The 69,633-nt window shown below is 52.4% G+C and overlaps 3 protein-coding genes across 3 annotated transcripts; all 3 read right to left on the bottom strand.

The window, feature by feature from the left end:
* Positions 1-355: 355 nt before the first annotated feature.
* Positions 356-32,369, bottom strand: SAMM50 (SAMM50 sorting and assembly machinery component). The gene is made up of 15 exons (XM_043440265.1): positions 32,195-32,369; positions 26,518-26,628; positions 25,156-25,257; positions 24,331-24,418; positions 22,083-22,189; positions 19,538-19,668; positions 19,209-19,296; positions 17,929-18,057; positions 17,353-17,424; positions 16,348-16,434; positions 13,564-13,634; positions 12,244-12,311; positions 7,364-7,510; positions 6,215-6,356; positions 356-558 (listed from the first exon to the last, which is right to left on the bottom strand). The coding sequence occupies exons 1-15, from the start codon at positions 32,213-32,215 to the stop codon at positions 513-515; spliced, it is 1,410 nt and encodes a 469-aa protein (XP_043296200.1). The 5' UTR covers positions 32,216-32,369; the 3' UTR covers positions 356-512.
* LOC122423324 lies at positions 20,069-22,070 on the bottom strand. The gene is made up of 2 exons (XM_043440267.1): positions 21,215-22,070; positions 20,069-21,125 (listed from the first exon to the last, which is right to left on the bottom strand). Exons 1-2 carry the CDS (start codon positions 21,315-21,317, stop codon positions 20,158-20,160), a joined length of 1,071 nt encoding a protein of 356 aa, XP_043296202.1. The 5' UTR covers positions 21,318-22,070; the 3' UTR covers positions 20,069-20,157.
* A 9,867-nt stretch (positions 32,370-42,236) lies between the features above and the next one.
* On the bottom strand, positions 42,237-59,574 carry PNPLA3 (patatin like phospholipase domain containing 3). Its single transcript, XM_043440266.1, has 9 exons — positions 59,320-59,574; positions 55,959-56,191; positions 54,535-54,600; positions 53,481-53,690; positions 51,898-51,958; positions 48,768-48,986; positions 46,760-46,892; positions 44,426-44,530; positions 42,237-42,859 (listed from the first exon to the last, which is right to left on the bottom strand). The coding sequence occupies exons 1-9, from the start codon at positions 59,504-59,506 to the stop codon at positions 42,754-42,756; spliced, it is 1,320 nt and encodes a 439-aa protein (XP_043296201.1). The 5' UTR covers positions 59,507-59,574; the 3' UTR covers positions 42,237-42,753.
* Positions 59,575-69,633: the final 10,059 nt, after the last annotated feature.

Raw genomic sequence — 69,633 nt, forward strand, 5'->3', positions numbered from 1 at the left:
CTTCCTCCTCCAGGGGACCTTCCCGACCCAGGGGTGGAACCGCATCGCCCGCACTGGAGGCAGATCCTTTTCCACGGAGCCGGCAGGGAAGCCCGGTGATGACGATGACAACGCTTTCTAACGGTGCTTTACAGTCTGCAAACTGCATGCCACTGCTGCTGTCACCTACCCTGTGGGAGCTGAGCACTGAGACCCGAAGAGTCCGGGAGGAAAGGGGAATCGGGAGACGTCTGACAGGCCCTCCCACCGCGCGGCCCGCGTGAAGGAGCGCACACAAGGCCACCTGGCCTGGCCCTCAGGAATGGAGCGGCACGTGGAGCCTCGGAAAGGAACTCCCATCCACGACGCGGCCGAGTATTTATCTTTGAAAATTTATTGACACGGTTTCGACAAGGACTGCAGTCGAAGGGTCCATGAAACGCGTTTATCTGGAGAGAGTGTGGCCCCGAGAACCTCACTGCTGCCCACGTCCTGGCGCCGCTGCTGGGGGGCCGGAGGACGCTCTGCATCCGCTACAGGAACCTGATCCCAGCTCCAAACTGGACGCCGTCACAGATCCTGGAAAACAAAGTGCTTTCTCTTAAGGCAGGAAGTCAGCGCTCGGGTCTGCCCTGCTCGCCCCGCCACTGTTGGCTCGAGAGACGCGCACGTCTCAGACACGAGGCCCGGCAGCCCTGCCTCTCGGGAGGCCTGGGCCCTCCCGCCCGCCTCGCTCCTCCCTCCTGGCTGCTCAGCCTCACCCGCTGGCCCTGGCCGCTCCCGCCTCGGCTCGTTTTAAGGACCAGCCTTTGGAGGATGGACGAGGGAACGAAATGGGAGACACAAATCCCCACGCCCTGCTTCCTCCTCTACTCCTGCTTCCCCAGTCCTGACCCAAGTGGAGACAACAGAAGGACCTAGGAAAGAAATAGTCACCAACAACAAAACTCTGGTGGGGGCGGTGGAGGTGGCGGGTTGTGGGGGAAGCTTTGTTTATTTCTAAGGCTATCAGGGCAACACAGGGAGGTCGGGGAGGGAGCCGGGAGGAGGGCAGAACCCAGAAGAGTCCCAGGGGCCTGTGGCAACAGCAGAATCCACAGCCCCACAGGGTTTGCCCGGACCACCTCTTTGCAGCCCGCTCCTCTCTCAGCAAAGAAAGGACGCGGGAGGTCACATGGGTTGCAGCATCTGCCACCCGCCGAAACTTCCGCAGGTTCCCTTCTGTGCGCTGTTGATCACCAGCTGACAGGCCCCCGGGCCGGAGTTCAGATGAGCAAGGGGACCCAGCAGCGAGGAGGTGGTTGTGGTCACGGCAGGGTCCTGGGAGCCGAGCTCCATGCCCAGACGTGCACATGCCCGAGGGCGCGGCCGTGTCCATGACAGCCGGGCCCCTGCCCTGGCTGCACACAGCACGCAGGCTGAGAATCACCGGCCGAGGTACATTCCTGGGACCCCCCCAGTGATGGCGGTGCCCACCAGGCCAAGAACCGCCACCACCCCAGCATGGAGGGTGGTCTCCCGCACGGCCCACCTGCTGGCCGGGCTCAGGGGTAGGACCAGGGCTGTATGGTCCTGGGGTCACAACCTCAGGAAGCAGGAGCTTCCAGCGAAAGCGGAGTTCGGAATCCCAACCAGCAGCTGATGACAATGTGTTTGTGGAACACGGTGTGTTTTTGCAAGTTCTGACAGTTCCCAGAAAAACTGGACGAGAACAGCTCCCTCATTCAGAGGAAAGCCGATGTTCCACTGTCACAGCACCGGCGCCCTCCTCCCTCCCCGCCCTTAGAACTTAAGATGCAGGAAAGCTGACACAAAGTGGTTTTCAGCCTGACCGTGAGCGGGGGGACAAAATAACCTGATCAGTTAAGAGAATCGAGACAGAGAATCACTGCTGTTGCCACTGACCGCCTGCAGGGTCAAGGGTGCTCACTGACCGACGGCGTCAGCAGAGGTCACCTGAGCGGAAGGGACAGCCACAGTCCAGCCCCCACGTGACCCTGAGCAAACCTCACGCTGTCCTTAAATGGCAAAGATCCACAATGAGGACCGTGACTGTGTTTGCACAGCTTAATTCTGCTGAGACCTGAACAACGTGTCTTTTTACCTTTTATATTTCCGGGTCCATAAAAGGGGGCCCAATGCCTACATTCGCTATTTAGGAAAATGTCTGAAGATAGGCTACAGGATAAAAATAAGTCAAGTCCTAGGTTTATACGCCTTAGAAACAAGCAGGCATTCCAATAAAGGCTCGTTTACTTGCACTATATAAACAGATTACACAACTTTACAAGCACACGTTTATGTTCAGAGACCGTATAAACGTGTCACAGGAAAGACACCCGCTACACACACCCAGAACGGTGTCTCTGATGCCAGGGGCGTGGAGATGGCCTCACCGGCTGTCATCCGGTCCCGTGTCCCCTGTAACTTGTAAGCTTGTAACTCAGGAGGCGCCTCAGAAAAGCCCCCCGTGTCTTCAGTCGCCCCCCCCGCCCCCCGCTGGCACGGCCTCAGGCCCAGCAGGGTCCCCAGCATCAGGCCCCCATCCTCCTCCGGCAGGCCCCGGGCCTGGATCTGGCATGGGCAAGTCAGCAGGAGGCAGGCTGAGGAGGGCCAGAACTCAGAGACCCTGGAGCGTGCCCGAGGGGAAAAGACCCGAGGAGATGGGAGGGGACGAGAGTGCCCGAACTCAGGCCCTGCCCGGCATCAAGGGCCGCGCCACGCCTCGCTTCTGCCCCTGCAGAAGGGGTGTGAGCTGGCACCCACAGGCATCTCCTGCATCCACCCCTTGGCTCCAGCTGTCTTTCCAGGAGTCTCTCACGCCCTCGGCAGCCGCCGTGACCCCTCTCCTGGCCTCCTCCGTTACTGACCACACGCTGCCCCCCGCCAGGCAGAGCCACCTTAATCCCTAGCGGGTCTCCAGGGACCACCATCAGCAGGACACGGAGCGGTCGCATCAGAGCGCAGAGACAACGGGGCCCTACGTCACCTCCGGTACAAAACGCACCAAACGTTTCACAGCCGTTTCCATTTCTGTAAAGGTCTGAGATCCTAATTACAGAGTGACTGCATTAACTCGGGGGTGGGGGTGGTTTCTCTGGATCATCTGCACACACACAATTCCCCATCTTGCCAGCTGCCTGATTTTAGAAATGAAGATCAAACAACTTCCAGTTCAGATGACAAGACTTCAGACGGAGCCACACGCTCACTGGAGACAGCCCCCCCACACAGGGATGCCACGCATGACAGCAAGCGCTGCAACCACCGCGGCCCCAAAACGGACCGGCCGCGGCCCTGGGGGTGAGGCGCATCCTTGGGTCCTGGTCTCTAAACATCCAGTGCATGGCTTGCTCCCTCCTTCGGGAATGCACATCTGACATTAATATCTGAACTACATCTTTCAAATTTCACCTGAAGAGAGCGAGCAGAGGGGAAAGGGGAACACGTCCGCTCCTTGCAGAGTCCGCAAGGAGAGTGGACCCAGCAGGGCTCCCCCAGAGCCTCGGATTCTGGGAGCAAGGCGACACCCAGTGGCCTCCGAGGACACTGCAACCATACTTTTGGTCCGAAGGACCGGAGGCCTCCCCAGAGCCAGCAGGGCGGGCCCGGGTCACACAGCCAGGGGACAGGCAGGGGCTGGCCCCAGCAGCCCACCCGCAGCGCAGCCAGTCGAGGGGCCTCGGCCACTCCGCCATGGCTGACAGTCACAGTGAAACAGACCGTAGAGCTACAGCAAAAACCCTACCCGCGTATCCAGGCTCCCCTGCAACAAGAAACATTTATAACCTATTTACTTGTGTGATCAGGACTAATATTCAACACGGTCAATCTCCAGCAAACAATCAATCATCATGGAAACAGCCTGGGCACTCTCTGAGACAGAGAAGCTGGTAGCGAATGCAAGTGTGAATGAGGAGACATGCGAGAGACAGAGGGTTCTCATCTCTGCACGCTTTCTGCCCGCGGTGTGGGGGGCGGCCCAGCCTCACCGCAGGGGTCTCTGAGCGGGTGGCGGGGTGCTGGGCTCCTCTGCTGGCGTCGGGGGTGGAGGGAACGGCGCGCACTCTGGCCTCAGTGGGCTGGTGCTCCCTGGCACCCCTGACGGACACACACACCATTGTCCTGCCCACCCAGGCACATTACGGCTTGAGAAGCGCCGGCTTGGATGGCTCTCTGTGACTCCATCCCAGGGCGGGCGCAGGGTCAGCACCGCACCTCGGCCCTTCCCTGCAAGGATTCAATGAGCACCTGGGTGTTACGCCAGGGAGCCCCAGGTCCACACGCCTGTGGCAGGCAGCTAAGACATCACCTGGTGCACAAGCCCGGCTCTAGGCGAACTGCCTGATCCCCACGCTGCACTCTCCCTGAAATCAGGACACGTCACCCATCTCTATATGTGTCTCCATCACAGTGAGCCAGGCGGCAGCCCTGGGCACACTGCAGACAGGGAGGGAGCGGGGGGACCCTGTGAGCTTCTCACGGGAGCAGAAGGCCAGGCGAGTGCACCAGTGACTGCAGCAACATGAGGACCAAGCAGCCCTGCCGACAACACACCAGACACGGCTCTGCACATGCACGCGCGCTCACTCACCCCGTCCCCAAGCCGGCAGGGCGGTCACTACCACTAGATGTGAAAACAGAGACCCGAGCGGTTACGCCACTCACCCCGGGCCACACAGCGGCTGAGCTGAGCTCCGAGCCTGGGCTGCTGGGCTCCAGAGCGCACCCAGCCCGACCACCCAGGCCCTCCTCAGCTCTGCTCCGTGCCGAGAACAGGCAAGGCGTGGAGGGGCGCTGACTGTGGTCAGAGCCGCAGACCCGCGAGGGCGCGCGGAGGAAGGGTCTGACATCACGGGCGGCCCCGGCCCGAGTCAGCCTTCCGGCGAGACGAGCAGGGCAGACTGCACTGGGCCGACGGCCACAGGGGACTCGGGTGATGGACGCGGGCCCGCAGCTACAAGCACAGCCTTGTGAAAAGGTCCCTGACGCGGCTCCTCCCAGAACACCGTCACCCAGCACTCAGCGCGAAAAGACAGAGGGAGCCGAGGCGGCATGCGGCCCCCTCCACCATTGCAGACCACGGCTCGGCGCTGGACGCCTGGGCGAAGATGACTCAGCATCACCGCGGAGCGCAGGCAGAGAGCCGAGGAGAAACACACACAGCCGTCCAGACTCCTGAAAAGCGTGCGTGTGAAGATACTCAGAGGTTAACAGAAACACGTGGCCTCCCCACCCACACAAGCTGGGGTCCGAACCCTAGGCCCACGTGACGGGATCTGGGGAGGTGACCCAGTAAACACAGATGAAGGAGCTTAGCTGAGACGGGGTCCTTGGTGGGCTCAGCGTCCCTGTGAGAAGAGACACCAGACAGCTCGCTCTGTCCACAGTGAGGACGCAGTGAGAAGGTACCAGCCGCCAAGCAGGAAGGGCGCCCTGGGCCACGAACCCAACCTGCCAGCATCCTGACCTCAGACTTCCCAGCCCCCAGACAGTGAGGAATCCACGTCTGCTCCCTAAGCTGCCAGTCCATGGTATTACAAACTATCATGACAATACCTCTGGGCTTCTTGAACTTTCTAAAACGCACACCACTTTAAGAAACAGAATCAGTTTCTTCTTCAGCACAAATCAGTGACGGCTGGAGAAAAGGCCAGACAGTCGGTTCCCCTGCTGCCCAGAGAAGACTCGGGAGGATGCATCTTCTGTGACCAGAGCAGAGCTGCACCCACCCCAGCCTTTCGGGCTCCTGACCTGCAAGGTCCCCCCGGCAACACCTCACACCCCTCAGCACGGACCAGCAGCACCGGCCGTTGCCTCCAGCCAGGCCACCTGGGCGGGGAGCTCCCACTATTTGGCAACAAGTGCAAACACCGTGAGGTGGGGGGACGAGGACACACCACAGCCTGTCCTCCAAACCAGATGGAAAGAAAGACCCCGCGGAGAAAAATCCCTGTATTTTTACTCCTTTGCCAACTACTCAATTTCTCCTAAAGTCTTGAATCTTAAAGGCTGTTGGTGAAGTGATTGCCGTTGCTGAGTTGCTGAGTCGTGTCTGACTCTTTGCGACCCCATGGACTACAGCACGCCAGCCTTCCCTGTCCTTCACGATCTCCCCGAGTCTGCTCAAACTCCTGTCCATTGACTCAGTGACGCCAGTGATGAAGCAGGTCCAAAGCAAAGTACGGTGACGGGAGAGTGCCGCGTGCCTGTCGACAGGCCCACCCGCACCTACCTGTCCCCACGCTGCACGCCCATAGGGACGCAGTAGTTGAGCTCGAGCCGCGCGATGTTGCCCAGCCTGAGGACGATGCCCGCCCCGTAGGACCAGCGGATGCACTCGGCCAGCTTCCGGATGTGGGCTTTGGGGCCCTCGCCTGAAAAGAGAGGGGACGGGACGTGACCAACCACACGTGGCCCCCACACGCTGTCTGCGGACAGCCCCGGCTCTCCCTCTCCGCGTGGCCTCTGGTCATCTCAAGAGCCAGGTTGATCTCTTCGAGGAGAATGGAGGAAAGTGACACTAGGTCCACACTCAAGACAGGGCTGGGGACCGCCCGCCTCGCCGCCCCAGGAGGACGCAGGCCCTCTCGACGCTCTGGTCCCCTCGCCCAGGATGGCATTTCCCCCGTCCCCTGAGCACCCAGGAAGCCTGACTCCAAGCCTTGGTTCCCAGACACCTCCCACGCCCCTGCCGCTGGATACGTCTGTGCCCCTTGCCCAGCCCTGAGCTCCGAGGGGAGGAGACCGCTCTGCAGCCTCAACAACTGGCGCAGAGTCGCTGCTTGAGAAATGTTTGCTAAATAAATACATTTTTTTTTTGGCAAGAGAGCACCAGATGATTTTTCACGCATGTTTCAGTCATTCGACCGATGGCTTAACTCTGGGCATTGTATCAGATGTTGTAGGCATCCGAGGCCAGCATGTGTGTGCATGCTCAGTCGTGTCCAGCTCTTTGTGACCCTATGGACTGTAGCCCACCGGGCTCCTCAGTCTATGGAACTGTCCCACTGAGAATACTGGAGTGGGTTACCATCTTCTCCTCCAAGGCACAGTTCGTATATTTAAAGATGACATCGTCTAAACCAGGGGCTTCCCAGGCAGCTCAGTGGTAGAGAATCTGCCTGCCAGTGCAGGAGACACAAGGGACGAGGGTTCAATCGATCCCTGGGTCGGGAAGATCTCCTGGAGAAGGAAGTGGCAACCCACTCCAGTATTCTTGCCTGGAAAATCCCCTGGACAGAGGAGCCTGGCAGGTTACAGTCCAAACAGTCAGAGGCAACTTAGCACTGCGGTCTAAAGGAGACGGACACCTACTCATGTCCTGTGCTTTTAAACGTAAGGTCAGGTGTGCCGACCGGCCGCTAAAGAGTCTGAGTCTTACCGTAGTTGAGGTTGCAGAGGTTCCCCGCGTTGAGGAAGAAGTGTGTCCTGAAGAGCTCGCCAAAGCCGCCCTGGCCGGGCCGGAAGGGTAACGGGGTATACAGGTGCAGCCCGCCGGCCCAGTAGGCTTCCCCGCCCAGGTAGTCACCTAGGCAAGGAAGGAGCGCAGATCAAAACGAGGTCACAGGTTCAAGACCACCCCAATGGCCCACCATGAACAAGAGCGAGGGGTGTGCTGCGATCAGGACACACTCCGTGCCCGAGGCCACGCCTCCTTTTAAATAATCTTTCCTTTTCTCTCCGTTTGTTTTATAATTTGCTTTAACTGGAAAAAAAAAAAAGCTAATACATCATTTAGGAAAGAATGAAACCAGTAATTGATCGTATCTGTGAAATGCTTAGAATAAAACAAGCTTACTAATGGAAATCGCTTTCTCCGCAACTGCAGATGACTAGATCATTGTTGCTTGGCAAATGAAATGCATTATTCCGCAGAAATTTCAAGACTACACTACAGAGAAACAAAATGTAGAAAATGTCTCTGCAGTTTCTGGAAATGGTCAGACTTGCTATTAACCCAAAGGTACAGAGGGCCTGCTCTCCCCATACAAGGACACTGTCCCAGCTCAACGTCTTCAGAGAAGAGGCATGTTCTGAAAGGTTCACGACCACTTGGGGTTTTCTTTGTTTACATAATGCATAATAATACAGATTACTTCTACACATGTCCCAACTATTTCAACTACAAATAGCCACAACACTAAAACAACAACAAAACCTTCTGAATGGTTTATACTTTGTTACCAAATACTATTCGTAAAGTGCCTGTCTCCTTAAACACAAAATGACCCGACCATGACAAAGAAAACTACAGGTTGTCTCCAAGATTAACCTCGAGGGATGAACTGCTTTTTCACTTAGAGACTCTAGCGTCTCCTCGCCCCGTCAATACCGAAGTTCCAGAGGAAACAGCGGACGGAGAGCAGGTCAGCCGGGCCTGCTTTTCATTTCCCAGCAAGTGCTCCTCTCTTTCCTTAAATCACCTACTTTATTCTCATCATGGGAGAATAAAAGAGGAAATTCTCCTTTAATTTCTACCATTAAGAGAAAACCAGCTAACATCCTGGTGTCCTTCCTTTCAGTGAATTACAATGAAACATTAAATAAGAAAATAAAATGTAAGTATATATATAAATATCTTTCAGTCCTGATTTTTTTTTCATTTACTGTACTATGAGCACTTTCCTCTAATATTTCTTATTCTTTGAAAATGTGATTTTGATGCCTGAATAATCACACATATGGACCATAAAGCAATGACCTGTGGTTCAGTCGCTAAGTCATGTCTGAGTCTTTGACCCCACAGTCTGTAGCCCACCAGGCTCCTTTGTCCATGAGACTTCCCAAGCCAGAGTACTGGAGTGGACTGCCATTTCCTTCTCCAGGGGCCCTCCTGGGCCAGAGGTGGAGCCTGACCGGTCTCCTGCGCTGGAGGCTGGCTCTTTACCGACTGAGCCCCCAGGAGAGCCCAGTGCAATGACCTCTCCCTGACTACTGTCCGACTGGCACTGAATTTCTTGAGAGGGGATGTTAACCTGTGAAGGGCTTCCTGCACACACACATTGTTAAACCATCTTGAAGTGTAATATACACACAAAAAACACACACACCCTAAGCGTACAATGCAGTGCATTTCCAGGCCCAGAACACACACGATACAGTGAGCACCCAGACCACAAACAGACGCACGCAGCGCCCTGGGGAGGCCGAGCTCTCCCTTCTCATCACCGCCCACGCCAAGGGCAACCATCACCTGTCCCCCGATAGCACAGAGCTCTTTGTCCGGCCGCCACACTTGGCAGACAGAATCACAGAGCATGCAGCTGCTGGGGCTGGCTTTTTTTGTGGGGGAGGCTTATGTTTCTTAAGTTTGTTCAGGCCGCCTCATCAGTGGCTCGAACTTGCTCATCCTCGTCGCTATATAATAAACCACAGTGTGAAGACACACTATTTAGTTGCCCATCCTACGGCTGGTGGGCGTTTGGGTTTCCAGTTTTCAGTTTGGCGCTCTTATCCATGTGTGCCAGTCACTCAGTCGTGTCCGACTCTTTGTGACCCCTACAGACTGTAGCCAGCCTGGATCCTCTGTCCATGGGATCTTCCAGGCAAGAGTACTGGAGTGGGTTGCCATTCCTTTCTAGTTCTTGTATGTACATGTTTTAGGCTCTTGATAAATATTGTCAAACTGCTTTCATGAAAAGTTATGGCGATTTACACCCTTGCTCACAGAATCTTACCAATGGCCTTTTAATAGGTAATTAAATAAAACATCACTGTGTTCTAATTTTCAGGCAAATGGAAGACTCCAAAACTTTTATTTAGTCACTAAATAATACTCGCTACAGTGAAAAAAGAAACTGTTACTTTTCCAAAAGAAAAGGACAAATAACAGCATCCTAAAAGCAAATGAAAAGAAATAAATTATATTTTGTACAAAAATTTATTCCATAGATGATCATTATTTTTAGTAATATAAAACAGGAACAAAGATGTTTAAAAAAAGTTACGAAAATCAGGACAGACTATTTTATAATGTAATAACATGTGTCCTACCTAAATGATGGTTTTCATAACACATGGCGATTCTCTAATAAAATGTCAAGGACTGGAGAGAGTTCCGGAAACAGGAATGCTCACACTCTGCTAGATAGACTATGATTCAGACAAGCTTCCTTGAGCACAATATAAACCTTTGGGGATACTCAAAATCCATTGATTTAGCAATTCCAACCTAGAACTTTATGTTATATAGTAAAGCTTATAGATAAGCACAAAGATTGAATTAGGTTATTCACTGACACATAGTTATTTAAAATAAGAAAAAAGAAAACAGTCTAAACGTCTAACACTTGGCATTTGGTCTATAAAGGTCGCAGTGTGGCAAGATGGTGAAATACGCAGCCGTTAACAACGATCAGGCTTTTATCTTTCTAAGTCACTGCTGCTGGGAATGCAAAGTGGGATCGCTATTCTGGAGGACAGTCTGGCATCTTCTTAGAAAGCTAAACATAATTTTACCATACAATCCAGCAACTGCACTCCTTGGTTTTTAACCAAAAGAGCTGAAAAATCTCACGTCTGGAAAAAACTGCACACAGATATCTCTACCAGCTTTACTCGTAATTGTGAAAAACTGGATGTCCTGCAAGCAAGATGTCCTTCAACAGGTGAATGGATAAAACACCCTGTGGAACAGCCACGTGGTGGGGGCAGTATTATTTGGTGATAAAAAGGTATGAGCAATCTAAGCTATGAAAAGACACAGAGGACTGAATCACTATACTGGACATCTGAAACTAATATAATATTATAAATCAACTATACTCCAATTAATATATATATATATGTATGTATGTATACACACACACACACACACATACACACACACACAAACAAAAATTTTATAAATACATTGACCAAAAGAAGAAAAAAAAATATGGAGGAAACTGAAATGTGTATCGCTTCATCAAAATAGTCTGTATGAAAAGCACATATATTGCATGACTCCGTCTATATGACATTGTGGAAAAGGCAAAACCATGGAGGCAGTGAAGGTCAATGGCCCTCAGGAACTGAGGAGGAAGCAGGGAGGAAGTAAAGGTGAGTGGAGGCAGGGAGGGAGGAACGAACAGGTGGAGGACAGGGAACATTCAGGGGTGAAACCAGGCTGCAAGATACCCTAACAGCAGATGCATGCCGTCAGCCATCTGTCAAGACCCGGACACCTCACAGCACAGACAGGGGACGCCCGCGTGAACCACGGGGCTTAGTTGGAAGTGACATGTCAGTACCTGGAGAAGGAAATGGCAACCCGCTCCAGCGTTCTTGCCTGGAGAATCCCATGGACGGAGGAGCCTGGTGGGCTACAGTCCATGGAGTCGCACAGAGTGGGACCCAACTGAGCCATTTAGCAGCAGCAGCAGCACCTCACTGCTGGCTCACCAGCCGTGACGACCGTCCCACACTAACACGGGATGCTGGCGATAAAGGACCCTACGGGCGTGTACGCTGAGCTCTGCCCCTGCTGCCTAAGTTTTCTGTTAAACCTAAAACTACTCTCAAAAATAAAGTCCATTACACAGGGCATAGAGTCAGTATTTTATGAATCACTACGCTGCACAACTGAAATGTATGTAATATTGTACTGACTATATCTCAGTAAACAAATAAGCTTAATGTAAACGTGTGAAAAATTTGGAAAGTGCAGAAACACACTTTAAAAAACTTAGTAAAGTATCATTAATCAGTTCCATCACCCAGATAAAACCATAACTAATGTTTAGCTATATTTTCTCTAAGTCTTTTTATAAAAATGCATGTCTATTGTTTACTTTTACTATATGCATTTTTAAAATTTTAAATAAAGTACACTACTTTAAAAAATTGTCGTTTGTCAATGAGATAAAATAAGCAGCCATAAAAAAATGATAAAGTACTTATTCCTGTGAACATCTTTTCATATACTGTTATTGAGGGGGTGGGAGGAGAAACAGGTGAAAACAGAAGTATGTAAACAAAACAACACATGTACGTGGACATGTGAGTTTAAACCACACAACGCTCACAGCTTGAGGCGATGGGATCACAGGTCACTCCTGTGTATCTTCCGTTTAGCTATACTTTTTCATTTTCTATCATTTCCTCAACAAATAAATACCTTTCCGAGCCAGCTGGGTGATGGGTGTTAGGTGTCAGTTCTGCTGGTGAAACATGAGTATCTATTACCTTGGTAATTTAAACAAACAAAAACATGGTTCAAAAATGAGACCTAAATGTAGCTTCGATTGTTCTCAACGTGGTGCCTTTTGGGGAAGGACAGACCTTCACTCTGTGGCCCGACGCTGTGCATGCTGAAGCCCCGCACACTCGTGGGTCCGCCGAGGTAGAACCTGGAAGAGGGAAGAGCCGTCAGAGGACGTCGCCGGCACACACTGCAAGTGCGGAGGGCGCACTCTCGCTTCTGGGGGGCCCACGTCGCCACGCGTGGCACGTTTCAGGACTCGGGAGTGCACGAGAGGATGGAGAGCGCCTTTAAAATCCAAGCTCTGGGGGCGGGGAGATACTTCTTTATAGTAAAAAGTGTATATTCTGTTTTGAGTAGGAAAGAAAAAAGCTCATACGGGTTATCGTTTAGTCGCTCAGTCGTGTCTGACTCTTTGTGACCCCATGGACCGTAGCCCACCAGGCTCCTCTGTCCATGGGATTTCCCAGGCAAGAATACTGGAGCGGGTTGCCATTTCCCTCTCAAGTGGATCATCCCGATCCAGGGATCGAACCTGCGTCTCCTGCATTGGCAGGCAGATTCTTTACCACAGAGCTACCAGGGAAGCCCCACATGTTTATAGAAACACAGAGAAACATTCAAGAAAGTAATAAAACAATCCCGTCATCGACAAGCAGGGTTAACGTTTGGGATTACAGTGAATCCGTGAACCACCCGCGGGCTTCCTGGTGGCTCTGACAGTAAAGAATCTTCCTACAATGCAGGAGTCCCAGGTTCAGTCCCTGGGTCGGGAAGATCCCCTGGAGAAGGAAATGGCAACCCACTCCAGTACTCTTGCCTGGGAAATCCCATGGACAGAGGAGGCTGGTAGGCTACAGTCCATGGGGCTGCAGAGAGTCAGACACCACTGAGCGACTTTCACTTTCTTTCACTTGAACAACCCAGAGGTTAATCCAAATATAACCTGCAGTCAGCCCTCTGTGCCCGAGCTTCCTCCACAGCCACAGATGTAACCGACTCCCGGCCGTGCAGGGCTGCAGTATTCACTGCTGAAGAATACCCACCTATAGGTGGGCCCCCTGATCAAACTCACGTTTGTTCAGGGTCAAAGGTACTTCCTGTTAGTCGATTTTTTGGGTATGTGTATTTGTGTGACAGTGTATACATACAAATTTATGTACACAACTGTATTAAATTGGTGATATACTGTATTTTGCATACATTTCTGCATCCATCTTGCTTTTTAAAAATTAGCATAAATGTATACAGGTTATTTTGAAAGTAGCTTAAACATAAAAACGAAATTAAAATGTGAAATAAGTGCTCTCTTAAATAGCTAAACCTCTTTTGTAAGAAACCAACCAGGAAGATCCAAAGGAAACCACTTGCAAGCCACCCGTTAATTTATTATTACTTACCTATCAGCAATGCTTGATGGTTTATCACCCATGGGAACCAACATTCCACCCCAGAGAGATGCTGAAAAAACCTGTTGAATACAAACAAACAACCGTTTTCTTCCAGCATTTCTGACCTTCCAACGAGTATCAGCAGACGGAAAACGCACTGAGGTCTGGTCGCGGCCCGCGAGTTCAGCGCAGAGCTCTAGGTTGGGGCATGAAGGCTGCAGAGGGGAACACTCGGCTCGGGCAGGGGAAGAACCACAGCTCAAAGCGTTCTGAGGATATCTGTGGAACACGCAACTTCAAACCTCAAGACACACAAGACATACAAGCAAAAAAACAAGCCTAAACCCTCAGCAGGGCCTGGCTCCGACCCCAGGCAGCCCCCTCCCTTCCGAGAAGCCAAGCCCAGCGGGCCATGCCACAGCCAGAGTGGGAAGGGGGACCAGGCCCCAGACAAGGGAGTCCGCATCCACCAGGCCTCTGAGCGGCTGGCATCTCAGGAGAGGGAGGGAGCAGGTACGGCGCTGCTGCAAGTAAGAAACGCAGGGCTTCGCTGGTGCCTCCGTGGTAACGAATCCGCCTGCCGATGCTGGAGACACAGGTTTGATCCCTGATCTGGGAAAACCCCAGGTGCCACAGAGCAACTAAGCCTGTGCTCCCCAACTACTGAGTCTGCGCTCTAGGGCCCGGGAGCCGCAATGACGGAAGCCCTAGAGCCAGCCCGTGCTCTGCAACCCCGACCGGAGAAAAGCCTGCAGAGCAATGAAGGCCCCGCACGGCCAAAAATAAATAATGAACAAACAAAAGAATTGCAGACACACACGTCTAACCCAGCCCTCGGGGACATCGCCTCCGTCTGACAGGTCAGGGTCGGGGCAGTGAATGATCCGACGTGGGGATCCGATCTTCACGCCACATCATCACCACCCAGAACTGCCGCGGTGATGCCTGAGACCACAGTGGGCCCTCTGGGCTCCTGATCCCCGGCCGTCATCACGTGCCCCTGCATCTCCTGAGCGCCCCCCACAGGCTTCTGCCCAACTTGTCCTCTTGGACGTGCAAAGTCCACATCCTTCAAAGCTGCCCAGAGAACTCTTTTTTAGAAGCTTCTGTAGGAAGGATCACAGACGAAAACTGGGGCAGAGTGGGCAGAGCGGGCCAAGCGCACATTCTATTCTGAGAAATCCGTCTCTGCTCAACAACGGGACAGACTGCTGCAGGGCAGGGTGAGGGGCCGGAGCCCGGCGCAGTGGGGCGGCTGCCCCTCGGACAAGGCGCTCCTGGTAGACTGTCCTCCCCGTCCCCGCCCCCGGTGGTCATGACCTAGCGAGCGGGGGACAAGGAGCACTGGAGACAGGCCCACCGTGCTGCGTGTCCCGCTGAGCTCGTGACCACGGGAGCCCAGGGTGCCCCTAGGCCTAGGCCTCTCCACCTGCTCCCTCCAGCACCAGGCATCCCAATTCTTCAAGGCCAGCAGGATGACGAGCCGACCCCCTGATTCCCTCCCAACCTCACTCCCTGCTCACCCCCCTGAAATCCCACGGCCCATTACTAAAAACAAGCTGCTTTATGCACCTCACGTGGCCATCCCCGGGTGGGGCGGGCAGATACCACCAAGGGTGGAGGGCTCATCAAAGATGCCCCCCGACCAATGACGACGAGGCAGCAGCCCGTGGATACCTTCTACCCCTTCACTCTGCTGTCCTGTTCTTCACGTCTCTTATCACCCCCTGCCGGATTATATATCCATCGCGTTGCTTGTGGGACTCCCCCTTCACTAGCATGTAAGAGCATGAACTGCTTTATTTACTGGGGTGCTCTTGGAGCCCAGACAGTGCCTGGCAGCCAGCCGGTCTGTGTGAGAAGAAGGGAGGGAGGGATGGACGGACAGGTGGGAGGATAGATGGGCAGGTAGACGCATGGCTGGATGGAGAGGCAGGGGCTGGACGGAGGGAAAGGAGGCTGAGGAAGAGACACGAGGGGTGGAAGGAGAAGGTGACCATGATGGAGTTAAGGAGGGCGGACGGTGTGCCGTGGAGTGGGCTCAGGAGGGGACTGGAAAGAGCTCGCTGAACTGCACGAGAAACCGGCCCCTGGCAGCCTCCGGAGGAGGGGAGGAGAAACAGAGGCAGGGACGGAACCCCAGGGCACCGCGTCCAGGAGCGATCGGAAGCAGCGGTACACGCTCGCAGTCACGTGTGTACCGTTCCATCAGAGCGCCCGCCTCGCCCCCGGGGCCTAAGGCAGCAGTGGGGTGCGGAGAGCTGTCCCCAGCCACCCGGGCACCAGGAAGGGTGGGCAACAGGCACAGCGTCTCCTGGCCTGGGGCTCCACTGCGTCGGGCAGAACCTGGCCACTCGCTCCTCAGGTCCCGAGGGAATCAGGAGGAACTAAACCAAACTGGGTTAAAAACATTTACCACACAGACTCCTGCAGACACCCAGCGCCCTAAAAACCTAGCAAAGTAAGGTGAAGACGCAGAATTTCTAGGGACGTAACATCAGGAGGCAAAGACGGCGGCACATTTGTTCTCCAGACACGTTTCTTGACGGCCCTGAGATGATGATAAGTGGGGAAGGGGCTCTTCCGGGTGAAATGACTGACAGGTGAGTTTTAAAGGACCTAATCATCGCTTCTCCCCAGAGCATCCTCAATTCTGGCCACATTTAAGGCATGAAGCGCTTGAGCTTCAAGCATGACTGTTCTCATTTACCCTTCTGTGCTTTAGATATTCGGGAACTGGGATCTAATCAGATTCCAAAAACACAGGTGACAAGTTCCTGGCGAGATACTCACTGTGTCAAGGATGAGTTGTTTATTCAACTGAAGCTCAAAGTCTTCTTTTAAGAAGCTCACGTCCCCTCCGGTGTAGCCGGCCAGCTCCTGTCGGGGAGGACCCTCAGGTGGGACGGAGCCCACAGACCGCAGCATCACGGCAGCCAGTACCACAGGCTGCTGCTCTGTATTTTTAGGAAGGCCACAGACCGCTTCTGTGTCCCAGAGGCTGCCTCCTGGTCGTTCGGGACGGTACCAGGGGCCTGGCAGAGACAGCGTCACCAGACACGCTGAGGAACCACAGAGGAGGTCGCTCCTTACGAGTGCCGGGAAAACACTCGCAACATCGACGCTCAGGACAGAGCTTGCTAAGGGCAGTATGGTGGCTCAGCCATAGAGAACCCACCTGCCGATACAGGAGACGCGGGTTCCACCCCTGGGTTGGGAAAATCCCTTGGAGTAGGAAACGGTAACCCACTCCAGTATTCTTGCCTGGAGAATCCCAGGGACAGAGGAGCCTGGTGAGCTGCCGTCTATGGGGTCACACAGAGTCGGACACGACTGAAGTGACTTAGCAGCAGCAGCAGCAAATGAAAATTGGATTTCCAGCGGCTCCTCTGACACGGAGTTCAGGCAGACAGAGGGTCGGAGACCCGCTCCCCAGCCGCCTTCACCCCGAGGTCACCAGCTGCGCCCCGCCGTTGTCAGGGTTACAACCCTGGGCTCGGGTGCTCATCAAGGACCACCAAGGAAGCCAGTCCCACCAAGTCACGACTTGGCTCCTGGCCTGTGAAGTGACCCATCAGAGGCTGGAACCTCACCCTGACTCTGAGCTCTATGAAGGCAGAGTCTGAGCTGCAGGGAGCAAATCCAGGGCTAGGAACCCTGAGAGGGACAGATGCCCTTGCAAGCCATTCCAGAATGACCTTTACAGCTAAAAGAAGCTGTATTGACAACGTGACTGCCCCCGAAGGACACCCCAGTCCTCCAGGAGCCTGCACAGGCCACAGGGGAGGGGGCACTCACCTGGTTCACCTTCAGCAAAGCACCTCTTCTCGGCAAGATGGACGAGTTCCGCGAGTCGATGACCATCGAGTGCTGGAAGAGGTAAGGACGGGGGTGCCTTCGCTTCAGTGCGGAAGGACGCCAGGCGCTCCCTGCACACTGGCTGCTCGCCAGGCACTGTGCCGAGCACTCCCTTAGGGGGCTTCACCTTCATGAAGACCTCCCATCTGTGTGAGGACCCGACAGAGCCAGGGAGACAGGTCACGTCCGCCGGCTGGGCGACTCCAAACCCATCCCCAGCCCTGTCCTCTCTGGGAGCTTGATGCCCTGACGGACGTCGGCTCAGCCAGCTTCCAGCTAAGACACCACGGTGGGCCCTTATTCCCTCCATTTCCATCACCTCCGATGTTACTTAGGAAAAAAGGACGTGAGGCTGTGTCCAGATAGTCACAGGGACCGGTTCTAGCCACGGTTCTAGCCGCCCCAACAGTGACGCCTCTGGGTCCCTCCCGATGCAGGTAAACGCCGTTCTCCCAATGCACACGGCCTGGCTGCACCAGGGTAGGTACACGCCGGAGGCAGAAGCAAAGCCCTTACCGAGAGAGACGACTTCAGCGAGTGCCCGCTCTCCTTCCGGACTGCGAAGGACGCGACCCTGGAGAGGCAGCCCAGCTCCCGCCAGACACCCTCCCACTTGACCGTGTGGCTCGTCTTCCAGGTGGGAAACTGCGAGCAAACACGGAAACCGTCAGCCTTCGTGCTGCACGGACGCGGAGTCATCCCAGCCCGGGTCGTGGGCTGAGGCATCATTAGACCATTAACCGATTAAAAACTAAGACACTCTGTGAAACGGTGGGATGGGAAGAGAGGAAGACAAGGCGAGCTGGGGAAGGAGGGAATGGAGGCAGGCGGGGGCGGGCTGGGCGAGAAAGCCAGGGTCGCCTACAGAGGGGAAAACTGCTTGAGTGGCGGGGCTGTGCTCTGAGCCAGGGGGCGGGGGTCACTGGTCTGACGCTGCAGAGAACTTTATAACCACCTGGTTTCTTTTCCACCCGAAAGGCCACGGGACACAGACCCCACCTGGCTGTCTGAAGCCAGGCAGGGTGACCCACATGAGCCACGTCAGCCCCCAGAGAAGAGCAGGGAGACGGGGTCACAAGTGAGTGATGAGCGGAGGTGCTGGGTGGGGGGCCTGCCGCAATAGCTTCCTGGGACCCTCCCTGGAGACGCTCACCCAGCAGGGCACGCAGGGCCGTGAAAGTGCAGGAGAGGCAGAAGCTGCTCTGAAGACCGCACGGGGAACTATTTTCACAGCATGTGCCTCAAGTCTTTCCTCTTAAACTAAAGCCTACACCAGGAGGGGAGGAAGGGGGACAAGCTAGAAAGGAAGGTAAAGAGCAGGGCTCATCGTAAAACCGAAAAATGGTCAAATGACAGTAATTCCACGCGATGCATCCGGCCAGAAGTAAAGGTGCCATAAACCCATGATGAAAGCGTCCGGTAACCCGAGGTGACCTGCGTTGTCAGGAGCGATCGATCTGAGTGTGCACGAGGAAGGACAAACAGATGGTGTCCCAGGAAGTCGGGGCAGGGAAGAGATGTGACCGGGTCAAAGTATCTGCTGCCGTGGAGGCGGGCCACCCTCTCTGGTCCTGGCATAGGGCACTTGGCGAGTGGGGAGGTGCCTGGCTGGGAGGCGGCTGGCAGCAGGACAGGGAGTGGAGGGTGACCCCAGCGACGGGGCCCCCAGGCTCCAAGCTTCAGCCCCGGTGTGGCTGCGCGCCTGGCCCTGCCCCCTCGGCTGTGTCTGGGGATCAATGGACAGGCGCCTGGGCCCCACTTAGGCGCACAAAGGGAAGGACAGGAAAGCCACTCACGCTGTACTCCGCTGATACGCCTCGGTCTGTCTCCCGCAGCGAGCTCCAAGGGAACTGTCCCGTGACTTTGTATACGTTTACGGAGAAACTAGGAGACAAGGGGACAGAGCTTTAAATGCTGGGACGGCGATTATACCTGGCACACACCTACATCAACAGGTTCACAAACATGCTTCGGGGCTCATCTTCATGGGGAAATCTACGCATGTGGTGACGCAACAGAAGTGTCGGCCGATTCTGCAAAGTTTCTTTTCAGAAACTTCCACTATGCCACCTATCTTAGCCCCTAAACCAGGCCACTGAACACAACGATCCGCTGGGCTTCCTACTTTCTTTCGAAGTTTCCAGGCTGTGGTTTGAAGAAGGACAGGCCATATGAGGTTTCTTTTGTTCCATAGGAAAACTGGAAAGTCACCTTTTCTGCCCGGCCTAGAAGATTAGGGAGTTTAAGGCCAAGTACCTGGGAGGCAAAGAAAAATAGCAGAGGTTTTATAAGTAAGTTCATCCATGTCATTTCTGTTTAGAGTCCACTCACAAGAGGTGTTGCATGATATTCCCCTTCTCTGACTTTCTGCACCCTGCATGCCAATCTCTAGGTCCATCCATGTTGCTGCAAATGGCATTATTTCACTCTTTCTAATGGCCGAGGAATATTCTATTATATACACATACCTCTCATGGACTTACAGGATGAACTTATGGTTACTAGCAGGGAAGGGGGGGGGAAGGGATGGTGAGCGAGTTTGGGATGGACGTGTACACACGGCTGTATTTAAAATGGATAACCAACAAGGACCTGCACAGGGAACTCTGCTCAATGTGTTGCGGCAGGCTGGATGGGAGGAGAGTTTGGGGGAGAATGGAAACATGTACACCTGGAGAATGGAAGCATGTATACCTGGAGAATGGATACATGTATAGGAGAATGGAAGCATGTATACCTGGAGAATCATAAATGTATACCTGGAGAATGGAAACATATATACCTGGAGAATGGATACATGTATAGGAGAATGGATACATGTATACCTGGAGAATGGAAGCATGTATACCTGGAGAATGGATACATGTATAGGAGAATGGAAACATGTATACCTGGAGAATGGATACATGTATACCTGGAGAATGGATACATGTATAGGAGAATGGAAACATGTATACCTGGAGAATGGATACATGTATACCTGGAGAATGGATACATGTATACCTGGAGAACGGAAACATGTATACCTGGAGAATGGAAGCATGTATACCTGGAGAATGGATACATGTATAGGAGAATGGAAACATGTATACCTGGAGAATGGATAAATGTATACCTGGAGAATGGAAACATGTATACCTGGAGAATGGATACATGTATACCTGGAGAATGGAAACATGTATACTGGGAGAATGGATACATGTATATCTGGAGAATGGAAAACATGTATACCTGGAGAATGGAAAACATGTATACCTGGAGAATGGATACATGTATACCAGAATGGAAACATGTATACCTGGAGAATGGATACATGTATAGGAGAATGGAAACATGTATACCTGGAGAATGGAAACATGTATACCTGGAGAATGGAAACATGTATAGGAGAATGGAAAACATGTATACCTGGAGAATGGATACATGTATACCAGAATGGAAACATGTATACCTGGAGAATGGATACATGTATAGGAGAATGGAAACATGTATACCTGGAGAATGGAAACATGTATACCTGAAGAATGGATACATGTATAGGAGAATGGAAACATGTATACCTGGAGAATGGAAACATGTATACCTGGAGAATGGAAACATGTATAGGAGAATGGAAAACATGTATACCTGGAGAATGGATACATGTATACCAGAATGGAAACATGTATACCTGGAGAATGGATACATGTATAGGAGAATGGAAACATGTATACCTGGAGAATGGAAACATGTATACCTGAAGAATGGATACATGTATAGGAGAATGGAAACATGTATACCCGGAGAATGGAAACATGTATACCTGGAGAATGGAAACATGTATAGGAGAATGGAAACGTGTATACCTGGAGAATGGATACATGTATAGGAGAATGGAAACATGTATACCCGGAGAATGGAAACATGTACACCTATGGCTGAGTCCCTTTGCTGTCCACCTGAAACTATAACAACATTGTTTATCAGCTACACCCCAATGCAAAACAAAAAATTTGAAAAAAAAAAATAGAATCATACAAAAAATAATTACAGGGGTTTAGATGTAAAGAATGATAACTCTTAGGAAAGACTACATGAGCTGAGGGACTCTCACAGAAACAGAATAAAGATGTATGTACTCTAGGGTCTGCCTTGCATCTGCAATTGCTTTTCTTCTTTAAAGCCTGCCTCTGCTGAGGGCACACGCATGATGAAGTTGAAGGATAGGCTAAACCCGCTGACTGTGAAGCTCAGAGAACCTAACTCTGTGGGCTTGGAGTTCAGGAGAATTTGAACAAGAAACTATTAATATGAACATAGGTTATCACCACCTCACTCTCAAACAATCCATCTTCGTAACAAAGCGTGTTATAATCAACTCTAGGAAGATTAATGAGAACCACAGGACAGCTTACAAATAAAGATTAAAGGTCATGGAAAAGTTCTGGAATCACCATCAGATTTTAGAGCATAGTTTACAACTGGGGACTTCCCTGGTGACCAAGACTCCACACTTGCCCTGCAGGGGGCCTGGGTTCCATCCCTGGTCAGGGAAGTAGACCCCACATGCTGCAACTAAAGATCCCTCACGCCACAGCCAAGACCCAGAGCAGGCAAATACACAAATATTAAAAACAAAAAACTTTACGATGGAAAGCTCCACCCCCAGGAAGGGAAAGCCCGTGTCTCACCATACTGCCTTCGTTGTTCCCGACCATGGTGTTGTAACTGCCCGTTAACCTCCTTAATTCCGTTACTTCAAAGGTAACGTCTAACCCATTGGGAAGTGCATCATCACCTAATAAGTGAGAAAGATGAAACAATTAAGACAGCTTGAGTGTGCAGCTTTATTTTCTATCCCACTGCGATAAGTGACAGAATGCAAACTGAAGCCTCCGATGATTTCACAACCTCCTTTGGAACACACACGCACTGGTTTAAAGCCTAAGAACGTGCGTGAAAACCCCATCACATCCCGACCCACGGGTTTGGTTTCTGTGGTGGAAGACAGCGAGGTCAGGCTTCGCTGAAAGGGGCAGCTGACGGTACTTGTTCCCCCACAAGTGAGCTCCTTGAAAATGCCGGGGCGGGGGGGGGGGGGGGTGGCGGGTGGCTCAGTTCAATGGACGTTAAAATGTGGAATTCGAGTGACAGAGGGGCTTGAGTAACCCTGATGGAGAAGCAACAGCTCGACCTGGATGTAGGACGTGGATGGCTCTGTCCTTCCCACGCTGGCGGCATGGGGCCTGAGTTCAGTGCAGCTGCCCCTCACCCACCGAGCGCCCTCGGGGCCAGGGGCCTGAGCGCCAGAAAGGCCGAGGTTGAGCCTGGGACCCTGGCTGGACACCCACAGCCTCTGGGAGTCGTCAGACCCACGGACACCTGGACAGGGGCTCCCGAACTCTCAGATTCAGCGGGTCCAGGGTGGAGTCTTGGCACCACATTTTTTTTTTTAATTAGCAGACTTTACTGCTTAGAGGAGTGGTTTTAGGTTTATAGAAAAACTGAGCAGAAAGTAGAGAGAGTTCCCATGAGCCCCCTCTACACTCCCCTCCCCCACACATTGCACTGGTGGGCTATGTTTGTTACAACTGATGCACCAACAGAGATGTTCCTGTTAACTCGAGGGCTGCCTGCACTAAGGTTCACTGTTGGCACCGCACATTCTAGACATCTGACAAATGGATGATGTCCACATTCTTTCTTAAAAGCTCCTGGGTAGTTCTAAAGGCAGCCAGGGTGGAGAACCACGGACAGAAGTGAACCAGCTGACCACGTACACATCACATTCACAAAAGACAGGAGAGCGCTAAATCTAAACGTCACCAGCAGGACTCGCCACCAACAAGCACCCCAGAGCAATGGCAAGGGCCACTGTCACACACCTGTCCCACTGGGGGCGAGAGACCAGGGGGGTCTCTGTTAGTCACAGATGAACCTGTATTCCAGGTAATAAAAATATCTTTCGTTTACATAGCATTTTATATTTTTGCAAGCACTTTCATATACTGTTTCATTTTCATCTTCTCAAAATTATCTTTCACTCAATCCTGAAGAGTTCACTTGTTTTCTGATTCATTCCAAATATGTATTTTTCAGGGGACTTCGGAATGGAGTGAATCAACACATACAGAGTCCTTCAGGATTCGGTCTCCTGAGCCTTCTTCTGCCTCATCTTGCATCACTCATTCCCCACGACTGCCTTCTGGCTCTGGCGCCCTGACGTCCACCCGATGACCCTTTCTCTCTGGCCACTGGGTCTATTCTCTCTCCCTAGAACATTCCTCATCAGTCCTGCTTCCCAAATGCACTCACATCTTTTAGGTCTCAGCATCTGCGTCACCTCTTCCAGGAAGTCTTCTCTGATCCACTTTGCCTCTGCTGACCGAGAGACTATCCCCTCCTGCAGCGCCCCGCCCCCATACAGCACAACCTACTACTGAACTGTCCTCACTTCTGTCTGTCCCCAGCCCTGTTCCACTTGACCAGAAGCTGCTTCGGAAAGACACCATGTCTTGTCTGCCATGGTCTCTTCCCACAGCAGGGACTCATTAACCAAAGAATAAACACCAAGGTAAGACAGTTTGCCCAATATCATAGCAATCAAGCAAGTGAACAGACACTCAAAAGTGAAATCTGACTCCCACTTGCCTCCTCTTCTTAACACACATTTAGGTGGAATCTGCCAAGAGCTCATTCAGACACCTGCTGGGGTGGGTTATCCTGAAAAAGCCCGGTTCTCTTCTTCTCAGAACCCTGGTCCCATCCAGGGACTCGGCAAGCAGCATCTTCAAAGTCACCTGAGCTCCCTCGGCCTGACATGAAGACCCAGTGAATTCCTTGAGAACACATGTGCTCTCTGCCTGGACACGTAAACAGTGATCCTAGGGGGGTGGACGAAAAGGTGAATCAGAGAGAAGCTGCAACCAGGATCCATACCTTGACACGTATCGATCAAAACATCCACTTGTCTAAATATTCCTAGACGCAGCAACTTTTCACGGGCTTCGTGAGACTTCCTCATAACCTGTAAGAGAGAAAAACAGAGATGGTATTCCTCCAACATACAGAGACATACATGGTGGCAGTGAGACCAGGCTGGCCGCTTAGCATTCGTGCGAAGTTGATGATTCCCTGAGAAGAATATTAATCTTTAAAAAAAAAAACTATACTTTTAAAAGTCGGAATGGCTGAACACTACTTAAGAGATCACATAAAACGGGGACTGGAGGCAGCCCAGTCCCCATGGTCACGAAGAAGCTGCTGGCGACTCTGCCAGGTACCTAAGTGTGGTTCCGCGAGCAGACGGACACGAGGAAGCCACAGAGGAGAGGACGGTGCAACCGGGAAAGACGAAGGTGCGTAAACAAGTAAGGGCCCGAGGAGTCGGTGGGGGTGGGTGGCAGTGAACAGCCCACCCCCCCAGGGTCATGCAGGGCCCTGAGGGCAAAGTGCGCTGAGCACCAGGGGGGGTGCAGGGAGGATCAAGACCCCCCACCAGCAGCTCTGCGGCAAAGCCAGGACTGCCGTGAGGAACACGGGGAGGGGCGACCCGGGGCAAGACGGGGGAACACCTCTTCTCTGGGGTCAGGGTGGACGCGAAAGCATGTCAGTTAACGGAGGGGGTTCAGCCCCCTTCCCGGTAGGAGGCGAGCTCATCAGTGGGGGCGGGGTACCCAGTGGTACGGGCAGAGGGCCATGGGGTCTTTGGAAGACGGGGTCTTTGGAAGGGGATGGGAAGGCTACGCACAGGGGGACACTTACCTCGATAAGGTTTTTCGCCTTAAAAACATCTTTAATTTCACACATGATGATGTCGTCCTTAGTCCTTCCAAGTCCATCAAAATGAACGTGTTGAACCACCACCTGGAGGTGACAAGGGGACACAGACTGTTGAGAATAAGACAGGGCAAAAGGTCAGGCCTCAGGCCAAGGGTGCAAACCTAAAACTAGCTTCGAAGACTTTTTTTTTTTTAATGTAATGATCCACGTTTCTTAATTCCATGCCTTTTCAAAAAACTGGTCCCTTGAATTGACTGGGTCTGTACTTCCTGCGAAGGAGACTTACAAGGTCTCTGCAGCCAGATGACCAAGGGCCAGGTCAGTCCTAAAGCCAGGCAGGGTGCAGAGATCCTCTGGACCTCCTTCCCCACATGCTCCCTGGGGCACCGGCCTCTGGATGATGCCGACTGTGACCTGGTTTAATAACTGAGTATTCTGCCGGAGATCCTGTGTGGATTTCAATATAGCACGATAAACACTAGCTCAGAGTCTCTCCCTTGTCTATACTTAGTTCATTCATTCATTCAATAAAAATGCACTGATTACCTATGAACCAAGTATCACACTGAACAATGAGAATACATCAGCAAGCAAAGCTTAAAAATTTCTGACTCTATGGAGGTTATATTCTAAAGGGGCGAGAAACAGGCAATGTGCATAGTACAGTAGATGGTAGTGAGTAACAGAGAAAAATCAAGCAGGCGTAACGGGGAGTGTTAGGGCCTGCGTGACTTACAGGTGGTCAGAACACTATACTACAATCGTAATCAAAGAACCAATGAAAGGGAGGAAGGTGGGAGGGACGTTCAAGAGGGAAGCAACATATGTACACCTGTGACTGATTCAGGTTGATGTACGGCAGAAACCAACACAACAGGATAAAGCAATTAACCTCCGATTAAAACTAAGTAAATTTAAAATAGAAAAGAGAACTAATGAAAATATGCTTACAATTCCCTATTTAATTTCAAAGACAACAAAGTTTAGAAAAAGTTTCATTCAAGACCCAAAGTCTTTTTTTTTTCTGGGAGGAGGGAACAAAGGTTAAACTTTAGCACCACTTGAGTTTCTCTTTGAAATACTTTTGGGTTTTTTTGTAAAATAAATACAAAAATGTGTTTGTTTACCCTTCCTGTGTAAAGAATCACCAAGGAAAAACTATTCCTCTAAAACCAGAAGCTATTTCTCTAAGTGTCCAATCTTTCTAAAATGTAGCTGGCTGCAAACTCTTCTTTGATAAAGGTGTCAACAAGGTGAATCCCTGTCTGTTTCCCCAGTGGCTTGTGGAAGCCAGCGCTTCTGGCAACAATGGTATGGAGCCCTCGCCCTCCACGGGATACGCACATCTTTGTTCTCAAGAATTTCCTGCTTAGCTTCAGGTTCAACTTCAACAAATTCAGCTTCTTCTCCTAATGCTCCAAAATCAGGTCCACTGGCAGGAAGAGGCTCCAAACTCTGAAAGGGAGTGGGGGGAAACCGCAGATAAATGAACTCACATTAAAAAGCCAGAATCTTTTCGTTTTTGTCTTTAGAGGACGCTCCAGGAAACCCAGGACCACAGCTTGTTCTAGTGCTGGTGGCAACCGGGTGGGGAGCACAGTGAGAGGAAGCAGCTGTCGACTTACAAGCCTTCGGCTGACAGTGACCCTTCGGGGTCCGGAGTATTGTTATTACAGAAAACAAAGGTGAAAATTAGTCAACAAAAGGGTCAGGCACAAACTACAATGACTGTTCCATGAACTGAGTTCTGTATACCTAAGACTCACTGAAGACAAACAAAAATTGCTTTCCTGTTACAGAAAGTATCCTAATTTTTTAAACCAAAACTAGATACAATCTAGGATAGTTACATTAACAAACCCAATTACTAAAAGATACTTCTCTGGACTCTGATAGATTTGTTTTGGTTCAGAAAGTCTCACTCACACACTAAGGGGAGTAGCATATGCCAGAAAGTGGTCCTTCAGTCTGAAGTGACATTGCCTCAAAAGCGTTCAAGCATCTTCTGAGGAAGGACTCTACAGTAAAAATTATGGAGACATGATAATACAATAGTATACAAAACAATGCGCATATAATACTGTATATTTATTACATAACATAACTGCTTCAGTCCACAGGGTCACATGGCAAAGTGGGAGCCAATACAATGCGGGAGACCCAGTTCACTCCCTGGGTAGGGAAGATCTGGAGAAGGAAATGGCAACCCACTCCCGTATTCTTGCCCGGAAAATCCCATGGATGGAGGAGCCTGGTGGGCTACAGTCCATGCGGTTGCGGAGTCGGACACGACTGAGCGACTTCACTTCACTTCATGGGGTCACAAAGAGTCAGACACGACTGAGCAACTGAACAATGTGACTGCGTAACCACAGGCACTCCCAGAGACTCGAGTGGCCCCAGGTGGCTGAACACACGGGCAGCTCTGGGGAGGACTATGGCACCGGTCACCCGCTGCGCCCTTCTTCCACCCGCTCTCCATAGAGAAACACTTCTGAAGTGCGCAGGCGTGTCTGTCGCCTGCGGAACGTGCAGCAGGGGGGACTCTGGGCCGTTCTCGCCCTTTCCCTGGAATGTTCAATGGCCTCTTGTCGGCACATCCTCCATCATGGCACTGGTCCTCTGGAAAGGTACTGACCTGACATTACCATGGCCGCTTTCCCATCCTGGCCCTGAAGGACGGGTCCTTAAAAGTGCCCCCAGGGACAGAGTGCAACTGGACTTCTCAGCGGGGCCCGGAGGAGCTCCACCATGCAGCCCCCTTCTGCTACTCCAGACTCGACCCCGACCACACGCGACCCTCGTGCTCCTGTCTGGGCACAGCTAGTCCTCTCCGCCCAGGATCACTAGCCTCCTCCCCAGAGATGAGCCGAAAGAACCACCCTCGCTGTCATCTCCTCTGCGAGCCGTCCCTGGTTCTTCAGCGAGAATCCATCCCTTCTTCACAGGGATCCCCCTCGGCGGAAGTTTATGACCTCAGCAGGTACCCCTTTTTATGTTTACCTGCCCGGCTATATCAGAAATACTCATTTATGGAATGGGTGAGTGAATGATTTTTTTTTTTCTTTTGTTCTCACGTTTAATAAATATCTGAGTGCCTACTGTCTGCTTAAGAGTAGGGAAGGATCGTCGCGGGGAAAAAAAAAAAAAGAGTAGGGAAGGCAGCCGTGAATAAGACAGACTCGGTCGTTCCCTCAGGGACTGATGTAGATTATTTACATGAGTACAAACGGAAGATGATGTTGGGCAAAGAAATAGAATTTATTTCACATAATTATCCTTTCATTTTTGTTGTGTAAATATTTAAAACAGGAGATCATTACTGTATTTCTCAAAAATGTGAACAAATCAAAGTAACTTTTTAACTTTTTTTAACATGGACCATTTTTAAAGTCTTTATTGAGTCTGTTACAATATTGCTTCTGTTTTATGTTTGTTGGTTTTTTGGACACAAGGCATGCGGGATCTTAGCTCTCTGACCAGGGATCAGACAAGCATCCCCTGCATTGGAAGGAGAAGTCTTAACCATTGGACTGCCAGGGAAGTCCCTAAAATAGTAACATTTTAATGCAACCTTTCATGAACATGCTTCTGTATTTAAGTTTACATAGTGCTAAAAAGTGTATTACAGATGAGCAAATCCTACATTCAGAATATATACTATGGTTAGGAACATACACACATATTCATTGTTCTTAATCCGATGCTTGACAAACAGACTTTGTCTGGACATTAAGTTCATGTGCTATTATGCTAAAAAATATTCCCTTATGGTTCCTAAAATCTCGAAGCATAGAACATACTTCACCAAAGACTTGCCACACCCATTTGTAGTCTTAAATCCGAAATTTAGACTTTAAGTTCAACAGATGGTGTCTTTACAGTCTCACCAACTGCACCAAAGCTTGATGTCCTAAATTAACTGTTTCACTAATAGAGATTCATTCATTCACCAAATATCCACCCACTATGTGACAAGCACTTGCAAGAGTCTCACCTTCACAGAATTTACATTGCAGTGTCTGGCTAAGTATTCAGTGAAATGAATTAAAATAAATATTTGGATCTAGCCTATAACCTTTAAGCAGATGTCTACTGTAAGTCGACAAACTTTACTGAACACCATATGCCAAGCACTGGGCAAGGCAGTGCTAACAGAAGAAATAGGACATGAAATAAATTTAATGAGTTATGAACACCATCTTTAAAGTGATATAGACTCGAATGAGACAGAAAATACCAGAAAAAATAATAGATATCAATGGTAAATACTGTTTCAGAAAACTTTTTTATTCCAATTTTTTTTTTTTTTAATTTTTTCGTCTTGCCATGAAATGTGTGGGATCCTAGCTCCCCAACCAGGGACTGAAGTTTTCCTGCACACACTGCCCAACCCCCCCAACAGTGGAAACAGCATCCCAACCACTGGACTGCCAGGAAATCCTGACTCAGAAAACTTTTGTTTCACATATGCATGAGGGTACTGGCTCAGAGGTTAAAGCATCTGCCCGCAACGCAGGAGACCTGGGTTCTACCCCTGGGTCGGGAAGGTCCCCTGGAGAAGGAAATGGCAACACACTCCAGTATTCTTGCCTGGAGGATCCCATGGACAGAGGACCCTGATAGGCTACAGTCCACGGGGTCGCAGAGTCAGACATGACTGAGCGACTTCACTTCACTTCACTTCACTAGATACCAAATCTGGGAAGTTTTCTTTTTTTTTTTTCTTTTTTTTTTAAATTTTTTTATTAGTTGGAGGCTAATTACTTCACAACATTTCAGTGGGTTTTGTCATACATTGATATGAATCAGCCATAGATTTACACTTATTCCCCATCCCGATCCCCCCTCCCACCTCCCTCTCCACCCGATTCCTCTGGGTCTTCCCAGTGTTGGGAAGTTTTCTTACTGTGAGTTCTAACCAAAAAATTCAAACACTGGCTAGTGAAATTAAAAAACTGCAATTATTTTTTGTCAATGTATTCAATAAGGAGTGGCAGTTTCAGTGTCAAAGGAGCTCGATAAAAGCCAAGTCTTTTTGTTCCTATACTCCGAGCACCTAGAACAGTGCCAGGCAGCACACGGCTGACCGTCAGTAAACACGAGCTGAATAAACGAACAAATGCTTACTTTGCCAAGATGCTACAAGGGATCCAAGGCAAATAAGATGTGGTTCCTATTGTCATCTAGAAACTAAGAATCTAAAAGGTTAAGTGAAAAATGCAGAGCTAAAACAGGGCACCAGAATAGAAATGTCAATCAAGGAGGTTGGTAGCACATCCACAATGAGGAACGGAGGGGAGACAAGGTTTGTGTAGAAAATGATTTGAACTGAGTTCTAAAAAAATCAGGGGCTTCATTTGTGGCTCAGCTGGTAAAGAATCCACTTGCAATGCAGGAGACCAGGGTTCGACCCCTGGGTTGGGAAGATCCCCTGGAGAAGGGAAAGGCTACCCACTCTAGTATTCTGGCCTAGAGAATTCCATGGACTGTATAGTCCATGGGGTCGCAAAGAGTCAGACACGAATAAGGAACCTTCACTTCACTTCTAAAAGACTGGCCCGTTTTGTCAGGTATTGCGAGTGATGAAAGAGGCAAGCTATGGCCAACAGCACGGTCCAAATAGTGTTTTATTTGAAAGAAATATCTGGCAAAGGGAAGTTAAGGTCAATTCTGGACAACATGCTGGGACATCTGTGCTAAATTCTTTCAGGAAAACTCCCGAAAAATTCTCAGCAGCACAACTGAAACAATCTATGCTGCAGAAAAAGTTGTGCTGTGGGCTGGGACTCAGGACCATGCAGATGGTTCAGAACATTCTGTTTCAGAACATTCTGAGGCTTGAACAGTAAGGCCTTGGACAGATATTCTTTCTCTGGGCCTCAGTTAAGATTGCAATAAAGGAGAGCAGCCGGGCAGTCTGCCTCCACACCATGCCCAAGCAAGTGCATTTACATACACCGTGTTTCAATTCTCCCAACAGCCCAGTGAGTGGACACTATTACCACCTCCACTCAGTCTGGTTCCCTCTTTGACCAGTAACCAGGAGACATGAGGACTCCTGAGCCTGGGTGGGAAGACTTCAGAAGATGCTTCCTGCTCTAGGAAAGCCTAGCAAGACCCCAGCAGCAGCTGAGCCAGAGAGACTGGAAAAAGCAAAAAAGCAGAGACGTTACTTGGCCAACAAAGATCCATCTAGTCAAAGCTCTGGTTTTTCCAGTGGTCATAGATGGATGTGAGAGGTGGACTATAAAGAAAGCTGAGCACCAAAGAATTGATACTTTTGAAATGTGGTGTTGGGAGAAGACTCTTGAGTCCCTTGGACTGCGAGGAGATCCAACCAGTCCATCCTAAAGGACATCAGTCCTGAATATTCATTGGAAGGACTGATGCCGAAGCTGAAACTCCAATAGTTTGGCCACCTGATGCGAAGAAACCGACTCATTGGAAAAGATCCTGATGCTGGGAAAGATTGAAGGCAGGAGGAGAAGGGGACGACAAAGGATGAAATGGTTGGATTGCATCACCGACTCGATCGACATGGGTCTGAGCAAACTTCAGGAGTTGGTGATGGACAGGGAGGCCTGGCGTGCTGCAGTCCGTGGGGTCGCAAAGAGTCGGGGACACAACTGAGCGACTGAACTGAAGGAACTCAGACGCCGCTGAGGGCAGAACGAATTTATTCCTCCGCTGAAGGACATCGCGGAAAGCCCGCTGGCCCTGTCCCGGCCCCACTGCTAAGTGACCTTGGTCAAGTCAGGTCTCTCCTCTGGGTATCAGTTTTCCAGCTCGGAAGCCGCCGTAGCGAGTGGAGACATCTTTACGGCCTCCTCCACCCGGCCCGCGGCGGCGCGGCGCTGGAGCTCCCCCAACCCCCACCCCGGTACCGTTCCCCGCTGGCCTTCGCGCCCCGCCGCCGCCCTCTTTGTACCCGGGCAGCCCCGGGAGCAGCCGCGAGAGCGTCTCCCCGCGGCACCAGCCCCGAGGTCACGCAGCCCGTGCGGGTCGCTGGGCCTCTTACCCGGGCGTGCACCGTCCCCATGGCTCCCTTTCTGGCCGCCGCTTCCCAGAGCAGCCCCGGCCGGACGAAGGCTCAGCGGGTGAGGACAGAGGGCGGGGCTCCGGTGACCGAGCTCCGGATTGGGGCAACACCCACAAGCCCCTAGACGCGGCGGACTGGGGGCGGCCATGATGTCCCGCCCTCGCTCCGCCCCTTGGCTCACGGTGCTTCCGCTCATTGGCTCATAGGCATCCGTGACCCGGATGTACACGCGGACGCCCGGAAGCCCTGCGACCTGGAGACGGCCCCAGCACCGCGCGTTAGGTAGCGCTCAGAGGAGCTGGTGGTGCGTGGATGGTGGGTGTCCGTGAGGGCCTATGGGGGTGGGCGCCCCGGAGTTGCCCCTGGAGGACAGTACACCAGCTGGTGAGCGCGTGGGGCCTCATGTCTTTCCCTTAAACCTCGTCTTTAGTTCAGTTAAGCCGCTCAGTCGTGTCAGACTGTTTGCGACCCGGTGACCAGGCCTCCCTGTCCATCGCCACCTCTTCGGAGTTTGCTCAAACGCGTGTCCATTCCTTGGCTCCGTGGTGCCGCGCTTGTCACCGCACTCTGGCGACTGGCTCTCCACGCCTGGCTGCGGCTGTGGCTTCCCCCGCTCCTGCCTGCGGAGCCTCACAAATCCGGATTGGCGCTCTGCATCTCTCCCTCTGGCCACATGGACCCTTCAGGTCACTGAAGATCCCAGGGCTCAGGCTCCTCGTTGACAGAATGAAGGTGACGTCTTACCTGCTTGGCAGGGATGGATTACAAGGCTTTTACACGAGTGTATAAAAGCACCAGGCACAGGGCAGGGCGCTGAGTGAGCAGCGAGTCAATGGCCACTATTCTTTCAACTGCAGTGAATGTCAAGAGTGTTATCCAGGGGCTGACGTGGGGACTATTCACATTGGAAAACAAGACAGCTCTGGTGTTTTTGAGTCTAAGCTCGCTCTGATCCTGGTAGGATAGGCAGTGAATCTGGGGAGAGGAGGAAATGAGGCCAGGAGTCTGACTTTATTCGGAAAGCTGGCTGACTGAGAAGAGGGCAGACTGATGTCTCAAAGTAACCCATCTTGTAGGGGTCTGGATGCCAGGTTCTTTTATGGATCCGAGATGATCCGAGGTGAGGAGACCTAGTAAAATAGAGGCCATTAATCTTGGAAATATCTTCTAGAATGGCAAGTCTCAGACAGGGAAATGGGTTAACTCCTTTCTTTCTAACATCTCCAGGTGGACAGGGTTATGCACAAAGGCACTTTAGCTTAACAGGCAGAGGTGCAGACAAGCTATTAGGTATGATTGTAATAACAAAAGCAGCAGAAAGCAAGTGGAACAGTTTCAAGGTGGAGTCAGAATTGACTTCTCCCTGCAACAGGGGGCTTCATTTTGGTGGTGGAAACAGCTTCCTGTCTCAAATGACAGCATATAATAAGTAATCACACATGGTGATAAATGCAGTGAGAGAAACGAGACAGAACAAGAGAAGGATTTTCAGTATCCTGTGGTCTCATGTTTCCACCCCTTCCCAGAGACCCTGACACCCTTTCCCATTTAAGTGGCAGTACCTTAATTCTGTTGCCTTCCTGGGGTAAATAGTAAGTCCATATTCCCCTTTTTGCCCCTCCCAGGCCCCCCTTCCCACACTGCATTCCTTGCCAGTTGACCTAGTTATCTGTTTTCTGAGCTGGCCTGGTGCCTGGAGGCGGGGCCCAGTCCTTTGCTCCATGAGGCCAGAGGCTGCATGGTGCCTGGCGTGGTGCAGGGACTGTTAATATTTCCTGAATTACTGCTCTCCCACCGTAGGCTACAGCAGACAGAAAGACACTGCTTATATTAAAAATGCACATTCCTGGGGCCTCAGCCCTGATCTACTGAACCAGCCTCCGCCAAGTAGAACCTGGAGATCTGAAGTTTTTAAAGTGGGCTACATAATTCTTTTACCCATTATGTTTAAGAACCCCACAGTAAAGAATCTGCCTGCAGTGCGTGTTCAGTTCAGAAGGAAGTGGCAACCCACTGCAGTATTCTTGTTTGGGAAATCCTATGGACAGAGGAGCCTGGCGGCCTACAGTCCCTGCTGCTGCTGCTAAGTCACTTCAGTCGTGTCCGACTCTGTGCAACCCCTTAGATGGCAGCCCACCAGGCTCTCCCGTCCCTGGGATTCTCCAGGCAAGACCATGGGGTTGTAAGAGTCGGACACGGCTTAGTGATTAAACAGCAGCATTCTAAAAAGCTTTATGTCTGTGTCTGACTTCATCACTTATTTCTAAAGTCTCTGAAGACTTGGGCTACTCACCTGCTTATAAGGAACTTGGCCAGAATTGGGTGGAAGAGGTGCTCAGCAAGGGGGAGGAGGAAACAGAGCAGTGGCAGCAACAGAGCATCTGTGAGAGGTGCGGGACGAGGATGCGGGGCCGGGACACAGGCAGGCAAGACGGCCTCCCATGAAAAGGGGAAGGGTGTGCGGGGCCAGGTCTGGCACGGGGACTTCTGGGTCTCGGCATGCATTCAAGAGAGGGTGAGCTCTAAGAACTGGGCTATAAGTTAGCTGTTGACCCCTGGCAAGTCACATCCTCTTGAAGGGTTACTTTTCTCCACTCTAAAATAGAGATGAGATTGCTAAGGACCAAAACCAGAAGATTTTGTTTTAATTGTTTTCTATTTCACACTGGGAAGTAATGGGTCCTGGGCTTTTGCACTCTTTTAGGCCATTTTGGATCACCCCTTGGCAGATCACAACCAGGTTAGCTCCCCTTTAAATGGCTACGAGAGCTGGCTTTATGGGCAGACCAGCTGGTTGGGTTTCAGCCATGATTCTGTCACCGCTAAGCTGTGTGGACTTAGGCAGGGCCTGTACCTCTCTGGGTCAGTTCCCCCTTTGGTGAAGTGAGGGTGGTGATGGTAGCCACCTCGTAAGGTTATTTAATAGATGTAAAGGTGTGCCTGGCCTAGAAAGAAAGAGCCTGTGCGCGTGTACAGAGCCTGAAACCAGGCCTAGAGGGAGAGAGCACGTGTACGCGCCTGCATACACACACACACACACACACACACACACACACACACACACACGGGAGCTTTTATAAGGATGTAACAGACCCAGACACACACGGGAGCTTTTATAAGGATGTAACAGACCCAGACACACACACACACACGGGAGCTTTTATAAGGATGAAACAGACGCAGAAAAAGTAAGCAACTTACACTATATCCAAGCTGAACCCAGCATGACATGGCCCCGCCACTGGCTCTTAGCCGCCTCTGAATGATGCCCGCGTGTCCCAGGGTCTGGGGACGGGGGTGAGGTAGATGACTCAGAAGCCTCTCGACCCGTGAAAGAAGTGGGGGGAGCACATATAACAGGCTGTGCCGGGTTGTTACCGGGCAAGAGCTGGAGGGCCCTCCGCTCGGTGCCCACAGGCCTGGCCCCTAGGGCCCCGGACACCTGCCTCTGGCCACCAAAGGGAGGCTTTGAGGGTCTGACTGCTCCCCAGCTCAGACACAGAAGATTGTGATGTGTGAAAACTTGGACACAGATTTCCAAAGATAACCTAGGAGAAGGAGCAAATTTTAAGCACGAGTCACACAAGCTGGACACTTATTTAAAATTCATCCTCCTGCTGCCTGAACCTCAGTTTTCTCCAGGATGAAATGAAGATAGCAATTCCTAAAGCATAATGCTGCAGTGAGGATTTCAGGAGAGAGCATGGGGCCTGGCTCACTGTGAATGCTGAATAAACTAAGCTTTCTTCTTGCATTTCCTTGTTATCCTCTTACGAAAGCCTCCTCTCAAAGATAAGCCATGACTTTGTCCTGCAGATTGCAATACAAGTCCTGAGCCAAATAATCTGAGAGCCTATTGTGTACAAGGGCCAGGGTGGCTGAGGACGTGTTGAACACAAAGTCACAGTTCTGCCCTCTCTGATGGTCACGATGTACACTTTTTTTTTTTTCTTTTGGTCACGCCGTGTGGCATGCAGGACCTTAGTTCCTATCCAGGGGTCAAGTCCTTGCCACTGCTCTGCCCCCTGAAGTAGAAGCCTGGGATCATACCCACTGGACTGCCAGGGCGTTCCCCGTGTATTAACATTTCAGAGACAGACATCCTGAAGTGCACACACCGTTTGGATTTCTTTAACCCAGTATTTCCTGGGTTATTTACTCTGCCATAAAGACTGGGGGGGTTTGAGGTTTTCAGTGGCCCTGTTCACCAGAATTTCTGCTCTTCCTCTTCGGAGCAAAAGGTAGACTTGCGTTTCCATGCCTCCGTCCATGTGGCTTGCTGTGGTCAACAAGTGGTGGGCAGAAGGGAAGGTGACATCCGGATGGACAGCTTTACGCGCATTGTTCCTCCCCCACCGCCCATCCAGACCCTGGGTCCAGAGGCAGGGAAAGGTTCAGGCGGGGCCACCCGGCAGCAAAGGGCACGCACCCTGAGAAGTGAAACTTTTGGGAGCATAACCCCATTTATCTTAACTGATAAAAGTCCCTAGTCCCATCTGCAAGGACATCAGCGTTCTGGAAAACTTGGTTTACGAAGGGCTGACCTAAATACAAGTTAGTGACCACACTGGTTCCCTTGACAAAGTCAAACCCCGAGTTTCAGAGGCCATGAGGAAGGCACGCTGGGTCTTCACAGATCCCCGCAGAGGTGACCCCTGCCCTTAGTTTGGAGTGCCCTGAGGTGAAGGCCTCCCCAGCTCCTGCCACCTGAGGAGTGAAGGTGAGCAGCTGAGAGGAAAGGACAGAGGTGCCAGCAGGAGGCGGAGGGCCCGGCGGGATGCCCGGGGCGGGGTTGATGCCGGAAGCCAGCTTCCTCCGGTCAGGGTGGGAGGTGACTTGACCGATTCTGGGCCCAAGAATGGCCTGAGGCAGAGTTCAGGCCACCAGCTGGTGCCCGGAAGTTGTTGCCACAGCACAGGGCAGGGGCGGGCTGCCAAGAGGGACTGGCTTCCAGGGGCCTGAAATGGAAGTGGAGGTGGCCGGGCAGGACAGGGACTAGCTGGGCGAGAAGGCGGCGGGGACTCAAGGCGCTGCCGGGTCCTGGCTCCGATGAGAGAGCTGAGCTCTGCCCTGGGGGGAGGGTGTGAGGGAGGCAGCCAGGGGCAGGTCGGGGGAGGTCAGGTGGGCCCTCCCCTGGACCAGAGACTGGGGCGTCCTCGGAGTGAGCCAGGACTCCCCAGGGGTGGCTGGATGCTTTCTACAGAGCGGCACGTCCAGGCCCTGGGGAAGAGCCGGATGCCCAGGATGAAATAGGGAACTCTGGGGTCCCAGAGGAAGGAGGCGCGGTCCAGGAAGGAGGGTCTGGGCCTCAGTGTCCAGGACAGAGCATGTGGCCGAGCCCATCTAGGGCAGCGGGCGCGTGAACCCCCTGAGGGATGGGGTGGGGGTTGGCAGGAGTTTAAAGGAGCTTGGCCGTGAGGCCAGAAAAGCAGCACCGCGCGAAGGATGCAGAGACGAGGGGAAGCGGTGGAACAATCACATTTATTATGAATTATTTCCTGATGAACGCAGAAATTTAACATAAAATGTAATTACGGGGAACGGCATCATGGTAACCACCCTCGGTAACCGCGCAAACAGCCTTTCAGTCTCCACTCCACACACAGGCGGACACACACACACACACACATTGTTCCCTTAGCAAGACTGGGCTCATGCTTTTCAGCAGGTTCTGCTATCTGTTTAGCAAACTGACGGTGGCTCCCTGTCATGGAACAGGCTGCATACTGCTGACTCCTGAGGCGGGAGCATCCCAGTGTATCAAGGGCTCATAAATGTTTGACAGGGTGGGAGAAACTTGAGGGTGTTTTACACGCTGATGAGAAACCCGTAGTGCTGGAGAGGTGAGGGCCTGGGGGGCGGTGAGGATGTGGGGGGGGTGAGCTGGGGTCAGCCAATGAGGAGGAGACGGGCTCGCATGTAAGGCACCAGTGAGGCGGAACTGTGGATATTCCTAAGAAAAAGTAATACACTTCCTCGATTTGTGCACATTTGAAAAAAATTAATAAAACACATGCTCATCGTAAGAAGGTGGAATAATCACAAATAGAAAGTCAGTCCCATGTCATCCTATCTTAACACATCTCTTTCCTTACAGTGACGGCAGAACCAGCGTAGAGAATACTACCTAAGTGGAAGTATCTTGGTTATTGTGAAATACTGCTAAGGTGGGGTTGCATGTGTTTAGACCCGTGCCATGGTTCTGGCAGAGAAGGCCACCGGGACCCGGAGCACGGCGCTCAGGGAAGCTGTGAGAGGGCGCCCCCAGGAGTCCAGGTCAGCTCAGCAAGGGGACCGCGCTTGGTCCCAGGGCCCAGGTGGCCAGACAGCCCTCCACTCAGCCCTGCCTCACTCGGGAAGTGAAGGCTACCAGCAGAGGAGGCCCCGGAAACGCGAGGGGCCGGCCAGGAGCCCCCACGGGGCACTTCCCCGCACTACCAGCCGACCCCGTGTTTTCACAGGCAGCCCCTGCTGCTACCCTCACGGTGCTGCTCTGTCTGGCCCTGCTGGTTCTTCGGCTCCAGGACACCTACACGGTGCGGGTGAGAGCTGCGGCTTTGCATGCCCACAAGTAGGATCTGAGCGTATTGTTCCTTTCCTTTTTGGTATCCTCAAATGCATAAATAAAAAAACGCACGCACACAGTGCACCCTGGGTCATATTACACGGGGCAGCGGGCCCATGTAATCTGTGCCTGCCAACAATTACCACCCTGGAGAGACAGTGGGTACCTGCCTCCAGGTCGTCTCCATTAGAGCTCGGGGCGGGGTGTGCCAGGGTGACTGTCTTACGCACTGGATTTTTATTTTCAAGGCTTCTCTGAGTATTTTACTGATTCTCATAATAGATAATTCAACAGATATTAAGATTCCTTTATGTTTAATATCAATTTAGCTCAGTTCAGTCGCTCAGTCATGTCTGGCTCTTTGCGACCCCATGAACCGCAGCACACCAGGCCTCTCTGTCCATCACCAACTCCCGGAGTCCACCCAAACCCATGTCCATCGGGTCAGTGATGCCATGCAATCATCTCATCCTCTGTCGTCCCCTTCTCCTCCTGCCCTCCATCTTTCCCAGCACCAGGCTCTTTTCCAATGAATCAGCTCTTCACATCAGGTGGCCAAAGTATTGGAGTTGCAGCTTCAACATCAGTCCTTCCAATGAACACCCAGGACTGATCTTTAGGATGGACTGGTTGAATCTCCTTGCAGTCCAAGGGACTCTCAAGAGTCTTCTCCAACACCACAGTTCAAAAGCATCAATCTTCGAAGCTCAGCTTTCTTTATAATCCAACTCTCACATCCTTACATGACCACTGGGAAAACCATAGCCTTGACTAGACAGACCTTTGTTGACAAACTAATGTCTCTGCTTTTTAATATGCTGTCTAGGTTGGTTATAACTTTCCTTCCAAGGAGTAAGCATCTTTTAATTTCATGGCTGCAATCACCATCTGCAGTGATTTTGGAGCCCAGAAAAATAAAGTCAGCCACTGTTTCCACTGTTTCCCCATCTATTTCCCATGAAGTGATGGGACTGGATGCCATGATCTTAGCTTTCTGAATGTTGAGCTTTAAGCCAACTTTTTCACTCTCCTCTTTCACTTTGATCAAGAGGCTCTAGTTCTTCTTCACTTTCTGCCATAAGGGTGGTGTCATCTGCATACCCAAGTTTATTGATATTTCGCCCAGCAATCTTGATTTCAGCTTGCTCTTCCTCCAGCCCAGCGTTTCTCATGATGTATTCTGCATATAAGTTAAACAAGTAGGGTGACAACATACAGCCTTGACGTATTCCTTTTCCTATTTGGAACCAGTCTGTTATTCCATGTCCTGTTCTAACTGTTGCTTTCTGACCTGCATACAGGTTTCTCAAGAGGCAGGTCAGATGGTCTGGTATCCCCATCTCTTTCAGAACTTGCCACAGTGCATTGTGATCCACACAGTCAAAGGCTTTGACATAGTCAATAAAGCAGAAATAGATGTTTTTTCTGGAACTCTCTTGCTTTTTTGATGATCCAGCGGATGTTGGCAATTTGATCTCTGGTTCCTCTGCCTTTTCTAAAACCAGCTTGAACATCTGGAAGTTCATGGTTCACGTATTGCTGAAGCCTGGCTTGGAGAATTTTGAGCATTACTTTACTAGCGCGTGATATGAGTGCAATGGTGTGGTAGACTGAGCATTCTTTGGCATTGCCTTTCTTTGGGATTGGAATGAAAACTGACCTTTTCCAGTCCTGTGGCCACAGCTGAGTTTTCCAAATGTGCTGGCATATTGAGTGCAGCACTTTCACAGCATCATCTTTCAGGATTTGAAATAGCTCAACTGGAATTCCATCACCTCCACTGGCTTTGTTTGTAGTGATGCTTCCTAAGGCCCACTTGACTTCACATTCCAGGATGTCTGTGTCTAGGTGAGTGATCACACCATCGTGATTACCTGGGCCGTGAAGATCTTTTTTGGTACAGTTCTTCTGTGTGTACTTGCCACCTCTTCTTAATATCTTCTGCTTCTGTTAGGTCCATACCATTTCTGTCCTTTATTGAGCCCATCTTCGAATACAATATTTCCTTGGTATCTCTAATTTTCTTGAAGAAATCTCTAGTCTTTCCCGTTCTATTGTTTTCCTCTATTTCTTTGCATTGATCACTGAGGAAGGCTTTCTTATCTCTCCTGGCTATTCTTTGGAACTCTGCATTCAGATGGGAATATCTCTCCTTTTCTCCTTTGCTTTCCTTCCCCTTCTTTTCACAGCTACTTGTAAGGCCTCCTCAGACAGCCAATTTGCTTTTTCGCATTTCTTTTTCTTGGGGATGGTCTTGATTCCTGTCTCCTGTACAATGTCACGAACCTCCGTCCATAGTTCATCAGGCACTCTGTCTATCAGATTTAGTCCCTTAAATCTATTTCTCACTTCCACTGTATAGTCATAAGGGATTTGATTTAGGTCATACCTGAATGGTCTAGTGGTTTTCTCCACTTGCTTCAATTTCAGTCTGAATTTGGCAATAAGGAGTTCATGTTCTGAGCCAGTCAGCTCCCGGTCTTGTTTTTGCTGACTGTATACAGCGTCTCCATCTTTGGCTGCAGAGAATATAATCAGTCTGATTTCGGTGTCGACCATCTGGTGATGTCCATGTGTAGAGTCTTTTCTTGTGTCGTTGGAAGAGGGTGATTACTATGACCAGTGCGTTCTCTTGGCAGAACTCTATGAGCCTTTGCCCTGCTTCATTCTGTACTCCGAGGCCAAATTTACCTGTTACTCCAGGTGTTTCTTGACTTCCTACTTTTGCATTCCAGTGCCCTATAATGAAAAGGACATCTTTTTTGGGTGTTAGTTCTAGAAGGTCTTGTAGGTCTTTATAGAACAGTTCAACTTCAGCTTCTTCGGCATTACTAGTCAGGGCATAGCCTTGGATTACCGTGATATTGAATGGTTTGCCTTGGAAAAGAACAGAGATCATTCTGTCATTTTTGAGATTGCATCCATGTACTGCATTTTGGACTCTTTTGTTGACCACGATGGATGGCTACTCCATTTTTTCTAAAGGATTCCTGCCCACAGTAGTAGATATAATGGTCATCTGAGTTAAATTCAGCCATTCCAGTCCATCTTAGTTCGCTGATTCCTAGAATGTTGACGTTCACTCTTGCCATCTCCTGTTTGACCACTTTCAGTTTGCCTTGATTCATGGACCTAACATTCCAGGTTCCTATGCAATATTGCTCTTTCCAGCATCGGACCTTGCTTCTATCACCAGTCACATCCACAACTGGGTGTTGTTTTTGTTTTGGCTCCATCCCTCATTCCTTCTGGACTTATTTCTCCACTGATCTCCAGTAGCATGTTGGGCACCTACCGACCTGGGGAGTTCATCCTTCAGGGTCCTATCTTTTTGTCTTTTCATACTGTTCATGGGGTTCTCAAGGCAAGAATAGTGAAGTGGTTTGCCATTGCCTTCTCCAGTGGACCACATTCCATCAGACCTCTCCACCATGACCCATCCGTCTTGGGTGGCCCCACACGGGATGGCTTAGGTTCATTGAGTTAGACAAGGCTGTGTTCCTGTGATCAGATTGGCTAGTTTTCTGTGATTATGGTGTCAGTGTGTCTGCCCTCTGATGCCCTCTCTCAGTGCCAACCGAGAGTTATGTCTAATATAACTCCACCAAATATTTAGAATAGGTCAGAAAGATGTACCAGAGTGCAAGTTAGTTACCACCTCATAATGTACCCCCTAACCAGGGATGTCCTTGGGAGGATGGCAGCCCGCCTCGCCCCACACTTACTGCTTCCTGTATGGAGAGATGGGACCACCGTCCTCCCCCGCAACCCCCGAGACCACACAAAGGGCAGCCCAGCCCCCCGCCGCAAGGTCCCCGATACTTAGAGACTCATATCCTGGGTATCCTTGAGCTCCGCACCCACTGCACACACCAAGAGTCGCTTCCTAGCTTTTTGTAAGACAGAAAGATTGCCTTTGGTTTCAGGACACTACAAACTCAGCACGGAGGTCATTCTGCGTACATCACAGATGTCAGCTCTGGCCTCTGTGGGTCCACGGGGGAGCAGGGAGCCTGGTGGCGCCCACGGTGCTCCGGTTTGTGGAGGAAGGCCGTTGGCCGCTTGCTGGGATTTGGGATCTGAAACAAACGATGAATTCTGACTCAGCCGCCGACCTGCCGCTCTGGTCTGTGGTGTCAGTGGGGATGTGGGAGGGGGGACGCTGTCACACGGTCTGGGGTCTGCAGGGTGGCCCAGCCCAAGTCCACTGCTTCAGGACCCCCATCCCTGTGCTGGGCTGACATCACTCCATCCCAGGCCTCCAAACCTGTGGCCCTCCCAGCCACCCGGACACCCCCCACTGGACATGCACAGGCCCGGAGGAGCCCATCGGTCACCCCCACACACACCAGCTCACCCACCAGGGTGGCTCTCTGCAGCCACACCGCCATCCCCCCGCCCTCTGCTCCTGCCTGCCGACCAGCCTGGAGCTCAGCAAGGCCTCAAAACTGCTATCTTCCTTCTGACCTGGAGCCTACAAACAGCGCTCCGTCCTCCAGTTTCGCTGGAGAGCAAGCCCTTCCCCTCGCTGGGCCAGGTCTACTGCTGTCTCTGGGGATCTGTCCTCCGCAAGGCCACTACTGCTATTTTCCCAGCATAAGCCAGACCCCTCCATCCCTGCTTCAAACCTTCCCTGTCTGTTAATAGAAACACTGGAGGGCTCTCTCCCGAGCACCTGCCATGTTTCAGGACTGAGCCGGGGGCTCCCCAAAGCCTCACAGACACCTAATGAGAAGAGGATCACCCCAGGGAACAGGGGAGAAAGCCGAGGTCCACGACTTTCAGGACAAAATCCCAGAGTCATTACTGGAACCAGGCCCTTCTTGCTCATTAGTTTTCAGAATTCAGGAAGCATTAGGACTTGGGTCATGTTAACAATGCGGATGGCCGGGTTCTAACCCAAGAGACCGGGATTCAGGGAGTCTGAGGTCAGACGGGAATCTGCAGTAACAGGCAGCAGCCCCCCTCACCGCGCCCCAAACGACAACACACACACACACACACACACACACACACACACACACACACACACACACACACACACACACACACACACACACACACACACACACGGAAAGGGGCCCTGCCCCCTCTCCCTGCCCCACCCCCTCCCGGTGCTACAGGTACCCAGAGCCACTCCCTTTAGGCAAACCAGTGCTACCTGTCCATTGGCCCCGCCCCTGCTGCATCAGCCAGCTCTCTCCTCTCTGCCATCAGGATGGGCTCAGTGGGGGACTTCCCTGGCGGTCCAGTAGCTAAGACTCTGTGATCCCAGTGCAGGGGGCCGGAGTTTGACCTCTGGCCCGGGAACTAGACCCCACATGCCACAACTCAAGATCCCACGTGCTGAAACTAGGACCTGGCCCAGCTAAATAAATAACTTTTAAAAAAATGACGCTCCGCGGACACACCTCCCCGGGCGTCAGCACACCCTCTGCAGCTGAGTCTTGGTCACTGGCTCCCAGCAGGTTCACTGGGACCGCTGATGGGCTCAGCTGCCTCCTGTAAGGCAGGGCCTCAGGCACCAGGGGACATGCTCCCTGCCACCTCTCCAGGGCCCAATGACATTCCTAGGATGGTGCGTGAGGCCTGAGCAGATGAGAGGGTGCCTGGTGGACCCCCAGACCCACAGCCAAATCACCTACCTGGATGCGGGGAGCAGATGCACCATGGCCTGAGAACACAGGTGGGAGGTGGCCCACCACAGCCACTGGATGTCACTGGGCATGTCCGGAAGCCACGTCACCAGTCTGCAGGAGGGAAATGCAGAGACACACCCCTTGTATGCAGGTGAAGACAAGCCACAGCAAAAGGACAAGAAGAAACCCCGCCCGAAGGCAGACATCTGACGACAGTGCCATCATCCAGGTAAACGGCCAGGGTCACTTCTCACCCCAAGCTGATAAATTCTGCAAGGCAAGCCCACCTAAAAGCCCTAAAGCAAAATGGGGCCACTTTGGATTCAGGAGAGCTCAATGGACTTACATGGAGATAAAAGGCCTGGGTCTTCCAAGACCCCGCTCCTCCGGGGCAGCATGGACCCTGACACACAGCATCTTCTGGTTGAAACACCAGCCCTGCACCCACATGGAAGGTGCTCGGCCACATGCACGCCCACAGACGAAGCTGCCAAGGAGGCCTGACCTCTGCCCTCCAGGCCTCCAACACCCCAGACACGAAAAGGACCCCATGTCTCGGGCTTTAGGAAATGCAAGCAGAGGACTCCCCTGGCGGCTCAGTGGTGGAGCGCGCCTGCCAACGCAGGAGGCGTGAGTTCCAGCCCTGCTCCAGGGAGATCCTACCCGCCTCGGAGCAGCTAAGCCCGTGCACCACAGCTCCTGAGCCTCTGCTCTCAAGCCCGGGAGCCGCAACTACTGAAGCCCACGTGCCCTGGAGCCAGTGCTCAGCAACAAGGGAAGTCACTGCAATGAGAAGCCATGCACTGCAACTAGAGAGCAGCCCCCACTCAACGCAACTAGAGAAAAGCCCATGCGGCAAGGAAGACTCAGCACGGCCACAAACAAAGAAACATTTTGTGAAAGTGTTAGCTGCTCAGTCATGTCCGACTCTGTGCAACCCCATGGACTGGAACCTCTGTCCCTGGGGTTCCCCAAGCAAGAATACTGGAGTGGGTTGCCATTCCCTTCTGCAGGGGATCCTCCCAACCCAGGGATCAAATCTGGGTCTCCTGCACTTAAAAAAAAAAAGAAAGAAAGACCTACTATATAGCACATGGAACTCCACTCAATCTTATGTGCCAGCCTGGTTGGGAGGGGGGTTTGGGGGAGAATGGATGTGTGTATACGTATGGCTGAGTTCCTTCAGTGTTCTCCCGAAACTATCACAACATTGTTAATTGACTATAGCCCAATGCAAAATGATTTGGTGTTAAAAAAAATTAAGATTAAAACAAAAAAAGAAATGTCAAGGGACTTCCCTGGTGGTGCCGTGGTAAAGAACTTGCCCTCCATTGCAGGGGACGAAGGTTTGATCCCTGGTCAGGGGACTAAGATCACACATGCCACAGGGCAACTAAGCCGGCTTGTCACAACTAACGAAGCCCGCGCGCTTCTTGGTCTGAAAACCAAGCACAACCACAACAAATAAATAAAAGAACTTATCAAACTATTTTTTTTTTTAAACAAAAGGAAGGAAAAAATATGCCAGAGCAGCCCGCCCTCCTCCCAGGGCGAGGCAGGTGGCTGAGTGGTGGGGCTGGGGAGTGATCTGGGAGGTCCAGCAGAGCCAGAGAACTGAGCTGGAGTTTGAAGGATGGCTGGGACTTTTAAGGGCTTCTCTCACAGCTCAGCTGGTAAAGAATCTGTTAGCAATGCAGGAGACTCTGCTTCTATTCCTGGGTCGGGAAGATCTGCTGGAGAAGGGATAGGCTACCCAGTCCAGGATTCTTGGGCTTCCCCTGTGGTTCAGCTGGCAAAGAATCCACCTGCAATGCAGGAGACCCTGGTTCGATCCCTGGGTTGGGAAGATCCCCTGGAGAAGGGAAAGGCTCCCCACTCCAATACTCTTGGCCTGGGGAATTCCATGGACTGGATAGTCCATGGGGTCGCAAAGAGTCGGGCATGACTGAGTGAGCTTCACTTTCACTTTGGGACTTTTAAAAAGACAGACGGAAAGACATGCTGACTACGTTGCTAAAAAGAAAATAAACAGTAAAGTAGACGTGAAGAAAATGGAGGGAAAACAAATGCCCAGGAACCTAGCAGCCACACAGCTTAGGCCTCGGGATCCTTCTGACACACCAGGAGTAAATCCGCCTCCCTCCCAAAAATGTAGACCTGCAAGAAGTGACAAACCTAGGCGTCGGGGTGGCCAGGGGCTCGCCAACCAGGCACCTTTCCAGGGTGTTCCACGCAGACTGTGAGCTCCACCCGGATGTGTAAGGAGCCAGGCTCTGAGCTGAATCCTCACCCGACCCCCCAGCCCCGAGAGGAAGCCACAAAGCCACGGGCAGTGTTCACCTCTGGACCACAGCGATGGCAGACTCCACGGGCAGTGTGCAGGGCAGCATCACGTAGGACATGATCTTAACTGGGAAGAAGCTGAAAATCTTGTTTATGCACCCGTCTCGGCTTCTCATTGCATTCCTCAGTGCTAAAAAACACAAGTCAGAGGTCTGTTTCCCACCAGCGTAAAAACCAAACCACCTTCCCCAGCTGGTGCCGGGAATTTCTATAAATCCTACCAATCCTGGCAGCTATGCAATCAGAAAGTGAAAAAGTGAAAGTGAAAGTTTCTGAGTCATGTCCCACTCTTTGTGACACCATGGCCTGTAGCCTGCCAGGCTCCTCTGTTCATGGGATTCTCCAAGCCAGAATACTGGAATGGATAGCTTCCCTTCTCCAGGGGATCTTCCCAAGCCAGGGATCGAACCCATGTTTCCCACATCGCAGGTGTGTCCTTTACCATCTGAGTCACCAGGGAAGGAATCAGAATCTATCACAAATGAGATCAGATGTGGGATGTGCCTACACAGCCCTTGGATCGCTGACAGGACACAGGGTCCCTTTTAAAGAGTTTCTTTTTAACAGACTCCCTGGAGAAGGGAATGGCAGCCCACTCCAGTATTCTTGCCTGGAGAATTTCATGGACAGAGGAGTCTCCTGGGCTACAATCCATGGTGTCGCAAACAGCTGGACACAACTGAGCAGCATTCATTACTACTTCATTCTTAAATTTATTTATTGAATTTATTTGGCTGTGCTGAGTCTTAGTTGTGGCATGTGGTATCCAGGTCCTGGGCCAGGGATCAAAACTTGGCCCCCTGCATTGAGTCTTAGTCACTGCATTGAGTCTTCCAGAATGGAAATCCCACTTCACTTTAAATTACTTTTGGAGGCGGACACAAACATCTCAAATCTCCCCAGCCCAGGCTTCATGACCTTTTCTTTGCATCTGCAGTTGGATTCCCCTCTTCCACCCGGACCCGCTAGCCGTCTGTTTTCCTGATGTGATGACCTCACGATGCCGCAGATCACAACAACCGGAGCAGCTGTAGGATACTGCAACTCCTAGGGCATTAGTGCCTGAGGCAAGAAACAGCAGCCCTTTCATCTTTGCTGCTGTTCAGCCTCAGTCGTGTCTGAAGACTGCAGCACGCCAGGCCACCCTGTCATTCACTGTCTCCTGGAGCTTGCTCAAACCCATGCCCATCGTGTCGGTGATGCCATCCAACCATCTCATCCTCTGTTGACCCCTTCTTCTCCTGCCCTCAATCTTTCCCACCATCAGGGTTTTTTCTGATGAGTCAGTTCTTTGCATCAGGTGGCCAAAGTATTGGAGTTTCTGCTTCAGCATCAGTCCTTCCAGTGAATATTCAGGACTGATCTCCTTCAGGATGGACTGCTTGGATCTCCTTGCATCCAAGAGACTCTCAAGAGTCTTCTCCAGCACCACAGTTCAAAAGCATCTATGCTTGCGCGCTCAGCTTTCTTTATACTCCAACTCTCACATCCATACACGACTGCTGGAAAACCCACAGCTTTGACCAGATGGAACGAAGACCCAGTGCAACTGAAAATAAATTTAAACAAACAAATAAACAAACCCAGCTGCAATGTTATGTGCCAGCCTGGATGGGAGGAGGGTTTGGGGGCGAATAGATACCTGCATGGCTGAGTTTCTTCACTGCTCACCTGACACCATCACGACACTGTTAATCGGTTCTACCCCAATATAAAATGTCTTTGGTGTTAAATAAATAAGTAAAATACAAACTCAGCTGGAGCTTGTTTTCCTCTGGCCATGACCGCATGGGAAGGGAGACACAGCAAGGACTCAGGGGGATAGGAGGTCCATGCGGGGAGGCGGGAGCCCCACCAACCTGCGCTGGTCACTCTGCCCTGCTTCTTCCCAAGCAGCAGCTCGCCCTTCCTCCACAGCTCACGGGGAGGCCGCCCTTCCTGCTCTGAAAGGGTCACCGACCACCGCCTCCTCTGTGCGCCCCCTCCCCACCCCCAGAGCCAGTACCCATGGTGAGCTTGGGCGACAGGGTCTCCAGGACGCTCTCGTCCCAGGAGAGCACCCCAAGGCGCTCTTGTTCCAGCAGCTCCTCTCGCTCAGGCAACGCCTCCCGGGTGGCCACGCCCAGAAAAGGCTCCAAGCTCTCAGGCTCCGCCTCCGGCTCCGCCTCTGGCTCCGACTCTGCTGGGGACACACTCAGGCACAGATGGGGCCCGTCGAGGATGCCTGCGAAGGGCACGGAAACAAAACCCATCAGGCGATTTCGGGCAGCAGGGTCCCTGCTCGCCCAGCCACCTTGCCCACTCAGTTAGAGGGAAGCTAACAGGCCTGTTAGGACACGGCGGGGATCCACCTGGGAATAATCTGCCTGGGATCCACCCTGCTCCACCTCCCTTTTCCTAACACGGAAAGCGCAGTGTGGGCCTTTGAAGCTGGATGGAGGAGGCGGGCAGCTAGCTCGGTCACTCACCAGCCTGTGGGCTCTAGAGCCACAGGTGGACCCAGGAGGTTCAAGGGAAGGATGATAACTGATTTATGACAACTGCACCACTGGTGAAGCCCAATGTTCCAGACCCTGCAGCAGCCACGCAACTGCTCCCAGCTGAGTGCTGAGGAATCAGAAGCCCAGAGAGGTGAAGCGAATTGCCTAAAGTCACACAGCCGACAAGCATCAGAGCGAGATTCGAACCCAGGTCTGACATCAACGATGGCACCCTTCCATCACACGACCTCGGAAAGAAGCCACAGGTCGGGGAGTCTGTGCTGGCCCTGCCCTGGGTGCCAGGGCTCAGGGGCCGATCCCAGTGGGTGGTTCCTGCTCTCACGCTGGGTGGGGACGGGAGGACGGGTAGACTTGGATGCCCACGCCTTCCCTGGCTCACCTCTCGCTTCCAACCTTGGGGTTAAAAGCCCAGGGGCTGTCCCTACATGCCCCCCGCCTCACTCCCAAGCTACACCTCCCACTTCGACTCCCTTGGATCTTTCCAGCCTCTGACAGACACACAACTCAGCCTCTGGAGACCTATTCTCTCTTAGGAATGTTTCAGAGAATCTGTTACCAGGGAACACCTGCCCTGCCCCCATGCATCCTCTAGTGAACCCCAAGGAAGCCAGGTTGACCGAGGCAGAACCTTGCTTAGATCCTTAAACCCAAACCCAGCACCAATGCTGCAAGCGCCCAGCCCCACGCCAGGATTTAGAATTACTAAGATCAGCTGGCATCATTACTCCAAAGTCCTTTTGCTACAGATGTGGAAAGAGAGGCCCAGAGAGAGGAGTGGCTTGCCCAAAGTCACCAAGTGACTTCTATAGGGTCCCTCATTGTCTTTTATTCCCAGCTGGCTCCCAAATTTCAATCCCAGTCCAGGCCTGCTGTCTAGAACCTCGAATTCTGACATCACTATGCCTCCTGGGTGCATGCCTGCTAAGTTGCTTCAGTCATGTCCGACTCTGAGACCCCATGGACTGTAGCCCGCCAGGCTCCTCTGTCCCTGGAGATTCTCCAAGCAAGAATACTGGAGTGGGTTGCCAGGCCCTCCTCCAGGGGGTCTTCCCGACCCAGGGAACGAAGCTGCATCTCCCGCAACTCTCGCATTGGCAAGTGGGTTCTTTACCACGAGCGCCACCTGGCAAGGCCCAATGCCGCCTGCCCAACCACCCAAATCTGTCCCAGGGCACCACCCATGGGGCTCTCGAGCATTCCTGCAGGACCCGTGCCCTCCCAAGGGCCCAAACCGAGAGCACCGCCCTCTGCTCCAGTCCTGACCACAGAAGCCAAGAACTTCATCCCCGAGTCCTCTTCTGCGGGAACGTCTGGTTGGTCGTCTCCCAGTCCTGTCCCCTTCGGCCCCTTCAACCTACCTTGCTACCGGGACCCCGGCCGAGCCCACGGCAGCCACCTTGATCGGGGATGTGGGCCTTACCCTCTCTGTAGCGCGGCCATGGGCCCTGGCAAAGCTCCCTCTGCCTGCCACCACTCCAGCGTCAGCAGCCCGCCATGGCTCCCCATGGCTGTGAGATTCAAGTCCCTCACCACCTCCACGAGGCCCAGCCTTGCCCCTCTTTCTATTCACCCCCATTCCTGCCTCCCCCAATCTGTTCCTCTGTCCCCCACCCCTACCACTCCAGTGACACACGCCTTTTTTCCACCTCGAAGACTGTCTGCAGGCCTCATGCTCACATACCCCCATGCCTAAAACATTCCTGTTCACCCTCAAAGCATCACTGCAGATTCGCATCCTCCCAGGAGCCCTGCTTTCCCTTTCCTTGCAGAATCCCCCCCCGCCCCCTAACTGAACCCCATCTGAATCTACAGCATCCTGTATGATCCTGCCAGGGCACTGAGCTCTCCGTCAGCCTTCTATGTACGTACCTGCCCTCCTCCCCAGTCTCAAGACTAAGCTCCAGGCAGGCAGAGGCCACATCTGTCTATCCACTCTGGAGTCCCAAGTACACAGCCAATTGCTTAGCACCCAGAAGGTATGCAGTAAGCACTTTCTGAGTGGATAAATACATGTGCATCCCATGAACCACACCAGCTCCTTGGTCTAGGACAGAGACTACTTCAAATAATCAATGACTGTACCAACTGTTAGTATCGGGGAAAATAGCTCAAAACATCACTAATAGTTGGTTCCACACTAACATTTGAAGAACCCAAGTTCCCCAGCCCAGACTATCCAGGACCTTTCCCCAGAACACAGGTGGGCTGGTGGACACGGCCCACACCTGGCTGGAGGCAGCTCTCCTGATGGCTTCACCTGGGACCCAGAAGCCGTTTCTCTCCCTTCCTCATCAAACTAAAGGTTCACAATTGTTCAAGCAGTAATGAAAAAGAAAGCAGCTGCCTTCGGTTGGCAGACAGGGACACTTCAGAGGGCGAGGAACCCGGGGCTGTGACCTCTGTAGGGTCAGCATGGTTGACCCCAGCTCTGCTCCCTGGAATGCGGGCCATGGCTGCCTCCATCTCCCCATCTGTAAAATGGGGGCAACGATTTCCTATCTCTCAGGGCCGAGCCAGATGGCAGGTGAATGTGCTGAGCATTGGGTGGTGGATCCAGCACGGTTCCCCTGGTGACCAAGACTGTGAACAGAAAGCTGGCTCAAAGGGCATGGCTGTCGCCCCCACCATACGCACCATTCTTCTCCAAGAACCTGAGCGCGTCTAAATATCCTTGAAGGCACATCTCTCCAAGCACCTGTGAACAAACCACGTGAAGTTAACCGCAGGCGGAGTCACCACGCGCCATTCCTTTCAGCATCACCTGAAGATGGCAGGCTCAGAGCCAGGAATCCTCCGAGCTCCGAGTCGATGCCATGTGTGGACGGGGCTCTGTGCTACCGGGAGAAGGCAGCCCCGCTTCCTGGCAGGACTTGACTCGAACGACACCCGCTCCGCGCACAGCCCAGGCTGGCGCCCCAGCATGACGGGAGCTGGTTCCTCTGGTCTCCTTTGGTCCCTGGACAAGCCTCCATCCTCACAAATAGCGGGGCCTGATCTGCTTGTCGTGGGACATTGGGCTGCCTCCTCTGCACTCAAACCACACGGGCACCCGATGCTGTGGCCCAGCTTTCTCTCCACCCGTGAGCACACACCGCCAGGTATGCCATATGGCATGACCTTCTTTCTCCCCAGAGAGCTGTCACTGTGCAGATTCTACCAACTTTCTTACTCTATCAGGGTGGTAAGGTCCACCACACTATAGCGACAACCAAGAAAAGATTAAACGAGTTTCCCATGTGGTCCAGCAGTTAAGACTCCACGCTTTCACTGCCAAGAACCCAAGTTCAATCCCTTAAGATCCTACAAGTCTCAAGGCAGAGCTGGGGGTGGGGGAGATTCAGCCACCACATGCAGTGTAATTCCTGACCATGGCTGCCAAGAATCACTGGGGGACTTCCCTGGTGGTCCAGTGGGTCAGGCTCTGCACTCCCGAGCCAGGGGCTTTCAATCTCTGGTCAGGGAACGAGATCTTGTGCCACAACTAAGACCCAGTGTAGCCAAATTAATTAATTAATTTAAAAAGAGAATCGTTTGGATAATTAAAAAAAAAGACAGCCTACTGCCCAAGCTGTGATGTGCTGTGACCAGGCGTGTCCAACTCTTTGCCAACCCCATGGACTGTAGCCCGCCAGCCTCCTCTGTCCATGGGATTTCCCAGGCAAGAATACTGGAGTGGGTTGCCATTTCCTCCTCCAGGGGATCTTCCCGACCCAGGGACCCAACCTGAGTCTCTTGCATCTCGTGCATTGGCAGATGGATTCAGGCTGTGGATACTTAAGCCTTAGCCCCTGGAAGTGGGATCTCAGTGGCGACCCCCAGCCCTCCCTTTCAGTGGCCCCGGGGGATTCTGGTGACCAGCAGGAGGCAGCACTGGGCTGAGTCCCTTTTCCAGGCTGGGGTTTGTTGCTGCTGGGCAGTCAGTGTGGAGGACAGCTGCTGCTCTGCTCGCTCAGTCGGGTCCGACTCTTTGTGACCCTTTGGGCTGTAGCCCGCCAGGCTCCTCTGTCCCTGGGATGTTTCAGGCAAGAATACTGGAGTGCCTTGCCATTCCCTTCCCCCGACTCAGGGATTGAACCCACTTCTCCCGCGTCTCCTGCATTGCAGGCAGATTCTTTACCCAGTGAGCCATCAGGGAAGCCTGAAGAGCTGCTGGGTTCCCTGGCAAAGAGGGATGCAAAGGCGAGAGCAGCACCCCCAGAACTCAGAGCCCCCCTCACCTTGACATCCGGGGGGAAGACCGACTGGAACATCAGGTAGAGGTTCTCTGTGCAGAAGTGCATGTTGAGCCTGGTGAAGCCTTCGTGAAGTAAGAACGTGGACTTGACTCTGGGGCAGATGTCGCTCTCCCCATAGAAGGGAGACACAGTGATGGTTGTTTTGGAATCAATGAAGGGTAAGTTATCACTTATTCCTCCATCCACATATCGCTTTTAAGGGAGAAGGAAAAAGGAAAAAAGCACACACTGTCAGAAGCTCTGGGCTGGAGTTTTCTGTGTGTTTCAGATTAGGGACAGAGACTTCTCAGAGCCGCAGGCAGACCTAGTGAGAGAACAGGGAGCTTGGAACAACTCTCAGCAAACCCCTAGTGAGCATTTCTGCGCCAGCAGGCTGCAGGCTGGCACTCAGGACTGCCACATGCTGCTGGGTGCTCCGCGGTGCTCCGCCCAGCCGGGAGCGCCCCCAGGCGAGTCCATGCAACTTGCCTCCACTAGGGGCGCTGTGTGCACTCAGGGCAGAGTGTGATGTAGATCAGGCTGAAAGGGAGACAGATGTCATGGGTTCAATTCCAGAGGCCCCCAGCTGCTGGAGCAATCTCGGACAAGACACTTAACCTGCGGTCCTGACTCTCTGCCCACACCTGGGCAATGAGGACCAGCACTGGAGACTTAAATGACGTGGTGAACCTGGGACCTGAGCTCTTAAAAAATGGCATCTTATCCCACAGCTACGGTGCATTTGGGGTAAGTACTGTGAGAATCCATTTTCCTATATTCCATGGTAAGCGCTCTGTCACTCTGTTGCGTCCAACTCTTTACGACCCCATGGACGGTAGAGGCAAAAGGCTTTCTTCATTTGGGACAGGACTCAGGGGCCCAGGGGCCCTGAACCCACTGCCTTGTCTTCCTTTTTTTTTTTTTTTTTTCAAAGATGCTTATGGGATCTTGTTTCCTGGACCAGAGATGGACCCAGGCCCCTGGCAGTGAAAGTGCAGACTCCTAACCACTGGACCACCAGGGAATTCCCAGGAACACAGTTTAAAAGTGGACTTACCACGCCTCTGAAGGAAGGGGGGATCAAGCCAAAGACGACAGGGATGTAGCAGGAACAATACAAGGCCTGAGAAGACAAAAGAGAGTGAAACCACAGCACAGCCCAGAGCAGGCAGCCTTTTACCCCTGGGCCTTTACAAGCCTTCTCCAAGCAAGGAGAGCAATGAGCCTGAAAGCGCTGTTGGCAGAGCCGCTGCTTTACTAAATGGTTGAATGAAAACATCCAGCCCACAAACTTACTATTTCAGCATGCCTGCCTGCCCAGTGGCATCTGACTCTCTGTGACCCTGATGGACTGTAGCCCACCAGGGTCCTCTGTCTATGGGGTTTTCCAGGCAAGAATGCTGGATCAGGGAGCCATCTCCTCCTCCAGGGGATCTTCCTGACCCAGGGATCGAACCTGCATCTCCTGCATCTATCGGCACCACAGGCAGGTTTTTACCACTGCGCCACCCGGGAAGCCCAGGGTCCAAGTGTAACTTCAGACTTAAACCTCCCGTCTCTGCTCCCCACGAGGGTCCCACTGGGCCATCACAGACAGGACCAACTAGTTGCTGACTAGCTGATTGCCTGGCAAGGAGATTAGATGAGGGCTTTGCAATTACTGCCATTCATCAGAATCTCCTGGAAAGCTTGGCCAACCACAGACTCGGGGCCCCACCCCTAAGATTCTGATGAGGCAAGTTGGAGGCGGGGCCTGAGAGCCTGAGATACTGCTGCCTGGTCGCCCAGGGACCACGCTCTGCGCCTCACCGGCTAGCGAGCATAAGCATGATGTAACACTGGTGCAACGAGAGAAAAGAGCTCCCGTGGGGATGCGCAGGTGCTGGGTGCCTAGAAAATGCTCCTGGAAACAGCTTAGGCGGAAGACGACACTGGCTGCTGAGAAGCAGCTGGTTACCTATGCCAGGCAGCTTGCTCGTCCGGACCCGTGTTAAGTGAAATGACGCCCAAGGCATTCTCACAAAAGACATCAGCCAAACCAAACGGTATTTTGATGTCACCAATGATCTTCTCTGTGCTACAGCCAGAGGACAGAGGTAACCGAGACACGCTCCCACCCGTGTGGGGCTTCAGTGGACACGTCCTCATTAAGGAACAGGCATCGTTGGGAGGAGGGCCACACACATAAGGTCCCTGGAGCAGGGCTTATGATCCAAGTCGGGAAGGAGGGGGAGACACTGTCTGAACCTGACACCGTCTGGGACACCCCAGGGTTGCACATGCTGTGGACCGGACCGCTGGAGGCACACAGCTTACATCACTCTGGTACAGTGAAGCCAACCAGCATCACGGGCAACCAGGTTCTCTTGCATCTTAAGTAAAAACTGGGGCCGATTGGCCTACAACAGCCCCTCCCTGTGTTGCTTCCAAAACAAAATGGCCCTTCCGACTAGACAGTACCCAGATAAACAAACCGCTTACGTCCACGACTTCAGCTTTGGAATGAAAATCCGACACCAGCACGTTTTCTCCGTCGGACACTCTGGTAAGTGACATGACCATCTTGCCAGACAGCAGCTGGTGGACATTGTCGGGGAGGTGTCTGTGGAGACCGTCTCGGATGTACTTGCTCAAGCTGAAGGCTGGGTGGAGGATCCCCAAGTTCCGGCTCCTGGCGGTCCGGACGAGGTCCATGAGGATCCGCAATCTCTGCTCTGGGTGCGTGAGGTGGGGAGAAGGGAGGCATGGGGGTGTGAGAGAAGTATGCAAAGGAATGTACCACCCTGGAGGCGGGAATTGCTTTGTGGTGGGACCAGGAACCTGATGGCAAGGAAGCTGCCGACCCTCCCCTTTGTCTAAGCCTGGGCTGCCATATCCGGCCAGTGGTTAGTCCACACTGATGGGTAAAAGACACACCGGATCGCAAGGGCTTAGAACGACAATAACAACAAAAACATTGACTCTCTCACAGATGATGTTTTGTATTGATTAGATGTGAAAATGGTAATATTTTGGCTATACTGGGATCAAGAAAACACATTTCACTGATGTCTTTTACTTCTTCCATGTGATTCAATGGACATGAATTTCAGAAAATTCTGGGAGATACTGAAGGACAGGGAAGCCTGGTGTGCTGCAGTTCATGGGGTCACAAGGAGTCAGACACGATTTAGCGACTGAACCACAACAACTAGGAAACATGAGATTTACACATTCCTGTTGGTCGGAGCCGTTCCTGACCCACCCAGGCCAGAGGAACGGGCCTCCAGAGGCCCAGGGAGCCCTCTCTTTGTCTTCATCCCTGCATCAAGGCCAGATGCCATGAACCCACAGCATCAGAGCTTGAGCATGGATGGACCTAACCCTGCAGGGAGCAGACAGCAAGTGCAGGCTGGGACCTGACTTTGAATCCTGTCTCTTGCTTACTAGCTGAGCAACTTCAACACGTTACATCCCTGCTTCTGAGCCTCAGACAGTATGTTTTGAACATGGGACAACACTCACCTACATTTTGGAGACAGAAAAGGTTAGGTACACTGAAATCTGTACACGGTCAACGCAGAGGAAGCACCTCATATTTTCTTATTTATTTAAGAATAACATAAAAACATATTTTCTTATTTACTTGTCTGCACCAGGTCTTAATTGTGGCACACAGGATCTTTGATCTTCATTGTGGCAGGCTAGCGCTTCCATTGCAGCATGCAAATTCCCAGTTGCAGCATGAGAATTCTTCGTTGTGACATGTGGGATCTAGTTCCCCAACCAGGGATGGAACCCGGGTCCCCTGCATTGGGAGCATGCAGTCCTAGCTACTGGACCACCAAGGAAGTCCCTAGACTTAACTTTTAACCTCTGGAAAGGGAAAGAGTCACTCAGCCCTGTGGACCATAGCCCGCCAGGCTCCTCTGTCCATGGGGATTCTCCAGGCAAGAATACTGGAGTGGGTTCTCATGCCCTCCTCCAGGGGATCTTCCCCACCCAGGGATCGAACCTGGGTGTCCTGCAGTGCAGGCAGATTCTTTACCATCTGAGCCACCAAGGACACTTTTAACCTCTAATGCTACAATTGTCAAACCGTCTAGTGGACACAGGGCCCACTCACGCTCCATTTGACCTCACTCACTGGCCTGGTCCCCTCTGGTGGTCTGCACTACCCTGGCAGGCAGGGCTACCCCTGTCCCAGTCCGAGCCCTGGTCGTCCACAGATGTGGGGATGCAGAGGGTCCGGACACGCCAGCAGGCCCTGACCCACTTCTGACTCCACTGGGCTCTCCCTGCACATGTGGCCCCTTTGAGCCCAGACAGAAGGCGCATGACTGCACAGAGCTGCTTGGTTCTGCCAGGCTCTCCTTCCAGGTCAGCCCTGCTTGAGAGGTGCGCTCAGGAACCCTGCCCAAGCCACAGGCCCTGGGAATGCTCCCCGGAGCTCCCCAAAGTCAGATGGGCAGTTAAAGCAGGAAACCGGGGCTCTTAGACTCTGGGGAGCAGTTCTTGCCAAAACCTCCAGACCCTTTCGGGGGACTTGGTGGTCCCGAGCCTCCCCCTGCAAGCCCAGCCCCCCGCTGGGCTGGAGTCTGCTGACTTCCTGTGCTGGGGTCTGTGCATTTGAATCAATGAAACATTTGACCATCTGGATGTCTCCAGGTCACAAGCTGAGACACAAGGGTTGGCTTTTATCACAGCTCAAGTCCAAGCTGTGCGGACTGCCCGTGTGTCCAGTCTAGTCGTCCCCGAGGTCACATTTCCTGCTCTTTGCCCCTCTCCTTCTCAATGGAAACGGTTGCCAGCATGGCCTCTCCCAATCCCCACCTCGCAATCAGCCCAGGGTCTGCTCACTGATCCTATCCAATGGCAGGGCTGCGAGTATTGGCAAGGGATTCCTGGCCTCCAGGAACAGTCATTCCCTGCTGGCAGTGCCCAACACAGCCGTCCCTGGGTAGAGCAAAAAGTAAACGGTTGAGGAAGCCCAGAAAAACAGGGGCCAGTGGGCCAGTGAAAAGAAGCTCTATCGCCCTGTGTGGGCGCCAACAGCTGCACTCGCTCCAGGCTCTGCTCCCTGGCCAAAACCGCAGGCCATGGATGCCAGACCCTAGTAATTCAGGCCCGCTGGCCACCAGCCTCGGTCCTCCCCTCCCTCCGGTTTCCACGTGGACGGAGACCTTCACTAGGACAAGATTGAAACACCCAGGACCTGTTTCCAGGGCATTGTGCAGGGACGTGGTGGGGAAGATGGGATGGGAATGTCCGGTCCCCTAAAGGGTCTCAAACACCAGGAAAGGAGGAGAGGAGACAACTTTCCTAATTCCTCTCCTCTCCCCAAAACATCTCTCCTCAACACCCTTTCACCCCAAACCAGCTAGCTGCCCTCTAGAGGCACCCAGGCGCCCCCCTCCCGCCCCACGGTTGGGCGGAGGTCAAAGGCCCCAGGGGGCGGCGGGGAGAGGGGTGTCTAAGCCCTTCCAGTCTCCAGAGGGAAGAAGGTACCCACCCCTGCCTGGGACACAGCCCCAAACCTCCCTCCTGGCCGCACTTAGGGCAAATGGGAATTCCGCTCCCGCGATCCGTCATGCCCCCTCCTCCCCGTCGCTTAGACCACCTGGCTCTAGTCTCGGAGTGGGGTGGGGGGCTTCCTCCAAGACTGGGCAGCAAAAGGGAGGTGAGGCGAGGATGCGCTCCGGGATTCCACGCCCCGCTTTCAGGGCTCCCCGGCGCCGGGCGAAAAAGGTGCACTGGAGGACGCAACTGTTTGGGGGGAGACCCCGGGTTTACCCGCGCAGGGCCCGCTTCCAGCCCCGGCTCCCAGCGCACGCCCCATCCCGGCGCGGAGCCCAGGACCTACCCAGCGGGATCCCGGCGAGGTAGAAGGCGCAGTGCAGCGCGCCCGCCGAGGCGCCGAAGAACTTGCGCGCGTGGCGAAGGAGGTGCGGGGCGCGCTCGCTCAGGCAGCTGGTCACCCCGACGTAGTAGAAGCCCAAGAAGCCGCAGCCGGCGAAGGACAGGCTCCAGCCGCGCTCAGGGTCGTACATAGCGGCGGCAGGTTGGGGCGGCGGGGCCGGGGTCCGAGCGCGCCCGGGCTCCGTCCGGCGCCCACCCTGGCTCTCCGCCGGGTCAGGGCGCTGCAGCCCGGGTTATTCCCGGCGCGACGTCACCGGCCCCGTCCCCGCCCCGCTCGGACCACGTGAGTGAGCCTCTGGGCGGCCCAATGCGGACAGCGCGGCCACCCCGCCCTCCCCGGAGGCGGAAGGCTGGGAGGGGTCTGGACCCGGCGGAGGAGAGGAGAGCAGAAGACCTGTGCCAGGTGAGGGTGGAGAGGGAAGTTCCCGCAGCTCCGTAGACAGTGGAGATGGAGAGCTCCCTTGCCGGTTCCTTTTCATCCCTTAAACCAGTTAGAACTTTACAGCTGCCTACTTAACGTTCTTTGTTTAAATTTTTAATTTTTTTTTTTTTAAATTTTCCGTAGTCCTGTGTCTTCTTTTCTGCGCCAGGGGACCTCCTCTTCACTGCAATGCCTGGGTTCTTGCAGTGCGTTCTCTTGTCGCCAAGCGCAGGCCCCAGGCACACCGGCTTCAGCAGTTGCAACACTTAGGCTCAGGAGTTGCAGCGCGTGGACTTTTAGGACGCGTGGGCTTCAGTAGTTGGGCTTCAGGGGCTTAGTTTCTCCGCAGCGGGTGGAATCTTCCTGGACCAGGGATAGAACTCCTGTGGCCTGTGTTAGCGGGCAGATTCTTATCCACTGAGCCACCGAGGGAGTCTGCCACTTTAGGTTCTTAATATCCTTCTGACAGTGTATTCACTTACCTTTTTACAGGAGGAAGCAAGCTTGCAGCGTTTTTACAGGAGGAAGCAAGCTTGCAGTAGGCACCAGCATCTAAATAGAATTTCATGTCTTTGACTTCCTGCAAGGTGTTGCATGATGTCTTCGGTCCATGGCAAATGGTGGAGATTTTTCAGTGAATGATAATGATACGAAGGTTTCTTTCAAAAATTCACTTCTAAGTCAAAATTGTACATAACAGGTGCTTGGGGGGTGGCGTGGGCGGTGCAGGGTTTGGGGTTCTGGAGGCTCGGGCCCTTAGGAAGTGCCTGGGATCCCCATGGACTCTGGGACGGCACTGCACAGAGAATTTCCATAGCAGCCCGCAAAGGCAGGTTAGGCTCTTGCCCAGAGTTGCAAAGCCAGCAACCAGGTCACTGGGCCATCGCACCCCCTGTTTTGTGGACAGAAACGCCTCTCCCCCCTCCACCAAGCCCACATGGGGTGCAGAGTGTGGGCCTTGGGATCGGCCGCCCCCTCTCTGTAATCCTCATCTGTAAAACCACCGGTGGAGACGCTGCCAGGATTCCGAATGTCACCTGTGGCCTGACCACATTGGTTATGCATGACCCCCACCCACAGAGTTTCCCAAGTCTGAGACATCCCCTGTTCCAGGTGAGCCTGGCCTGGAGGTATGGGGGAGGGCCGTGCCAGGATCTGGGCAGAGGCTGAGGCTGGGCTGCTTCAGGGACTGCAGACCCCCAGCGTGAGCCATTCTGTCTCGTCTCTGTGGACCAGACCCCGGGATGTGGGAGCTGCATACCCGAGTACCACCTGGACCATCAGAGCCTCACACAGATACTTCACTGATGGAGGTCCAACGCAAGGAAAGGGGTGGTCCCTCTGTCTGTCCCGGACCATGTTGGCCTGCCCCGACTGACTGCCCTCCACACCCGCCCTACACTCAGGGCTGGGACAGAAATGAAATTTCTGGGTGGGAAAACGGAGGCTGTTGGCAGGGTCCGCTGGGTCCACAATCTCTCGACGACTCCTGCCCCTTACCGGGCACTCCGGCCCCCGCCAGCCCTGCTGTGTTGCGTAGCTGCTCTTAGGACTAAAATTCGAGGCTGTGAATGCAGGTTCCAGATGAGTCGCCCTGCCAACAGCCACTGGCCTTTGCGTTCTCTTCCAATCCATGGATGCACATTCACGGCAGCTGCCAGGGACATCTGTGCTCCCTAGCGTGACCCGGATGAAGGTGGGAAAGGAGCAGGGCTGAGAGTGACCTCTTCGTCACATGGACAGCAAGCGGACACCCTTGTGCCCAAACAAAGAGAAGAAAGGTCTGAGCAGGGGCCCCGGTCCCAGCTCTCTCAGCCCCTTGCCCAGTGCTCCGCAGGGCAGGCTGTGAGCTTTGAAATGGGATCAGTGCTGTTGGGTTAGTCGCTTCAGCCGTGTCCCACTCTTTGCGGCACCATGGACTCTAGCCCGCTCGGCTCCTCCGTCCGTGGAAATTTCCAGGCAAAGTGAGGCTTTGAGGGTCTTACTGCTCCCCAGCTCAGACACAGAAGATTGTGATGTGTGAAACGAGCAAATTTTAAGCACGAGTCACACAAGCTGGACACTTATTTAAAATTCATCCTCCTGCTGCCTGAACCTCAGTTTTCTCCAGGACAAAATGAAGATAGCAGTTCCTAAAGCATAATGGTGCAGTGAGGATTTCAGGAGAGAGCATGGGGCCTGGCTCACTGTGAATGCTGAATAAACTAAGCTTTCTTCTTGCATTTCCTTGTTATCCTCTTACGAAAGCCTCCTCTCAAAGATAAGCCATGACTTTGTCCTGCAGATTGCAATACAAGTCCTGAGCCAAATAATCTGAGAGCCCATTGTGTACAAGGGCCAGGGTGGCTGAGGACGTGTTGAACAAAAAATCACAGCTCTGCCCTCTCTGATGGTCACGATGTACACTGTTTTTTTTTCTTTTGGTCACGCCGTGTGGCATGCAGGACCTTAGTTCCTATCCAGGGGTCAAGTCCTTGCCCCCTGCTGTGCCCCCTGAAGTAGAAGCCTGGGATCATAACCACTGGACTGCCAGGGCATTCCCCTCGTATTAACATTTCAAAGACTGAGACATGCTGAAGTGCACACACCTGTTTGGATTTCTTTAACCCAGTATTATCTGGGTTATTTACTCTGCCATAAAGACTGGGGGGGTTTGAGGTTTTCAGTGGCCCTGTTCACCAGAATTTCTGCTCTTCCTCTTCGGAGCAAAAGGTAGACTTGCGTTTCCATGCCTCCGTCCATGTGGCTTGCTGTGGTCAACAAGTGGTGGGCAGAAGGGAAGGTGACACCCGGATGGACAGCTTTACGCGCCGTGTTCCTCCCCCACCGCCCATCCAGACCCTGGGTCCAGAGGCAGGGAAAGGTTCAGGCGGGGCCACCGGCGGCAAAGGGCACGCACCCTGAGAAGTGAAACTTTTGGGAGCATAACCCCATTTATCTTAACTGATAAAAGTCCCTAGTCCCATCTGCAAGGACATCAGCGTTCTGGAAAACTTGGTTTACGAAGGGCTGACCTAAATACAAGTTAGTGACCACACTGGTTCCCTTGACAAAGTCAAATCCCGAGTTTCAGAGGCCATGAGGAAGGCACGCTGGGTCTTCACAGATCCCCGCAGAGGTGACCCCTGCTCTTAGTTTGGGGTGCCCTGAGGTGAGGGCCTCGCCTCCATCCCGTCTCCCCAGCTCCTGCCACCGGAGGAGTGAAGGTGAGCGGCTGAGAGGAAAGGACAGAGGTGCCAGCAGGAGGCGGAGGGCCCGGCGGGATGCCTGGGGAGGGGGAGGGCGGGATGCCCGGGGCGGGGTCGATGCGGGAAGGCAGCTTCCTCGGGTCAGGGTGGGAGGTGACTTGACCGATTCTGGGCCCAAGAATGGCCTGAGGCAGAGTTCAGGCCACCAGCTGGTGCCCGGAGGTTGTTGCCACAGCGCAGGGCAGGGGCAGGCTGCCAAGAGGGATTGGCTTCCAGGGGCCTGAAATGGAAGTGGAGGTGGCCGGGCAGGACAGGGACTAGCTGGGCGAGAAGGCGGCGGGGACTCAAGGCGCTGCCTGGTCCTGGCTCCGATGAGAGAGCTGAGCTCTGCCCTGGGGGAGGGTGTGAGGGAGGCAACCAGGGGCAGGTCGAGGGAGGTTAGGTGGGCCCTCCCCTGGACCAGAGACTGGGGCGTCCTCAGAGTGAGCCAGGACTCCCCAGGGGTGGCTGGATGCTTTCTACAGAGCGGCACGTCCAGGCCCTGGGGAAGAGCCGGATGCCCAGGATGAAATAGGGAACTCTGGGGTCCCAGAGGAAGGAGGCGCGGTCCAGGAAGGAGGGTCTGGGCCTCAGTGTCCAGGACAGAGCACGTGGAGGCCACCTGGCCTGGCCGAGCCCATCTAGGGAAGCGGGTCCCTGAACCCAGTTAGGGATGGGGGTGGGGGTTGGCAGGAGTTTAAAGGAGCTTGGCCGTGAGGCCAGAAAAGCAGCACCGCGCGAAGGATGCAGAGACGAGGGGAAGCGGTGAAACAATCACATTTATTATGAATTATTTCCTGATGAACGCAGAAATTTAACATAAAATGTAATTACGGGGAACGGCATCATGGTAACCACCCTCGGTAACCGCGCAAACAGCCTTTCAGTCTCCACTCCACACACAGGCGGACACACACACACACACACATTGTTCCCTTAGCAAGACTGGGCTCATGCTTTTCAGCAGGTTCTGCTATCTGTTTAGCAAACTGACGGTGGCTCCCTGTCATGGAACAGGCTGCATACTGCTGACTCCTGAGGCGGGAGCATCCCAGTGTATCAAGGGCTCATAAATGTTTGACAGGGTGGGAGAAACTTGAGGGTGTTTTACACGCTGATGAGAAACCCGTAGTGCTGGAGAGGTGAGGGCCTGGGGGGCGGTGAGGATGTGGGGGGGGTGAGCTGGGGTCAGCCAATGAGGAGGAGACGGGCTCGCATGTAAGGCACCAGTGAGGCGGAACTGTGGATATTCCTAAGAAAAAGTAATACCCTTCCTCGATTTGTGCACATTTGAAAAAAATTAATAAAACACATGCTCATCGTAAGAAGGTGGAATAATCACAAATAGAAAGTCAGTCCCATGTCATCCTATCTTAACACATCTCTTTCCTTACAGTGACGGCAGAACCAGCGTAGAGAATACTACCTAAGTGGAAGTATCTTGGTTATTGTGAAATACTGCTAAGGTGGGGTTGCATGTGTTTAGACCCGTGCCATGGTTCTGGCAGAGAAGGCCACCGGGACCCGGAGCACGGCGCTCGGGGAAGCTGTGAGAGGGCGCCCCCAGGAGTCCAGGTCAGCTCAGCAAGGGGACCGCGCTTGGTCCCGGGGCCCAGGTGGCCAGACAGCCCTCCACTCAGCCCTGCCTCACTCGGGAAGTGAAGGCTACCAGCAGAGGAGGCCCCGGAAACGCGAGGGGCCGGCCAGGAGCCCCCACGGGGCACTTCCCCGCACTACCAGCCGACCCCGTGTTTTCACAGGCAGCCCCTGCTGCTACCCTCACGGTGCTGCTCTGTCTGGCCCTGCTGGTTCTTCGGCTCCAGGACACCTACACGGTGCGGGTGAGAGCTGCGGCTTTGCATGCCCACAAGCAGGATCTGAGCGTATTGTTCCTTTCCTTTTTGGTATCCTCAAATGCATAAATAAAAAAATGCACGCACACAGTGCACCCTGGGTCATATTACACGGGGCAGCGGGCCCATGTAATCTGTGCCTGCCAACAATTACCACCCTGGAGAGACAGTGGGTACCTGCCTCCAGGTCGTCTCCATTAGAGCTCGGGGCGGGGTGTGCCAGGGTGACTGTCCTATGCACTGGATTTTTATTTTCAAGCCTTCTTCTCTGAGTATTTTACTGATTCTCATAATAGATAATTCAACAGATATTAAGATTCCTTTATGTTTAACATCAGTTCAGCTCAGTTCATTTGCTCAGTCGTGTCTGACTCTTTCCCACCCCATGAATTGCAGCACGCCAGACCTCCCTGTCCATCACCAACTCCCGGAGTCCACCCAAACCAGTGTCCATTTAGTAAGTGATGGCATCCAATCATCTCATCCTCTGTCGTCCCCTTCTCTTCCTGCCCTCGATCTTTCCCAGCATCAGGCCCTTTTCCAATGAGTCAGCTCTTCACATCAAGTGGCCAAAGTATTGGAGTTGCAGCTTCAACATCAGTCCTTCCAACGAACACCCAGGACTGATCTCCTTTAGGATGGACTGGTTGGATCTCCTTTAGGATGGACTGGTTGGATCTCCTTGCAGTCCAAGGGACTCTTAAGAGTCTTCTCCAACACCACAGTTCAAAAGCATCAATCTTCGAAGCTCAGCTTTCTTTATAATCCAACTCTCACATCCTTACATGACCACTGGGAAAACCATAGCCTTGACTAGACAGACCTTTGTTGACAAACTAATGTCTCTGCTTTTTAACATGCTGTCTAGGTTGGTTATAACTTTCCTTCCAAGGAGTAAGCATCTTTTAATTTCATGGCTGCAATCACCATCTGCAGTGATTTTGGAGCCCAGAAAAATAAAGTCAGCCACTGTTTCCACTGTTTCCCCATCTATTTCCCATGAAGTGAAGGGACCGGATGCCATGATCTTAGTTTTCTGAATGTTGAGCTTTAAGCCAACTTTTTCACTCTCCTCTTTCACTTTGATCAAGAGGCTCTAGTTCTTCTTCACTTTCTGCCATAAGGGTGGTGTCATCTGCATACCCGAGGTTATTGATATTTCGCCCAGCAATCTTGATTTCAGCTTGTTCTTCCTCCAGCCCAGCGTTTCTCATGATGTATTCTGCATATAAGTTAAATAAGTAGGGTGACAACATACAGCCTTGACGTATTCCTTTTCCTATTTGGAACCAGTCTGTTATTCCATGTCCTGTTCTAACTGTTGCTTTCTGACCTGCATACAGGTTTCTCAAGAGGCAGGTCAGATGGTCTGGTATCCCCATCTCTTTCAGAACTTGCCACAGTGCATTGTGATCCACACAGTCAAAGGCTTTGACATAGTCAATAAAGCAGAAATAGATGTTTTTTCTGGAACTCTCTTGCTTTTTTGATGATCCAGCGGATGTTGGCAATTTGATCTCTGGTTCCTCTGCCTTTCTAAACCAGCTTGCAACATCTGGATAGTTCAAATGGTTCACCGTATTGCTGAAGCCTGGCTTGGAGAATTTTTGAGCATTAACTTTTACTAGCTGGCGTGATATGAGTGCAAATGGTGTGGTAGACCTGAGGCATTTCTTTGGCAATTGCCTTTCTTTGGATTGGAATGAAAACTGACCTTTTCCAAGTCCTGTGGCCACTACTGAGTTTTCCCAAATGTGCTGGCATATTGAGTGCAGCACTTTCACAGCATCATCTTTCAGGATTTGAAATAGCTCAACTGGAATTCCATCACCTCCACTGGCTTTGTTTGTAGTGATGCTTCCTAAGGCCCACTTGACTTCACATTCCAGGATGTCTGTGTCTAGGTGAGTGATCACACCATCGTGATTACCTGGGCCGTGAAGATCTTTTTTGGTACAGTTCTTCTGTGTGTACTTGCCACCTCTTCTTAATATCTTCTGCTTCTGTTAGGTCCATACCATTTCTGTCCTTTATTGAGCCCATCTTCGAATACAATATTTCCTTGGTATCTCTAATTTTCTTGAAGAAATCTCTAGTCTTTCCCGTTCTATTGTTTTCCTCTATTTCTTTGCATTGATCACTGAGGAAGGCTTTCTTATCTCTCCTGGCTATTCTTTGGAACTCTGCATTCAGATGGGAATATCTCTCCTTTTCTCCTTTGCTTTCCTTCCCCTTCTTTTCACAGCTACTTGTAAGGCCTCCTCAGACAGCCAATTTGCTTTTTCGCATTTCTTTTTCTTGGGGATGGTCTTGATTCCTGTCTCCTGTACAATGTCACGAACCTCCGTCCATAGTTCATCAGGCACTCTGTCTATCAGATTTAGTCCCTTAAATCTATTTCTCACTTCCACTGTATAGTCATAAGGGATTTGATTTAGGTCATACCTGAATGGTCTAGTGGTTTTCTCCACTTGCTTCAATTTCAGTCTGAATTTGGCAATAAGGAGTTCATGTTCTGAGCCACAGTCAGCTCCCGGTCTTGTTTTTGCTGACTGTATACAGCGTCTCCATCTTTGGCTGCAGAGAATATAATCAGTCTGATTTGGGTGTCGACCATCTGGTGATGTCCATGTGTAGAGTCTTTTCTTGTGTCGTTGGAAGAGGGTGATTACTATGACCAGTGCGTTCTCTTGGCAGAACTCTATGAGCCTTTGCCCTGCTTCATTCTGTACTCCAAGGCCAAATTTACCTGTTACTCCAGGTGTTTCTTGACTTCCTACTTTTGCATTCCAGTGCCCTATAATGAAAAGGACATCTTTTTTGGGTGTTAGTTCTAGAAGGTCTTGTAGGTCTTTATAGAACAGTTCAACTTCAGCTTCTTCGGCATTACTAGTCAGGGCATAGCCTTGGATTACCGTGATATTGAATGGTTTGCCTTGGAAAAGAACAGAGATCATTCTGTCATTTTTGAGATTGCATCCATGTACTGCATTTTGGACTCTTTTGTTGACCACGATGGATGGCTACTCCATTTTTTCTAAAGGATTCCTGCCCACAGTAGTAGATATAATGGTCATCTGAGTTAAATTCAGCCATTCCAGTCCATCTTAGTTCGCTGATTCCTAGAATGTTGACGTTCACTCTTGCCATCTCCTGTTTGACCACTTTCAGTTTGCCTTGATTCATGGACCTAACATTCCAGGTTCCTATGCAATATTGCTCTTTCCAGCATCGGACCTTGCTTCTATCACCAGTCACATCCACAACTGGGTGTTGTTTTTGTTTTGGCTCCATCCCTCATTCCTTCTGGACTTATTTCTCCACTGATCTCCAGTAGCATGTTGGGCACCTACCGACCTGGGGAGTTCATCCTTCAGGGTCCTATCTTTTTGTCTTTTCATACTGTTCATGGGGTTCTCAAGGCAAGAATAGTGAAGTGGTTTGCCATTGCCTTCTCCAGTGGACCACATTCCATCAGACCTCTCCACCATGACCCATCCGTCTTGGGTGGCCCCACACGGGATGGCTTAGGTTCATTGAGTTAGACAAGGCTGTGTTCCTGTGATCAGATTGGCTAGTTTTCTGTGATTATGGTGTCAGTGTGTCTGCCCTCTGATGCCCTCTCTCAGTGCCAACCGAGAGTTATGTCTAATATAACTCCACCAAATATTTAGAATAGGTCAGAAAGATGTACCAGAGTGCAAGTTAGTTACCACCTCATAATGTACCCCCTAACCAGGGATGTCCTTGGGAGGATGGCAGCCCGCCTCGCCCCACACTTACTGCTTCCTGTATGGAGAGATGGGACCACCGTCCTCCCCCGCAACCCCCGAGACCACACAAAGGGCAGCCCAGCCCCCCGCCGCAAGGTCCCCGATACTTAGAGACTCATATCCTGGGTATCCTTGAGCTCCGCACCCACTGCACACACCAAGAGTCGCTTCCTAGCTTTTTGTAAGACAGAAAGATTGCCTTTGGTTTCAGGACACTACAAACTCAGCACGGAGGTCATTCTGCGTACATCACAGATGTCAGCTCTGGCCTCTGTGGGTCCACGGGGGAGCAGGGAGCCTGGTGGCGCCCACGGTGCTCCGGTTTGTGGAGGAAGGCCGTTGGCCGCTTGCTGGGATTTGGGATCTGAAACAAACGATGAATTCTGACTCAGCCGCCGACCTGCCGCTCTGGTCTGTGGTGTCAGTGGGGATGTGGGAGGGGGGACGCTGTCACACGGTCTGGGGTCTGCAGGGTGGCCCAGCCCAAGTCCACTGCTTCAGGACCCCCATCCCTGTGCTGGGCTGACATCACTCCATCCCAGGCCTCCAAACCTGTGGCCCTCCCAGCCACCCGGACACCCCCCACTGGACATGCACAGGCCCGGAGGAGCCCATCGGTCACCCCCACACACACCAGCTCACCCACCAGGGTGGCTCTCTGCAGCCACACCGCCATCCCCCCGCCCTCTGCTCCTGCCTGCCGACCAGCCTGGAGCTCAGCAAGGCCTCAAAACTGCTATCTTCCTTCTGACCTGGAGCCTACAAACAGCGCTCCGTCCTCCAGTTTCGCTGGAGAGCAAGCCCTTCCCCTCGCTGGGCCAGGTCTACTGCTGTCTCTGGGGATCTGTCCTCCGCAAGGCCACTACTGCTATTTTCCCAGCATAAGCCAGACCCCTCCATCCCTACTTCAAACCTTCCCTGTCTGTTAATAGAAACACTGGAGGGCTCTCTCCCGAGCACCTGCCATGTTTCAGGACTGAGCCG

The sequence above is a fragment of the Cervus canadensis genome, chromosome 21 (assembly GCF_019320065.1).
Source record: "Cervus canadensis isolate Bull #8, Minnesota chromosome 21, ASM1932006v1, whole genome shotgun sequence".
Classification (NCBI taxonomy): Eukaryota; Metazoa; Chordata; class Mammalia; order Artiodactyla; family Cervidae; genus Cervus; species Cervus canadensis.

Coding starts and splice junctions, on each gene's coding strand:
- PNPLA3 (XM_043440266.1), bottom strand. CDS start 59,506: ATGTACGACCCTGAGCGCGGCTGGAGCCTGTCCTTCGCCGGCTGCGGC. Junction 53,691..54,534: donor CCCCTTCCTTCAGAGGCGTG/GTAAGTCCACTT, acceptor CTCCCTTAAAAG/CGATATGTGGATGGAGGAAT. Junction 42,860..44,425: donor CATCTGCTCCCCGCATCCAG/GTAGGTGATTTG, acceptor CGTTTGTTTCAG/ATCCCAAATCCCAGCAAGCG.
- LOC122423324 (XM_043440267.1), bottom strand. CDS start 21,317: ATGTTTCCATTCTCCGGGTATACATGTTTCCATTCTCCTATACATGTA. Junction 21,126..21,214: donor TACATGTTTCCATTCTCCAG/GTATACATGTTT, acceptor TCCATTCTCCAG/GTATACATGTTTCCATTCTC.
- SAMM50 (XM_043440265.1), bottom strand. CDS start 32,215: ATGGGGACGGTGCACGCCCGG. Junction 24,419..25,155: donor AGGCGAAAAACCTTATCGAG/GTAAGTGTCCCC, acceptor TCTCTCTTACAG/GTTATGAGGAAGTCTCACGA. Junction 17,425..17,928: donor CGCTGAAGTCGTCTCTCTCG/GTAAGGGCTTTG, acceptor TACCTCTTCCAG/CACTCGATGGTCATCGACTC.